General features: G+C 41.8%; 4 protein-coding genes across 5 annotated transcripts; 1 reads left to right on the forward strand and 3 right to left on the reverse strand.

Annotated features, from left to right (window-relative positions):
- Positions 1-5299: 5299 nt before the first annotated feature.
- On the forward strand, positions 5300-24513 carry LOC308293248 (gamma-enolase; the record flags this gene model as incomplete). Its single annotated transcript, XM_080735692.1, has 12 exons — positions 5300-5384; positions 5871-5966; positions 6392-6450; positions 7783-7852; positions 9173-9306; positions 16191-16282; positions 16742-16872; positions 18154-18351; positions 19403-19604; positions 20925-21033; positions 21129-21187; positions 24444-24513. The coding sequence occupies 12 exons, from the start codon at positions 5300-5302 to the stop codon at positions 24511-24513; spliced, it is 1305 nt and encodes a 434-aa protein (XP_080591818.1).
- Positions 24514-27660: 3147 nt separating this feature from the next.
- Positions 27661-36158, reverse strand: tpi1a (triosephosphate isomerase 1a). Of its 2 annotated transcripts, none has more exons than XM_080735695.1 (7): positions 36023-36158; positions 33778-33901; positions 30351-30450; positions 30144-30261; positions 28826-28911; positions 28557-28644; positions 27661-28391 (listed from the first exon to the last, which is right to left on the reverse strand). In XM_080735695.1, the coding sequence occupies exons 1-7, from the start codon at positions 36132-36134 to the stop codon at positions 28273-28275; spliced, it is 747 nt and encodes a 248-aa protein (XP_080591821.1). In that variant the 5' UTR covers positions 36135-36158; the 3' UTR covers positions 27661-28272. The 2 variants fall into 2 exon arrangements, with proteins under 2 accessions (XP_080591821.1, XP_080591822.1); XM_080735696.1 differs by having other exon boundaries at positions 33788-33901; positions 36023-36039.
- Positions 36159-41828: 5670 nt separating this feature from the next.
- gnb3b (guanine nucleotide binding protein (G protein), beta polypeptide 3b) lies at positions 41829-48044 on the reverse strand (the record flags this gene model as incomplete). Its single annotated transcript, XM_080735693.1, has 8 exons — positions 41829-41935; positions 42620-42836; positions 44376-44577; positions 45570-45636; positions 46551-46707; positions 47180-47243; positions 47469-47614; positions 47976-48044. The coding sequence occupies 8 exons, from the start codon at positions 48042-48044 to the stop codon at positions 41829-41831; spliced, it is 1029 nt and encodes a 342-aa protein (XP_080591819.1).
- A 12289-nt stretch (positions 48045-60333) lies between these two features.
- Positions 60334-70561, reverse strand: LOC308293250 (uncharacterized protein; the record flags this gene model as incomplete). Its single annotated transcript, XM_080735694.1, has 6 exons — positions 60334-60663; positions 63721-63836; positions 65267-65460; positions 65619-65795; positions 68497-68622; positions 70441-70561. The coding sequence occupies 6 exons, from the start codon at positions 70559-70561 to the stop codon at positions 60507-60509; spliced, it is 891 nt and encodes a 296-aa protein (XP_080591820.1). The 3' UTR covers positions 60334-60506.
- Between the last annotated feature and the right edge of the window lie 1528 nt (positions 70562-72089).

The raw sequence follows: 72089 nt of genomic DNA on the forward strand, positions 1-72089 counted from the left end.
ATTGACAGTCACTCTTCCCTGTCATTTCCCACAGCCACATCTACAGGCAGAGCAGTGCTGCTTTCATTGGCTTCACAGGCTCACACACGGACAATATTTGAATAAAGTCGGTTGAGATGGACTTCATTCAAATTAGATCCGTCCTTGTCAGTCCGTCTGATGCGAGACATCAGCGTCAACTTTGCCGTATCCCACTAGATGGACTGTCTCGTAAGCCTCCACTGTAAATGAATGGGATGCGTGCGTTCACACACGAATCACAGACTTGGTCGGAATGGCCCTTAATACAGCATTGATCTACCTGCATACGTTAGCTGTGTGCTGACCTCTGTTATGGCTGCCACTGTTCATGGAGCAAGTAATCAAATAAATATGATGGTGGCATGTGCCAAAAATAGCCCAATGTACAAGCTCACAATATGTCATGATGTGGCGCATTGTGAGCTTATAGAGCGGCTATTTTCGGCACGCGACACCATTGCATGCCGAAGCATGCATCAGACTACAGGTGATAAAAGCCTTGTCCATCAATACAGTGCACACCACACGCTCTTATAACAGCTTTTATTGTTCCTCTGATTTGATTTGCAGCCTATGGCCTGTTATTTGTACAGGGTTAAGAGCAATACAGTGGGGAATGTATATTCAACACACAAAGAGGATGTGTGTGTGTGTGTGTGTGTGCGTGCGTGCGTGCGTGCGTGCGTGCGTGCGTGCGTGCGCACACACACGTTTCTGTGTGAGTGCTTGCATGCTAGAGAGAGAGAAAATGAGTGAAAACATGCACTCTAGTCTAAAGCATTTTTTTCTGAACCAGTCCAGGAACAAAAGCAAGTCATTTCTCTATACTGACACCCAGTTCAGTTCTCTCTCTCTTTTCTTTTAAAAGGCAACGAGGAACAAACAAAGTGGCCTAGTGGTTAGAATGACTGTTCCATAACAAAAAGCACCCAATTTGAATCTCCACAACATTGAGTCCGCTTGTAGCACACAGTAAAACCCTGTGTGTTAACTCAAAATTAAAGCAGCAATCCCTAACCTTTATGTCGTACCCGGGATTTGAAACTGGGTCCCCCTACACAAGCGCCAGAACTTCTGCTGTTGTGCTATAATGGACGTTGGATTTCCTTCCAAATAAAAAGGTTAGGTTTTCCCACCGTGGCTACGAGCTGTGCGACCTCTCTTTTAATGTGTGTATTTCCAGTGGTCAGCAGTCAGCACCTCCTCACTATTGGTGTACGCTCCTGTTCCAGTGTTTGCCTGACAATTATATTAACATACTCTACCATACAGATGGGTAAAAAACATAAGGTTTGTGATGCTGATTTAAGAATGAGGAGCTTGTATGGTGTTGTTCACTGCACAGCAACATCCTGAGAGTTAGTTTAACATACAGTAGGGCTCTATTTTGATTGTCTTCAGTACCAGCTCTTATGCCTTAATTTAAGGCCTGTCCATACTTTCTCAGACCACCGAACCTTTCGTCGGAATTGGGGCCGGTTCAACTACAACATGACGTCACTTGCATCTTCTGAAAAGCGTTAGAGTTCGGAAAGCTGCACTTCGGAAAGTCGGAACTCTCCGACGAAGAGTTTGGTGGTCGGAGACACTGTTACTTAAGACAATCGAAATACAGCCCACAGTTTTTCCTGAGTGCTTGTCAGCTGACAGTTGCTGTTCTTTTCATGGCCTCCTCAAGGTCAAAGGTGTGACGCTGAGGAAGTCACATCAAAGGGAGAGAAAGACGACAAGAAAACACATGAATAAAGGATGAGAGTTGGTACCGCAATGCTCTGTATTGACGCACCGTATGACGCAAAATAAGGGTTTCTAAATCAGTGGGTCAATAGTCAATATCAATAATATAATAGTGTATACTGATGTACTGTGACATCACAGGTGATATCACAGGTGACATCACCTATGTAAAAGTCCATATATGGGTATTCCCCAGAATCCCTTTTATGCCCATATATATAGTTCCCTGATGTCATCGATATACATCACTGGCCAGATGGCCAAGACATGGCCCAATTCTGTGTGGCTGGTTCAGATAGGGATCTCCATGTATGGGCATAAAAGGGATTGTATGTAGTGATGTCATGGGAACCACTCTAACAGAATCCCTTTTATGCCCATATATGGTTCAGACAGGGATCTCCATGTATGGGCATAAAACGGATGTACTATATACAGTACAGTACATATATGGGTACCAGCCTACAAGGGGTCTCCATATATGGGTAACCGGTCCGATATACCTATGGGTTCTGAAGTTCATTCAGGTTTATTGCTCATTAGATACATTTGTCCCTCCCATGTGGTAACTGGGTTCCATGGTGAACTGGTCGACTGGAGAAGAAGAGAAAATAATCTACCCTTATGGGTCCATTTGGTTACATTTGCACACTGCACTCATAGTGAAAAATACAGATCCTTCACGAAAATTTGAATATTGTGTAAAAGAACATTTTCTTCAAACTTTCATATATTTCTTGAAACATTCATATATTCTAGATACATTGGACATTCAGTGAATTATTCCAAACCTTTTTTTGTTAAAACTTACATACAGCATACAGCTCATGAATATCAAAAGTCCATATTTCAAAATATTACAATGTTAAACGAGACCACTCAAAACAAGGATTTATAATATAAATGTCAACCTTCCTAAGTCAGAGTTGCTTTAAATCCAGTGAGAGGTTTCCAAAGTCAGTTATGATTTGGGGTGCTATGGCATCTTTTTTACACAATGTTCTATTTTTTTTAGAAGGACCTGTACATACTATAAATCGACACAGAGGGTTTTGCTGGTGTAATAAGTCAAAGTTTTGCTGTAGAAAGACACACCACACCCCTATAGTAGCATGTCGCTTTGTCTTTAGGAATGCACAATACCAGAAAAGGATACATCCATACACCCAAATATGTTGTGTGTACACAAAAGATACAAAAATAGAATAAAAGAGAGAACCTATGCACGGTGTTCATGTGCATGTATGCCCTTTGCTAGATTGACCAATTCAACCACATGCTTAGTTGGCCAGGGTCCCTCAGGGCTCCATACTAGGCCCAGGCCCCCTACCTATTCTTTTGCGCCACGCTAAGGGCACCTTTCCATTGACAGTAATGAGCCGTGCAGCGCCGTGCTGCAGCGATCCAGACCGCGCCGTGTCGCGCTGATCGTAAATATATTCGCCAAAAATAGCCGATCGTCTACAATACATTCTCACAACGTTTTACCATGCATCGTGAGCGGGATCTGCTATTTTCGCAGAATGTATGCCCTAGAAAAAGGTTTATTTATACTAATAGTAGGAATGCACAATTTCTGTACGGTGATGTTTCCTGCGGGCTGATAGTGAACCATATTTAGCTCCCGATAGATCAATAAAGTATTCATGTGGAACGAAGACATGGTGGCATGAAAGCCTGGTGTATGCAGTGCTTGCATACATGTGTGGAATATCAATGAGATATATGACATAGACTATATCTAGAGGAAAGGAGGCGAATTAGGGGAGATGAGCTATTGAGTAATGACAGTGATGTAGATCTGCGTGGTCTGGCTCTAAAACAAGTATTTTATGAATCAGAGTGATCAATCAAGGTGAAGGTAAAGAGTAGGGCTGGCCATCAATATTTTATTGATGTTCTGGGATATCATAATATGGCATAAGTGTTTTCCTGCATATTTGTCCTAAATGCGCCTGCCCAGTAAATAGCATGAATACCACACCATGAAAGCTCTGGTTGTATTTCCATGGCTTACAGTTAACAAACAATACATGACAAGGAAGTTATATTAAAAGCAGATTTGCACCATGCACAAACCCACAAATCTGCCCCGAACAGTTTAGTGACAGTAGCTATGCCTATCTAATATGGAATTACTTGGCGATTATACACATACTGTATGCGGAACAAAATGAGTCTTGGCATCATAAAGCCCAAAAACTCAAATTTCGACATTTGACTAAATTCAGTAAAGCCTCTCACACACACATTTGACTAAATTCAGTAAAGCCTCTCACACACAGCACAAGCACAGCACAAGCACAGCACAGCACAGCACAGCACAGCACAAGCACAGCACAAGCACAGCACAGCACAGCACAGCACAGCACAGCACAGCACAGCACAGAGCACAGCACACAAAATAGGTCATCTGTGACGTCATATTTGAGGAAAAACCAGGCATGGTTGGTTGGAACTGACCAGCTAATATTTTGATTGATGAGACAATAAGACTAGCACTGCAGATAGATTGTACGCACACACAGACGCGCACGCACGCACGCACGCACGCACGCACGCACGCACGCACGCACACGCACACACACACACACACACACACACACACACACACACACACACACACACACACACACACACACACACAGCTGAACACCATGTATAATCATTAGAGGCAGGTTGAGACAGCTTTATGAAGCTTTATGATCTATCCCTCGCAGCGTAATGGGTATTATTCATGAGCAGTGCCAGTCGAATGTACAGCGACCATCTAGGGGTGTGAGAGAGAGAGCATAACCTTTACCAACGACAGCAGTGATGATGGCTAGCCTCAACCAATGACAGAGACACATGGACGACTGTCATTTGATGTGCGGGAGATACCACCAATTCCTTTTGTACTACACAGATACAGTACAGTACAGTAGATACTGTACATACACAGACAGACAGACAAATGACTGACTGACTGACTGACTGGCTGTCTGCCTACAGACGGATAGTTAAACAGTACTGCAGCATGCTTCAGCAAATGTGATGAAAACGCAGTGTAACCGTTTGTTGTGTGACAGCGACTCAGCATCCTGCATTCTGCCATAGTTTTAAACTGCATCTGCATTTCTGCATGCCCTCATTCACGTCTCCCTTCTGACTGTGTTCTGCCAGGATGTCCTGTGTGCGCTCATGTAAAAATAGACCCTTTCTCCTATTAGCACTCTGTCGTCTGTTATCCTTTTTCACTCTTTCTCCATGCATCTCTCTTTCCACCCCTCTCTGACTCTCTGTTTTTCTATCACTCTCCTTTCCCCTATATATCTGTCTGCCTCTCGTTTATCTCTTTAATTTGCCCGGTTTCTCGCCCTCACTCAACATTCTGAACCCCCTCGTTCCATATCTCTCCCTTCTCTCTCTGTCTCTTCCAATTAAGTTCAAATGTGCTTTATTGGCATGACTGTCAAAACAATTAGAAACAACCGATTACGTCTCTTGTTTGCACTTCACCTCTTTCTTTGTCTTCCTCTTTCTCTCTCTCTCCCTCAGGATGTCGATTGTGAGCGTGGTTGCCAGAGAGATCCTGGACTCTCGGGGAAACCCCACGGTGGAGGTGGATCTGCGCACTGAGAAAGGTGACTGCCAACATGCCTGTCAACAAGTATCGCCATCTCACTATGAACACAAGGAGAGAGAGAGAGAGAGAGAGAGAGAGAGAGAGAGAGAGAGTGAGAAAGAAAGAAAGAAAGAAAGAAAGAAAGAAAGAAAGAAAGAAAAATAAACAAACTAAGAAAAGTACAGTTCTACAGGTAAAATCTGTGCAATCCAAATCTACAAGACATATTCTATGAAAGTTTGAGAACGGGTTCACACTCCTATTGGAAAGAATGCTCAGAATCATCATCATGGTGATGACCTTCATTTGACCTCTAAACCAAGCAGTGCTCTGAAAAGGCTTAGTTAGTTAGTCCCCATTAGCATCCCTGTTGCTCTTCTTCTGTCCTCCTTCCATCTCAATATCTCCCTCCATCCTCTCTCTCTCTCTCTCTCTCTCCCCCCCCCCCCCCCCTTCTGTGGCCCCTTCTCACTGCATCACTCCCCCATCCCTCTCCCACCCTCAGGTCTGTTCAGGGCTGCAGTGCCCAGTGGAGCATCAACAGGAATCTATGAGGCACTGGAGCTACGGGATGGAGACAAGAGCCGCTACAAGGGCAAAGGTGTGTGTGTGTGTGTGTGTGTGTGTGTGTGTGTTTCTGCATGAGTGTGTGTGTGTGTGTGTGTGTGTGGAGGGAGAGCTATCCTGTGTGTCATTGCAAGGCCCATAAATAACTCAAACCCAGTCACGAGAACAGAGCTACCTATCCCCATTTTGTGTGTGTGTGTGTGTGTGTGTGTGTATGTACGTGCGTGCGTGTGTGCATGCGTGCATGCATACATGCATGCATGAGGTGGGGGGCATTTCAGTGCCCCAGTTTCCTCGTATAATATTTATATGTAGTTCAAACGGAAGAAGAAAATAATTACTGCAGCTTGTTTTGTTTCTCTTCCATTTCTCTTCTTCGTTGTGTCCCATTTCTGTCTCTGTGCACTCACCTCCTCTGCTCTCCTCTCCTCCGCTCTCCTCTCCTCTCCTCCTGTCCAGGTGTGCTGAAGGCAGTAGGACATATCAATGAGACGTTGGGACCAGCTCTTATAGCCTCAGTGAGTGACCACACCTCTTCTCATCGTCAGCCTCTGTAGTAACCAAAGATAACTGACACATGCACACACATTGCCACCATTTACTTAAAGATGGGGTGCCATGATTTATTTTCCCCCTAAAACATGATGATCAAGTATTATGATTATACTAGGAGGAAGATATTTCCAAAAGAAGTGTACAGAAAATGTTAACATTATGTTTTATGTGGCCACACCGACCAGTTCGGTCTGGTTGTCAGTGTCAGGTGGGTGGTGTCCCAGCTGAAGTTAGCCACACCCACAGTGTTGGGTGTATGGTAAAAGGGGAGGGGATGAGTTCATGATGTCATTAACTCAGTGTTTTTGACTCAGAGGCTTTCAGCTTTCAGGAAGTAACCAAAAATACACAGGGAAGACATATTTGTATTATAACCACATCGTATCGTTATAACCACACCTGGGGGTCTATCAGAGTAATGTTAACTCCATAGACACATACAAAACAGAAAAAGTACAAAACTATGGCACCACCTCTTTAATGGATGCACTAATTAACTTGTCACAGAGGGCATGTTCACTTCACCAGCTAATTTCACATATTAACATACCTGTAGCCAGAGATGGAGGGAGGGGGGCTCATTAATTAAAACACCTGGTGTGGAGTGCAATGGCATTCCATGGCATCTACACGTTGCTCTCCCCTGTAAATCTGAACAAATGGACCTCTTACGGTCGGTGTCAGCGTTCATAGCATTGCTACAGTACAGATTAGCTCGGGCTGAGTGCCTATTGATTTGCAGATAAGCATCACATCCCAGATGGGCCTGCAGGAAGCTGTGAAAATGAGATAAGGTCCATCCAGTTAAGAGAAGATTGATGGACATGTACAACATGGTGTGGGTGGGTGTTTATTTGCAAAGATGCTGTTTTACTGCACATGTTTGTAGGAATGTGAGAGTATGCAACCTGCGTGCACTGTATGTGTATATACACGATACACACATACGTGCGTGACTGTGTGTAGCCTTGCACGTCTATACACATGATCTGGACATGTGCAGCACTGCAGAAAAGAAAAATAATCAGATAATGTATCTCTGGAACAAATGGTCCATTTGCTAAGGATTTTACTGTGTGGTAAAGTCGATTTACTTGCTGTTCTTAAAAAAAGTGAGCACATCATCTCGTCTCTTAGTGCAGGCCATTACAGTCATGCTGTGTATCAGATTCACCAGAATTTATTCAAATGTAAGCATTTTTGGCTGTGTCTGTATTTATTTTACTACAGTTTATGTCTATATTCATGAGAGTGTGTGTGTGTGTGTGTGTGTGTGTGTGTGTGTGTGTCCACAGGGCACTAGTGTGGTGGAGCAAGAACAGTTGGATAACATGATGATAGAAATGGATGGAACGGAGAATAAATGTAAGACAAACTAAAATCTCTTTTGGCTGATCCAGCAATATGTGTATGCCTGCCCTGTATGTCTTAGTAGTCTTAAAAGGATCCCTGGCTAATACGACAAATATGCCTTAATACATTATATTTGTCCTCTATAACTACAATGTAAAATTTAAAACACCATAAATATTTTATTTCTTCTAGAAATAGCTAATCTTTCACTCAATAGGGGAAATGCCTGTCGCAAGTTGATGATGTCATAAATGTCATGTGTGATCTATCCCTATGGAATGTATGGCATGCATGTGAAAATAAATACAAATGTAATAATAAAATATTTAAAGGAGTAGTTCATCCCCAAAATGACTTTTTTTTCCCTATTGATTACTCATGCCATGGAGAGTAGAGTTCAATAATATTTTTTGGTTTTTGTCACATTCCTATAAGGACAATTTGATTCAAGTAAATTTACCCCCATTGATTCCGGATGGGGACCCGTTTCGAAACGGGTCCCCATCCGGAACGAATGGGGGTAAATTTATTGTTATCACATTTTTGTCTTAGGAATGTGTCAAAAACCAAAAAATATTATTGAACTCTACTCTCCATGGCATGAGTAATCAATAGAAAAAAAGTCATTTTGGGGGTGAACTACTCCTTTAAGGTGTTTTTAATTTTACATTGTAGTTATAGAGGACAATTATAATGTATTAAGGCATATTTGTCGTATTAGCCACGGATCCCTTTAACTTAACCAGTCAGCATACTTGTTCTGTCACCTAGTATATCAAATATCCTCATATGATCATGGATAATGTCTCTGGGTGTATATGGCACCTCAGTAGGCTTCTGTCCTGAGGGGTTGCTGTAGATGCTGTTTCTCTGCTTGGATATTCTTCAATAAATTGTCAACACTTCACCCTGAAGGGGATATTCATATTTTCCAGCAGTTGCAATAAACATATCTACATATCTATCTATCTATCTATACATGTATATTGTATATCGTCATTGTCAGGTGGAAGCCTTGTATGTCCAAAACCGTTTGTTTTGTATTTATCATTTTTAAAATGATTTAAACTAGTGAAAACAGACGATCTACAAGCACACAACGCCTCGCACCGCAAGGCGTTTGTGTGCTCAGCTGTTTTCACTACTTTTGTGCGATGGCCATATTATGATGAAGCAGTGCTTTACTTTGTGAAAAAACTACAAATTTGACATACGAGGTTTCTGCCCGACAGTGACAATATTATGTTTGAAACAAACGCCTCAATGGCATAGGTTGATAATTACTGTTTCCATCACTCTCCTAATCCCCCGCATCGCTCTCTTCTGTTATAGCTCAGTTTGGTGCCAATGCTATCCTGGGGGTATCTCTGGCCATCTGCAAAGCCGGGGCCAAAGAGAAAGACGTCCCCCTGTACCGCCACATAGCCGACCTGGCTGGAAACACAGAGCTAGTGCTGCCAGTTCCGGTAGGTTTTAGTTCCACATGACTTCTCACTTTAACCTTTACTTGAGAGGACAAGGTAGACAAGAGTTTTTACTTCTTCCCTCTTGATTCAGCCCACTCATTTTAACCTACTGAAGAATACGAGAGGTTACCAAAACACACCTGCTGATGTACTGATTATGCTAGGTTTTTCACCACACAAATGATAAAGTCCAGGGACCACCAGTGGTCCTTGCAGTGGTACCTTAAAGGAGCTATAGTCAACTTTTTCATTGTAGGGCCGACACTTAAGCTGGCCGCACACTAGCCGATAATCGGGCTATTTAATTACCCCCCCGACAATCGGGCTGCCACCGACTGAAACGGGCCCGACAATCGGGCATGAACGTCGTCTAGCGTGAGGTCTCACAGATCCACTCGGAGCCCAGCCGAGTGGCTCGGAGGACGATCGGGGGTAGCCCGACTCTTTTCAAACATGTTTGATATTTTCCTGGATCAATACTGGTCTGGAAGACTGGAAGGGCAGCAGGGGACTGAGATATAATAGTTACAGCAGCCGCTGATAGACGCAAGTCTCTGAGCATACGTATGACTGAGTGACAGATCCATCTCTTTTTTTTTCTCTCCACCTCTCCCTCTGCCTCTCACTCACTCACACACACACACACACACACACACACACACGCGCGCCCGCACACAGACACACTTTTCATAGCGTCCGTCCGTCCATCAGGTTGTATCATGAATGATTGGGATTTAAATTAAAACTCAACGGCAGCGCATATCAAACAAACAGAATAAAGACCGCGACCAGCACACATCCCTTGCAAGTAGGTGGGACGTTCGCGAACGAATCGAGTATTTTGAACGGCTCTATGAAAAGAACGATTGGATCCGGTTTGCAGTAGGGAGCCGTTCCTTTCTAATGAACAGTGGTGGGAAAATAGCCTACTGCAATCAATGTGGAAATACTCTGCCACAAGTAGAGGTTTTTGGAATGTTAATATACTTGAGTAAAAGTACAAACGTATTGGTATCATTCAACATTTAAGTAATGTAGCCTACAGAGTACCACCAATAGTAGAAAGTAGGCAGAATGTCCTGTTTCACAGATTTTCCAATGAATAAAATGTAGAAAAATCTTTTGAAAATAGCCGATCTACATGCTCACAATGCAACAAATGGCAGGTATGTAGGCCTACCTATATATGGCAGAAATAAATGTATAGGGTTGAAGTTATTTGTAATTATAATCAAAATCTACAAAGTAACTAATGAGCCAGTCTTTTGAACGGCTCTTTGAAAGGAACGGATCCCAGAGATCCGGTTCACTTCAAAGGACCATAAATCCCATCTCTAGGAGTCAAAGAAGTACACGCCCATCCTGATCTACAAGCTTACAACGTGGCACGGGACAGACACAGTTTGGTCTTGGAGATCTTGTTCTAGCGGGGCTGTTAAGGAGAACAATACTTCAGTTCTGGAAAGAAGCACCACCATTTTACAGAGTGTACCTCTTGGGTCATTCTTTAGAAAAATCACATTAGACACTTAATTTTCAAAATGTCCGCCAGTTTTAAAGATGGCCGCCTTTTCGGATATGTTTTACAGTACGCCAGCCAGTTAACTCATTGAGTGCCTATCCCGAATTAGTTCGGGATATATGATCGTATCACAGGGTGCCTATCCCGAACAAGTTCGGGATATAAAAAAAAAAAAAAAAAATTTTTTTTTTTTTTGAAAAAAATTTTTTTGAATTTTTTTTTTTTTTTTTTGGACCCCATCAAATCTGGTGAACATGATTTCAATCGCGATTTTGCATGTTCCACCCCCATACAACCCCATCTAACATACAGGGCAGCCATTTTTGTTTACATTACATGTAAAACATAAGGGCGATTATCTCAAGAATGCCTGAACGGATTTCCAATCGGATTTTTTTGTTTGAAAGCTGTGAACAAACTGCACAAATCCACTCTGGATTGCATTGGATTTTTCAGAGCTCATTCTTCTCTGTTTTTTTCCCATGCATGAGGTGTGCAAGGTTTAATCATGGCTAAGTTGACGAAAATAAGGCTTCTAAAATGCTTGGTAGCCAATAGCTAACTTCAAGCTAACTTCATCCTCTTCCTGTACATGCAGTCATGCACAAAGGAAAGTGTTCAGGCAAGTCATGGCTGCAGGGCTTCTGCATATACCAGCATATCTCTATGGGATTTTCTCTGGCCACTGGGCGCCCTCTAGTGGTGAAAGGGGTGGCACTAAATGAGTTAATATCGAATTTTCATAATATTAGAGTTGTTTTGTAGGTTTTAAAACATCCTGAGTTCATTTATTACACTTTTAAAGCAGCCAGAATAACCTTTCTGACTTTTGGTTGGGGTCTTTCCTCACCTGGGACCCCCCAGACAGACCCCTGAGCCTATTTCAGTAATCGCTCTGCTCCTGCACCAGAACAATGTTAAATTAGATCTGAAATATGCTCTGAAATAAAAAATGACTAGTAGCAAATAACAGAGGTCTTCCACGGGGGGTCCGGGACCCCTGGGGGGGTCCTCAGAGCTATTACAGGGGGCCTGCCAAATCTCGATGAGCTCTTTTTTTTTTTTACATTTGAAACTTTGAATGTTTTTATGTATCCTGGTTTTATGTATTGTACTTTGATGGTTTATTAGTATTCTCAGTATTATTTATAATGTTTTTTGTGTTAAAACAGTTATGGTTGACAGCTGTTACTGCAGGGATTGCAATAATGAAGGTATTGCAACTTTTCACTTTGGGTGCAGAACAACATTTCCATTTATTGCACTGCACTCACACTGACAACACACACACACACACACACACACACACACACACACACACACACACACACACACACACACACACACACACACACACACACACACACACACACACACACACACACACACACATTTTAACCATTTATTTATGTCCACACAAAGGAGATGCATACAAGGACACAAATAGTATAGGTGCAGTAGAGTAACATTTACAAAATCATGGCATTATGTCTTCATGATACAATAGCAAGGCACTTGGTACTCTACGGGTATAAGTAACAGCGTCTCCGCCATATGTGGCGGCTGCCGATTATAGCGGAGACGGAACAATACTTTGCCAGCCTTTTTGCCTCTTTTTTAGGCACTCCAAGTTGTTGAAACCCTCTAACAACCAGCCTGTGGGTATGTCCTAGGCTGCCAAATATGAAAACAAATAGTCTGCACCTGTACCCCAGCTCTGAGATCGTATTTAGGAGAGGTTGGTATTTAATGACCTTGGTCATGAAAGCTTCCTCTAGGCTAGGGTCAAAGGTGCAGGCCATCTCCAATACAGACACTTCCCTGGACTCTTCATCAACCACAACAACATCTGGTGTATTAGCTGTCAAAGATGCAAACATTTCCAAGTTATCACAGAGATGAAACATGGATGGAATGACACGGGAATGTTTGTACACACACACACACACACACACACACACACACACACACACACACACACACACACACACACACACACACACACACACACACACACACACACACACACACACACACACACACACACACACCTCTTTGTTATTGTCACCCCAAAACCCTCACCTTATCCTCTTATAGAGCCCATGGTTAATTACGCCCAAAGAGATTCACTACACTACAGTAATTTCAGACATGCAGGATATATTCGTCTTCATCATCATCATCATCTTCAATGTCCAACCTAATAGTGTTGACACAGTCTCCACCATAGCATAGAGTGAAAGGCAGGTTATTTGAGCAGCTGCACCGTCCCTTACAACCTGCTTTGCAGACACATTTGATGGGCTCAAGTACTGCCTTTGGAGCAGGGAGAGCAAGAAAACTGAAACCTGGAATATACCCTCCACTCTCTGAATTCCATCTATTTTCTTCGATTGGTGGAAGCACAGGGAAATTTGTCAGGTATGATTTATCCTGCATTGTGACGGAGTTGGCACGGAGGTAATGTGGTAGCAGTGCAGCACGAGTTGGAGGTAGCATCTCACCCTCCAAGTTATTTGACAGAAATAGTTCCCATCTGAGTAATCCCAGGGTTGTTGGACCTTTTGAACTGTAAACATGGCATGCAAAATGTTCGGACTGCAATGTTGATGGAAGCTCACAATTTATAAGCTCAGGAGGAATGGCCAATGACCTTGCCAAGGTCCTTGAAGCGGTTAGTGGCTTGGTCATCATCATCATCATCATCATCATCATCAAGTAGGCATTGACCCATGTCTTTTTGGTGATTCCAACAAATGTTCTTCCCCAGTCAACACCTGAAAAACGCAAAGGAACCCTTGACATTTGTAACATCAACTTGAACTCACTCGAATATATCAATTTCCTTTTTTTGTACCGGAGGCAAGGACTTGATAAGGAATCGGGGTATCAGCCTCTTCATGTGTTTGCACTTCCTCAAAATCATGTCCCTTGATGAAGGTATCGTATTATGATGCCTACTTCGTCATACCTGACAAATTGCCCTGAGCTTCCATCAATTGAAAAAATAGATGGAATTCAGAGAGTGGAGGGTATGTTCCAGTCAGGTTTCTTGCCATCCCTGCTGCAAAGGCAAAGCTCATCAAATGTGTTTGCAAAGCAGGTTACAAGGGACGGTGCAGCTGCTCAAACAATAACCTGCCTTGCACTCTCCTCCCTGCAAATGATATAGTGGAAACTGTCAACATTATTAGGGAGGACATGTATAGTAGTGAATTTCTTTGGGTACAATTGACCGTGAGCTCTTTAAGAGGATAGGGTGCGGGTTTTGGGGTGACGATAACAAAGAGGTGTGTGTGTTGTGTTGTCAGTGTTAGTGCAATGCAATAAATGGACATGTTAGACTGTAAGCCCAAAGTGAGAAGTTGCAATACCTTAATTCTTGCAATACCTGTGAACCTGTCTGTCTAACACACACATGTTATAAATAATACTGAGAATACTAATAAAAACAGTTTCAAATGTAAAAATATATATACATATAAAAAAAAGGAACTTCCCCATCAAGATTCGGCAGGCCTCCTGTAGTAACTCTGAGGACCCCCTAGGGGTCCGGGACCCCTGTGGAAGACCCCTGGGTATTTGCTACTACTCATTTTTGCTTTCAGAGCCCAGTTACAACAACTTTAATGCTTCAGTTATGATCTAATTTAACATTGCTCTGGAGCAGGAGCAAAGCGACTACTCAGATAAGCTCAGGGGTCTGTTTGGGGGGTCCCAGGTGAGGAAAGACCCCAACCAAGAGTCAGAAAAGTTATTCTGGCTGCTTTAAAAGAGTAATAAATGAACTCACGATGTTTTAAAACCTACAAAACAACTCTAATATTATGAAAATCGGACATTAACTGGCTGGCGTACTGTTCAGAGGCAGCCATCTTGGAAACATGGCAGCCATTTTGATTTTTCAGTGTCTAACGTGTTTTATCATAGGAACAACCCCTAAGGAGTACTTGTGAAAAGTTTTAGGTTTCTTTCCACTTGTGAAGTATTTTAGTGCAAAAATGCATTTACCTGCCCCGCTATTCTGGGTGCGCTACGACTAATCATAAATCAGGCACCATGAGAAGGACGGAGCTGCACTTTAGCGCAGGAGAGAGGGGATGTCAGAGCTGGATGTACATGAAACGTGTCAAAGTGAACTCATATCGTCAAAATAGGACACAACTTCCATATTGAAGCTTTTTTTTTTTTCGTTGCGTGAGGCGGTGTTGTGTGTTGAGTCAGTGGATAACGTCATGTGTTTGTATGTGCGTGTGCGTGCGTGTTACAAAGCACAGCTCTCAGAACAGCCCCCGTGGCATCGTGTATTCATTATATTATGTATTATTGCTGTGTGCGAGCCCGACTCAATCTGAATAGAATCCTGTAGCGTGCGGAGCGCCCGACTGTTCAAAACGGCTAGTCTGAGCCCGTTTAGATTATCTGGTCAAATAATCTGAAAAAATGATCCTGTAGTGTTTAATTCTACCCGATTCAGTCGGGCCCGATTATCTGTTAGTGTATGGCCAGCTTAGTTTACATCCTAGTCTATAGACTAGAATGTAAACAATGGCCAAAATGATTATTTTATCATTATTTTACGCTTTTGTGGTCATTTTTGAATAGAAACACATATATGAAGCTTATTTTTTATAAAATATTTTTGAAACATTAGTTTTATTTTAGCATCCGTTTTTCAAGAAAAAGTTGACTATAGCTCCTTTAAAGAGTAGACTGCAAATGGTATTTTAAGAAAAATCACACCTAGTGTGAAGTGAGCGGTGCTATTTATGGGTTAATTTCATTAAGCATCACGCAAAGCTTGGCCAGTGTGACCCTGGGCGTACAATAAACTTTGAGCACTTTGTGCCAAGATGTAGGCCACGCTGAGACCCCTACATGTTTTGGGAAATGGAACTCTACCCGCATCTCCCTGCCTCTCTCCTTATGCCTGATTTCTACAGTCTATGTTCCTGATTCATACTTAACTAGCCCTTACCCGTTCAAAGATATGAGCTCCGAAATGATGTGCAGTGTGTGGGTTATGGGATGTGCACTGTGCACACAGTATATGAGGGATGGAAAGTAACTTTAACTGGTGCTTGCATGATAATATGTAGGAGCATCAATGTAAGAAATACCCGTTTCTTTTAATGGCTTCTGCATGATTTTTGGACATCATCTAACAGGGCCAGACAGGATTGCATGCCGATGTCACACACCGAAACTAGGCGCTGTACGAAGCAACTCTCTTCTCACACCTTCTCTTGTTTACTACTGCTCTACTCTTCTTTCCTTCCCTGACCTCTTTCCTCCTCCGTTCCTTTTCCCTCCACTCTACCCCCCTCTTCCCCTCTCCTGTATCCTGTCCTCACCTGTCCAGGCGTTCAACGTGATAAACGGAGGTTCCCATGCAGGCAACAAGCTTGCCATGCAGGAGTTCATGGTACTTCCTGTCGGGGCAGAGTCCTTCAAGTAAGAGCTTTGAAACATTACCCTGCATTAAAACTCCAATCTGTCAGTTTGAAGTCTGTTGTCTCCCTCTCCCAAAGGAGAGAGGTAAATTGCAACAATGTCAGAATTACGAGCCATCGCCGACGGTGCGCCTGCCTTGACAGCATAGCAGTGAAAACAATGTCGGTGTGGGTTGCCAAATGTGCTGGCGAGAATAACATAGCGTACATGCATCCAGTGCACCGTCTGCTTCAAATAACTTATTAACACTATCAACCAGTCGGTGTCCTAACCAACACCAGAGTCGACATTTCTCAATGTAAGGGAAGGCAGACCATCCCCAAACCCCTGCAGATATACTAGTTATATTGTAGTAACATACTCTACAATACAGATTGGCTAAAATACGTTTTTTTATTAATTAAAGGTTGGTGATTAGTAAGTGAAATGAATTTTCTTTCTTCTTTCACCACCTTGTAGGGAGGCTTTGAGGATAGGCTCAGAGCTGTACCACACATTGAAGGGGGTGATACAGGAGAAGTACGGCCAGGATGCCACTAACGTGGGAGACGAGGGAGGCTTTGCCCCCAACATACTGGAGAACAGTGAGGGTAAGGGTGGATGGAGGTTCAACTCTATCCCAATACCTTTTCATATTTGTCTCCTCCCCTAAAATCTCTCCCTCCCACCCTCCTTTATCCTTTATTTATTTTCCCCCAATTCTCCGTCCTTCTCACTCTCGTCCATCTCCCTATCCGTCAATGCTAATCACATTACCCGTCTCTCTCCCTGATCTCTGGTTACCCTCACCCAACATCGCTCATTTCCCCCTGGTGTCTCAACCCCTCTCTGCATCTACCTTTCTTTCTCCTTCTCCTCATTTGGGGCATCAGGGAATGGCAATGGCCACCCCTTGGTGTTCACAAACTGAAATGCAGTTATTTTATGCATAGGATATTGGGGACCAACTCTGAATTGCTTTTGCAGATTAATCTGATTTCATCGCAATCGATGCCCGTCCATCTACTGTACATGTGACACGTGTTCTAATTTAGATAAGCCTTTTATTGTATCTAACCATTCATTTATTGTGACTGTGGGTCGCAGTTTACTATCAGAACCGTCATAGCTTATCCGTGTCTGTCCGGACGGACGGGTAACGCCTGACACATCACTGTGACATCACAGGTGACATCACAGTGATGTCAGATACTCAGAGCAGGGATCTCCATATATGGGCATAAAAGGGATTGTATCCCAGATGATGCCCTGTTAGGAGAACCACACTAACAGAATCCATATATGGCCAAGACGGATTGCCAAGACAGATGGCGCGACCTCGCCCTGCTTTTCGCCCTTAGGCGTCTTGCTGGTATGTTATGTGAAACGGCACATCATGTCTCCGTTTGAACGAGTACGTTCGCTGCTCTGACATCACGTTGACATCGGTGCCATGGCATTGGTCCGAAGGTTCATTAGTCCGAATCTGTTAAGAATACTATGCCTAACCCTAACCTTAACCTCAGTAACCTCAGTAACCCTAACTAAATTCGGACTAATGAAACTTCTGACTAATGAACCTTCGGACTAATGGGCAGTCCCCGTTGACATCACCGTGATGTCAGGGGAACCACAATCATAGAATCCCTTTTATGCCCATATATGGAAATCCCTGATGTATGGAGATCCCTGTTTGTAGAACCAGCCACAAAGATACGGTGATCTACAATGATCTACATTCTACAAGCTCTAAACGTGCCGCTCAGTGACGCGTTGAGAGCTTGTAGATCCACAATTTTTGCCATTTTAGAAAAGGGGCCATGGTTACTTTTTTGTTGTTGTTGCTACTACTTATTTCTTTCTGAATTCACGCCTCTGCCGCCCTCCTCCAGCTCTGGACCTGTTGCAGACGGCCATAGAGAAGGCAGGTTTCACAGAGAAGGTGGTGGTGGGGATGGACGTTGCCGCCTCAGAGTTCTACCGCGACGGAAAATATGACCTGGACTTTAAGTCCCCGCCAGATCCGGAGCGCCACATCACGGGAGAGGAGCTGGCCGACATCTATCAGGGCTTTGTCAACAACTACCCAGGTTATTACATTTACAGTGGTGTAACTATAAGTAGCCTACATTTACTCAAGTACTGTACTCAAGTACTCATTCCCTGCTAGGCCCGATAGTCCCGAGAATATGCTAATGTCCTTCCCCGCCAGGCCCGATAGTCCTGAGAATTTCCCGTTTTTGAAAAAAAAAAGAAAAAACTTTTTTCAAAAAGATTTTTTTTCAAAAAGATTTTTTTACCCCAAAAAATTTAGTAGGCATGATAGCAATCGCGAAATTGCATGTTTAACCCCCAAAGCAACCCCATCTTTCAAACATGGCAGCCATCTTTGTTTACATTTTAGGAAAACATAATGGCTGCTAGTTCATGAATGCCTGAACGGATTTCCATTCGGATTTTTTTGTTTGAAAGCTGTGAGCAATCTGCACACACGTGGTGCATGATATAGGCATGGACATGACATTATCAGTGCACTATGAATTACATGGAAGTCTATGGAGACAGATGGCATATGAAAGTACAAAGCTATTTTCAAATGGCGGGGTATGTGTTAAGTACAATTTTGAGGTATTTTTTTTTTTACTTTACTGGAGTATTTGCAATTTTCAGTACTTTTACTTCTACTCCACTCAGGGGAAAATATTGTACTTTTACTCCACTACAATTAAATGAAAACATTAGTTACTAGTTACTTTGTAGATTTGGATTATTATTACAAAAAAGCACTAACCACCTCAGCCCTATATATAGTTTGGTCATTTGAACATATTGTTAGCTTGTATTTTCAAAAGATTTTGAACTTGTGAAATGGGATATAACAGCATAATGAGTACATATATTTTGATACTAATACTTACAGTACTTTTACACAAGTAAATTTGGATTAAGGGTATTTTACTTATAACAGAGCATTTCTACATTGCAGTATTGATACTTTTACAAAACACGTGAACACTTTTTCCACCGCTGTATATTTACAATATAGAGTCTGCGCAAACTGCTCTACCAAAAAATCTGCTCAGCTGTCGCTAAAACGTCCCTTTCTTCCTTTGCTCTTTCCCTCCTTCCCTTCCATTCCAGTGGTGTCCATCGAGGACCCGTTTGACCAGGACGACTGGGCGGCGTGGTCTCGCCTGACGGCCCAGGTGGGGATCCAGGTGGTCGGGGACGACCTGACGGTGACCAATCCCAAGAGGATAGAGAAGGCTGCAGAGGAGCGCGCCTGCAACTGTCTGCTCCTCAAAGTCAACCAGATAGGCTCTGTCACCGAGGCCATACAGGCGTAAGGGCTCCTGTCAATCACTTTGCGCCATTGTTTCTCAGAGGTCCCTGCCCTGCAGCAAAAGCTAACATAGCATCACAATTTTGACCACTTTATCCATTTATATGTTGGCTATTCAACATATAAATCAATATTTCTGCGGCCCCCAATCTGAGAACGGGCCAGGGACCCCCAGAAGAGAAGTCGAGCTCACAGCGCGTCACTTCATACCGCACAGGGATCTGCCGTTTTTGAATATATTTGAAAAATGTCGAAAATGTTTGGTAATGTTTGAATAATGTGGAATGTGTTAACACAAATTTTCTCTTCTGGGGGTCTCTGGCACAACCCCTTCTCAGATGGGGGGCCGTTGCCTACATATCAATTTGGGGGTCCTTTCCTTGATGCAAGAAAGTTTGAGAACTAGCCTACTGCTTTAGTTGAATTTCAACCTTTTAGTACATGTTATTACACACCTTTAGAAACACTTTGGTGAACAAATTTCTTGTTAACAATTTAGTTGGCAGATTGGTCAGATATCTGATAAAATGCCCTTACTATACAGACTGTAGTGACAATCTCTTGGACAACAAAATAGGGCTGAGATGGATTATAGGACAGCTGCCCCTTTGAGGAATTATGCCTCCAAGCAAACCAAGGACACCTAGCATGTATATACAACCTATAGAGAATAGCTAGCTGACCTGCTATCAATCACACAGTATAAGGGACACGTGTGGACGCACGTACCTTGCCTCCCAAGGACAGATACACAAACACACACAGCCATCCACCCAACTGTCACTCATCTTTCTACCACCATGTTGGCCTCCAGGTACAGGGAGCCTGCACACACACGCACACACGCACACACACGCATGCACGCACACACACACACACTCAAGCACGCACGCACACACACACAGCCCAGTTTGAAAAGAGAAATATATAAAAAGGTTGCAACAAGGTTGCGCGCGAGTCTTTCAGAGTGTCACTCAGCTATCAAGTCATTTTATTTAATAATCATGGTCCAGTCAGAGGAGGAGGTGGTGTATGTTACACGTTGCATTGCAACACGTTGTGAGCTTACTGTATATTGCCTATTTTTTAACAAGTTCGAATGAATGGATTTGTTTTGCTCTGTCGATGTGTAATGTACAGGAGTGTTCCCCGAAGCACAGAAGAATGTGATATGTCATCAGCATGCATGTTGTACTCTCGCTATGTCTCTTATACCTACTCTCCCTGTCTTTATCCATCTACTATACAGTATGTCTCTATCAAGGTACAACTAAGTAAGTCAGCCAACAGCTCCTAAACAGTCTCTCTCTCCATCTACAGCTGTAAGCTAGCCCAGGCTAATGGTTGGGGAGTGATGGTCAGTCATCGTTCAGGAGAGACAGAGGATACCTTCATAGCTGACCTTGTAGTCGGCCTTTGCACTGGACAGGTACACACACACCCACACCCCCCCCCCCCCCCCACACACACACACACACAAACCATGTCAATGATGCCCTTTACTTCTCTCCATCTCTTTCTCAGATTAAGACTGGCGCCCCCTGTAGGTCCGAGAGACTGGCAAAATACAACCAACTTGTGAGGTTAGTGCTGGAAAAGAATCTCTCTCTTATACACACACGCACGTCGCACGCACACACGCACACACACACACACACACACACACACACACACACACACACACACACACACACACACACACACACACACACACACACACACACACACACACACACACACACACACACACACACTCAATCATTTACTAGCTCAATCAATCAATCAACCAACCAGTGAAAAGATTCTTCATGATAGGAACTCCTGTCAGTGACATGGCACTGCCATTAGAACTTGAGCTGGCAGTCTGCTTACTGCTCAGTGATTGCTCCTCCTAATAGTGATGATGGTTCAATAAAGATTCAAATGGGATCAATACATTTTGGGGGCTTTTCTGCCTTCATTGATAGTACAGTAGGTAGACAGGAAACAGGGAGAGACATGCAGCAAAGGTCGTCAGGAACGGGACACGAACCCGCAACACTTTCAGGCATCAACGGGCAACCCGGGATCAATTTTAAAGGGATATTTCACTTTAAAAGAAAAAAAACGTTTTGTCATGTTATTGTCTAATCAGGCTTTTGGGAACACCCAGGACCGTTTTTTGAATTTCTTCATTCAGTATTTAGATATTTGATATTCATTTCCTCCATTTTGCCCCCTTCCAGGACCTTCCTATACAAACCTACTATAACTTCAAACTCCATTTTAAACATGATAGATTCAATAAAAACAACTGTCCTTTTTTTCTGGTGACTCCGAATATGTGAGCTGTCCGTGTTTTTTCGCGTACTTTTTTTCATTTATTTTTTATAATCTTTTATTGTATTTAATCATTTTCATTTCTCCCCCCAAAAAATAGAAATCAATGAAAAATGTTATCGAAAAAACACGGCCTGCTCATGTATTCGGAGGGTGTCAGGAAAAGAAAATGTGATAAAATGACAAGAAAATGTTTTTGAAAGTGAAATATCCCTACACTATATCTACAGCATCTGCCATTGCTATCTCTCACAGGCCATCTCTCAATATGATTGTCACATCAATCATAACAATTAACAATGTGCTGGTCATAATGAATGTCGTGTAATCCATCGTCTTCATAGTTTATCTTCTAGAACATATTGTGGAACAGGAATACAGTCTGTCAGCAACCTGTCAACAGTCCCAGAGCTACGCTGCTTAGAGCGTTAGACACACCTCCCTCTACTGATGTCATAACCAGTGTCACCCATGTGAGCCATGCAGTCAGCAGACTTGTGTGTCCGTGCATGCTGGGTAAGGGGGGCACCTTGGATTTGCTGCTCAAGTAGATAAACTAATCCCATTGGAGTTCACGGGAGAGGGAAAGAAAGAAGGAAATGGAGGAGAGAAAGAAATATCCCTGGATATGGGACAGGATTAGGACACACACACACACACACACACACATATATATATATATACAGTATATAACATACATTTTATGACACACACACACACACACACACACACACACACACACACACACACACACAGAGAGAGGGACCTTGGACAATTTTCCAGCAGAGCAGTGGGGAGTGGAGCACCTAGGTGTGTGTCTGTGTGTGTGTGTGTGTGTGTGTGTGTGTGTGTGTGTGTATGTATATATATATATATATATATATATATATATATATATATATATATATATATATATATATATATATATATAAACCCAGGTGCTACACTCTGGGTTTATGTGTGTGTGTGTGTGTGTGTGTGTGTGTGTGTGTGTGTGTATGTATATATATATATATATATATATATATATATATATATATATATATATATATATATATATATATAAACCCAGGTGCTACACTCTGGGTTTATGTGTGTGTGTGTGTGTGTGTGTGTGTGTGTGTGTGTGTGTGTGTGTGTGTGTGTGTGTGTGTGTGTGTGTGTGTATGTATATATATATATATATATATATATATATATATATATATATATATATATATATAAACCCAGGTGCTACACTCTGGGTTTATGTGTGTGTGTGTGTGTGTGTGTGTGTGTGTGTGTGTGTGTGTGTGTGTGTGTGTGTGTGTGTGTGTGTGTGTGTGTGTATGTATATATATATATATATATATATATATATATATATATATATATATAAACCCAGGTGCTACACTCTGGGTTTATGTGTGTGTGTGTGTGTGTGTGTATGTATATAAAAACCCAGGTGCTACACTCCCCACTGCTCTGCTGGAAAACTGTCCATCTGTCACCAAGGCCGCAGAAACCATGTTGCTGTGGCAATATGGAAAACACAGTTCAAGAGAGGTAATGAGATGATCTACACAGAAACAACAACACACACATACTGTACTGTAAACTGACGAGGAGCTGGAGTATGTCTTTCCTGAAATAATGATCTCTTCAGGAGGACAGGTAATGAGTAAGTCATGATGCACTTTACTCTTAAGGTTGTGTGTTTAAATCTGCCGACTTGTGGGTGGTGATAAACAAAAGTTTCTACCCAGTTAGTTATAACTGGGTATTTTATTGCATAGTGTTTTTAGTCCAGCACCCAGCTCATATGGCCGTGGATGTGCGACTTGTGCGTGCTGCTTTAGGCAGTTTTTCAGATTCTATCTCAACCCAATTAGTTGTCACTGTTTTGCTCTTCGCAACACTCGACACGGCGACTCACTCGCTTTAGCTGGCTCGGCAGTGTCTCACGTGGCTCAAGTCCGCCTCCGTCGTCTCCTCCGAAAACAAGCACTCTCTTACGTGGCATTTCCTATGAAAAGAATAATAGCATCAGGGACACTTCCACACATAGACCAAGGCAGGGATGTAGTGAGGGGGGGGACACGGGGGGACGGCGTTCCCACACTTCTCTCACCCCTCCAAAAAGAATTGGGGGTAAAAATGCTTTTTGTTTTACTTTAACACTTTCACTGTCTGTTATATAATGCATTAATGATTGAATATTGACTACATTGTTTACATTTCTTCTGTCCAAATGAAAAGCACAAAGTAACATCATGTGAGACTCTTTAATTAAGCTTGATGAGCTATGTTGTGTTTTCTACAAAACAATTAAATATTGAATACAATTGCACCCTTGTCATTTACTTTTTGCCTAATTAAAACGCCGCGTGCGCATTGAAACGCGTGCAAGTGCGTGCGTGGGGCGTCCCCCCCACTTCCAAATTTAATACTACAACACTGGACCAGGCCGTGGGGAAAACTTGTTTTTACCTTTTTAATTCACCTTCTCCTTTCCTCTCTCCATCTCTTGTTTCTCTCTAGGATCGAGGAAGAGTTGGGTGTCCATGCTCGCTTTGCAGGCCATAACTTCAGGAACCCCAGTGCTCTGTGAGACTACCACCAAACCAGACAGACTGACCCACAGTCACTGACTGAATGATTGATTGATGCATTGATTGATTGATTGACTGAATGAATGAAACCAGTGACTACCTACTAAACGACTGACTGGATGAATCACCAACTGACTGACTGACGGACAGACAGACAGACAAGAAAAGAGAACAACAATAATGGCTAAATATGTACTTATATTTTGTGTCCTTGAATAATATAATAAATAATAATAAATTAGACATAAGACGTGACTCTGTACAAAGACAAGACTGCACATGCAGATTCAGCACCACATAGGACAAAGAAAACTGAAGCAAAAAGACTTAAAGAAATTATGCACTGGACCCATAGCTAGGGAGATGCTGTATGCACGCACGCACGCGCACTCACATACAGTACACACAACACATACACAACTGCAGTGGAGCTACAACATTCAAACAAAAAACAGGAGACTATAACAAAAGCCAGAGATGCACTGTCAAGACGAGAGAGCTACAATGGTAGTCATAAAAAAGTCCTCTATTAATCATCCACTAGAACTGCAACAGCCAATGCAGTCTATTTGGTTCATAAATGTGCGCTATTGTACAAAAATGTACAATGGCTAAACACAGCTCTTTCAAACTATCACATGCCAAGCCTGGCTCTTGCACCATCTGATGACTGAAAATGGAACAAATCTTGAATTTTCCAAACCAATTCCTCTCAGAGGTGGTGAGCTAGCCGGCACTAAAATAAATAAATAAAATAATAAAGTTGGGAGTGGCTACTGTATCTCTAGGACATGAAATCAAACAGGTATGCACTGACATGATGTAGAATAGCCTAGATGAGATGGCAGCATTTTGAACTGTTAAATGAACAGAGTTTACAGAAGAAACAGGTTGACTGGCCAAATAAAACAAGCCATTTTCAGGGAATGACTGAAATATCATTGATGGAAATCACGCACGCGCGCACACACACACACACACACACACACACACACACACACACAGTGTGACACTGACACACATATACACAAACTCATACATAACATAAAACACATGTTGCACACTCTTGCGCTCACTCACCCTGAACACAAAAACTGCACTTGTCCTTCCCGATCCTGCTCTTTTCCACTTCTGTCCATTTGTCTCCTTCGCCTGTCCTCTTCTTTACTTTTCTTCTCAGTGTGGTTTCTTTGTTAGATGCCCTCCTCTCCCCTGATATGACCTGGTCCCTCATGCTTGAAGATACCCCCAACCCCAATCCCTACTTTCCTTGGTTCCCCCCACTGAATGTCAATAAATGTGTCTAAAAAGAAAGGAAATATATATTAAAAAAATGATAATATAAATATGAAAGCCTGTCATCTAAAATAATGTGAAAATATGTTAAATAAAAGAGATGGTACTTTACAATTTCACACTGGATTGGTCTTGTGCTTTGTGTATTCGTTTAGAACATCCACCCCCTGTAAGAAGGGTAGCCTAATGCAGTGGTAGGGAACCCACCTGGTTGGAAGGTATGTAGGTAGGGAGTAAGGAAGGTTATTAAACCTGAGGGAAATTTCAGTTACAGCAGCAATAAGAATAGAACAAGAATTTAAGATCAAAACATATATAAACTAAGTTCTAAAAGCATAAATGTGGAAACATACATGTGGAAAAAAAACACAAAAAGTTAGGAAACCTCACTTTAATAATACCAATTGTTGCGTTTTATATCATTGATTCACCATTACGAGATACAGCTTGTAAGCATTGGGCATTCGTGGAATGAGCAGCACAGCTAAATGTAGCACCCCCCATAAATGTGCCAAAATGGCCTGCAATACTGTTCTGCTGGCATTCACTCTCGTTTTGGGATTCCCTGACATCCAAGTTTAAAATTAACAAAGTGTAAAAATGGCTTTTGTTTTTGTGTTGTTTTTTCTTTTCCTTAGTACGGTACTGTGGGAGAGTGCAATCATTCAATGTACCAAGCAACGAATGTGAATACCAACGGAACAGTAATGCAGGCCATTTTGTCAATGGCGGGGGGGGGGGGGGGGGGGGGGGGGGGGGGGGCGCTACCCACACGTTTGGCTGTGTTGCTTATTCCACGAATGCAGATGCTTACAAGCTGTACCTCATTGGAAAGTCAAGACTAATCAACGATAAGAATGATATCAAATACAATAGCAATTGGTATTACTAAAGGGGAGATATAATGCACCACAGTTTAAAAGGTTTCCTAACTTTTTGTGGGTAGTTTATTTACATGTTAAAATAGACTTTTAACAAATGTGGGGAAATATACAAATGTACACAGTATTGTTAAGTGTATTGTATGGGTCTGCAAAAGAGCAAATGTCCAGGTACATAGTCTGTCTGTGCTTGTACATGTGTTTGTGGTTGATAGAAAATGCAGGCGTTTCATTTGCAATGACTTGTGAAGATGCACCTTTGCATGTTGGACTACAAATCCAAGTTCATAATCCTGTGCACGCCCTATTGTCCGAGTCCAGAGCAATATGTTGATTCAATGCTGACGATATTACCCCTATTGTAACTATTTCCTACAAATATGTTTTCCTTTAGGGCAGCAGGTTACGCATCCAATCCATACATATTCCTGATTCAGTACAGTAGGCGGTGTGACCTGTAACAGGAAGATGACAGCTTACCACAACAGCTTTCCTCAAATTCGACAACCACCAACATTTGCTCCCTATTTGAATGTCTTTAAGAGACCAATTACTGGAAATGTTACAAAATTATAGTTGACTCCATACTTACAGTATACTCTACTAACTCTAAGCTCACTCAGAACAAATACACCAGTCGAGATTCCTTCATTGTCTCCTTTATTCAAGTGATTCACAGTCTTCCTTCCTGGACAACCATTCGCTGGGAAACCTGAATGACAGTTTAATCAACCAGAGGGGATATGAAGGAAAGGAATAATCCTAAAGTGCCTAAATGGATTCAACAAAGTGCCAAAATGGATTAAACAAAGGTCATACGATGTACATAAGAAAATGAATTCAAGTTATGAAGTTATGTTTCTTCATGTTTTAGATAGGTAGATTTCCAACAGGTTTCCCAGCAACATGTAAAACTCCTCAAACTCGCAATAAACTGGTCCCTTTTACAGTAGTGAGCACATATCGGTGTCAAACAAAACCTAGCGCTTATTAACACAGTAGTCATGTATTTTAAGTAAAGAGATTGTAGTAGTTATTCTACATTGTTAGTATAGTGGTACATTGTTGCACCTGTATTTATTGGGCAATTATACTATTGTACCTCAAAACTGACCAAATACCTGTAAATTGACCCAAGTTTACTCTGTGTAAGGCTTTTATCATGCAAGTAACTAATAGGGTTACGGTTACTAGTGCAGTTGACAGTGAGAAAGGCTGTAGCTTATTGAGAAACGACATAATGTACAGTAACAACACATCAAACCACTATCAGACACATACATGCTGGTCTTAACAAGCTAGAACACGGTTGCTTTTTATTCTGTCTCTCTACTCTCTCTACCAGCAGTAATCTGGGTCCACATGAATCAAAGCAAGACAACAGAAACCAGGGTTGAGTGACCCCCTAACAGTAGATGATATAAAAAGCATTAACATTACCATCAACTGTTTTCACAGTATTTCTTAAATGCAGCCGTATCATGTGGATCACTCGACCCACCAACACCTTGAAGAAAATCTCTAAAGAACAGCATTGTGATTGGTTAGTTTCACCGGGTCTGGTCAGTTGTGGCGATCGATCTATGCACGGGCATTGATGATGTCAACAAACTCGGGTTTGAGAGAAGCCCCGCCCACCAGGAAGCCATCCACGTCACCCTGAGAGGCCAGCTCCTTGCAGTTAGCCCCAGTCACTGAACCTGAGAGACAGACATCAAGATATAAACATGGAAGGCCTGGAGAGAAGGGCTTTCTGCCGTTCACCATGAAACTTCAAGTTTAATTAATTATAAAAGGTGGATCATGACCAAGTCAGGAGTTTCCTGATTTAAATGATACTGAGAGTAATTCTGCTTATCACGTACCTCCGTAGATTATGCGCAAGGTGTCAGCTACGTCCTCAGAGACGTTAGCTCTCAGCCAGGCTCTCAACTTCTCATGGACCTCCTGAGCCTGGATAGACACACACACCCACCCAATTATTTTTGACACACATGGCTCTGTCTGGAATCAAAGTGGAGGCATTGCAACCATATGGATATGGTCACTGCACTAAATATCCCCCAGCGGTGCAGTTCTTGCCTTCATTTCTTTTTAAATACATTTCCTATTAGGTGATGGAATGCTGAAATACCTGTTCAGGTGTAGCAGTCACTCCAGTACCGATGGCCCAGACTGGCTCATATGCCAGCACCACCTTCCCCCAGTCCTTCACATTTTCTGCAACATACCAAAGCAGCACAGAAATAACAGCAAACCCAGCATCAAGGTGGCAGAGCAGCCCTGCTAGAAGCCCATAAGCCTAATATCTTCCCCTTTTTTGACTGAGAGGGAGATGTTTGAGTTCCCATGAAGGAGACCCAGCTTCCAATCTAGGTGGCTGCATCAGTATTGGTGAATATGATTCTATTTGTGTTTACTGTGTTTTGTTTCCCAATATCACCTGTATGTTCTGTTGTGTTTTGTGTTGGTGCAATGTTCAACTATGATCAACTATGTTATGTTGCTTTGTACAACGTAAAACAAAATAATCACCAGCACTCACTTCAAGTCCTTTTAGGATATTATATGGCCGGGTTCAGGCAGAATTTGAGAACTCTGCAGCAAATGGGCGTGGGCCTTCCTCAGCGTATCAAAGGCTCACACAAAAATGCATCCATTCTGATGCCCGTGCATGACAATGGAGTATCCTAAAATAACTTGAAATGAGTGCTGATTGATTGACTATTTTATTAGACAAAAATGGAGAACAGCACAAGTATAGTCAAAACAAAACAAAAATGCAGTACAGCACAAGTACAGTCAAAACACCCTGCCTAAAAGGAACACCAACTAAAAAAAGTCCTTGCGGACTTGTTTCTGTTGGAGGTCCTTGGTATAAATCAACATATATAGTAGCATAAAAAAACAATCATCACAAGTATAAAATATATGTACAGAGTAGGGGGAAAAGGTGGGGGTGGGGGTTACTTCTCGCCTGTCTATGGGAGAAGTGATAACTATCTCCACATTTGGCCGGGCAGTTTTGGGCACCAGAAAGGGCAGTTTTGGCCTCCAGAAATGGCAGTTTTGGCCTCCAGACAGGGCAGTTTTGGCCTCCAGACAGGGCAGTTTTGAAGGACGCCAGTGAACTACATGTTTTAAGGGAAGGGGTCAAGGAATTACACACTTGGGTGGCCGTGCTGCTTGTGCCGTTTGTGCTTCCTCTAGTATTGTGGCTGTGGGTGTCGCAAATTATTTGGAGGTCTTTAGTCAGATATAGAAGCAGGTATTGAGGGGATTGAGGGCAGAGTCGCATTGACTATTTTGATAGCTGTTGATCTATTTTGATAACTGTTTTTTCTTTTAGTGGAATTCTTTCTGAAGCATGCACATCTGAAGCAAAAGCCTGTTGTTTGATAGGCGTGCCGCCATTCCCTTTGAAGTTGCTTTAGTATCATGCACCGACGTACCAGCGATAACCTGTGTCTGAGCAAACACTACTTCGTCTGTGGTGCCGGCCTCTCTTTCCTCCAGTTTCTCTCCGATGCAGGCGATCACACCCAGGTCACTCTCCAGGGCATGGGCCACCTTTATTTAAAAACACATAACAGGCAACTGTTCTTGACTTGTTGTGAAAACAAGAAAAACTACGTAATAAAAAGAAGAAAAAGGCTTACCTTCTGTCCAATCAACTCGTCGCTCTCCCCGAAGACATGACGACGCTCGGAATGTCCCAGGATCACCCAGTCTGCCCCACAGTCCTTTATCATGGCCGGGCTGGGAGAGAGATGGGGTGGAGTGTGTGTGAGAGAACGAAAGTCCAGCGAAGTCCCCCTTATTATTTTGTTTCTCTAAATAAACCATTTTCTGCAAGTAACATAACATGTAATGTTGTCTTAAGTGTGCAGTGCAGATTCAACTGCATGCTGGACTGAGCTACAAACAACGTCTAAGTACAGTATGTGGATATTGCAGTGATATCATTATTTCCACAATCCCAAAATACTAACACTAACATACTATTTTTATGATTTTTTACCAAATGCGGTAATCGGTATCGAATCGTTTTGCAATGCAAATAATTGATTGTATGGAAACTAAATATTTGTGCCTTGTATTTGGCAATTTTAACTCATACTGTGCCGGGGCCACAAGAGGGCGCCAGAGTGCCAGACATTTCTGTATAGGCCTTCGCTCTAGCTTCCGTCGACACAGGCAGTAAGTAGTGGCTTGTGATTTCACAGCAACCACCGTTATGGATGACGAGAGGAGGAAGTTAGCTAACAGTTAGCTATTAGCTTCTTTATTTTTTAGAAGCCCGATCTGAAGCTATTTTAGTCGCAAAAAAAACTTTGTCGCTGCACTGGGAACACAGTTGAGAGAAAAAGGTCTCTAAAGATGTGAGTTTGTATTGGAGTGGGCGGTGCGGTGGCATTGCCCGATTACGGGCCGATGTAAACAGAATCGCGGCCCCGGCCATGGATGGAAAATTAGACCGGGGCTTCGTTGAGGCCTCCGATTAATTAATTCATTTTATTAAATATCCCGGACTAGTACGGGATAGGCACCCCGGAATACGCTGCGCCGCCGACAGTATAGATTTCAGTTTTTTTGGGGGGCTCTAAACTTTATTTTAAACCATTTTCAATGGAATAAATCGTCGGACCATCTAGCATCACTCGTTGGAAAGCATAGGACGAGCCAGGACCACCCACATCTCTACAAGCAGCTCAGGGTAAGTAAAATGGCAAAAAAAACATTGTATTGGATTGAAATAAAGTCGAACTTGTCTGGGATAGGCACAAAAAGGGTTAAGAGGGAAAATGAAAAAGATGTGTCTAATTACTTTTCCATTTCATATATAGCTACTCTTGATCTATCGATAAATGTGTGTAATCTCTGTGTTCATGTCAAGGTGGGTTTGTCCTTATGTGATGAAATATAATGACTGGGTATTTGCTAGATCAGTGGTTCTCAAACCTTTTTGGTTGCAGTACCCCCTTATATTGATTCCTGAAGCTGAGTACCCCCTTCCCCTGACTACAGCATTTTGCTTATAAAAAATGAAATCAAAAGTCCAGTTCCCATGCCAATATGTTCAAAATAAAACAACATAATGGCAAATAAACATTGCTTTCTATTCAATAAGTTGTACAAATTAAAGTATTAATGTAATTTGGCTTAACAATTTACAAATGAGCAGGTTCACACAAAGTATGTCAATGTTTTATCATTGACCATACACTAAAATACCTATTTTCTATTGTATTATTTTTCCCATCTACCCCCTGCAGTACACCTGCGTACCCCCATTTTAGAAACACTGTGCTAGATAATCACAGCATTTACTTCCATAATAATAGACTAGAAAAAAGCCCCCTGCGGGGGCCTGGCCCCTTTCCTATGTGAAAGTCCCCTGTACACAGAGATGGATACAGTCCAGTGGGCAGCTAAGCAATACAAATTTAGGATAGCTCAACATTAAATATGCAGTTTTTTCCAAAATGCAAAATAGTGTAAATGGCAATCCATCCATCCATCCACATCCATCCATCCATCCATCCATGCATCCATCCATCCACATCCATCCATCCATCCATCCATCCATCCATCCATCCATGCATCCATCCATCCATCCATCCATCCACATCCATCCATCCATCCATCCATCCATCCACATCCATCCATCCATCCATGCATCCATGCATCCATCCATCCATCCATCCATCCACATCCATCCATCCATCCATCCATCCATCCATGCATCCATCCATCCATCCATCCACATCCATCCATCCATCCATCCATCCATCCACATCCATCCATCCATCCATCCATGCATCCATCCATCCATGCATCCATCCATATCCATCCATCCATCCATCCATCCATCCATCCATCCACATCCATCCATCCACATCCATCCATCCATCCACATCCATCCATCCATCCATCCACATCCATCCATCCACATCCATCCATGCATCCATCCATCCATCCACATCCATCCATGCATCAATCCATCCATCCATCCACATCCATCCATCCATCCATCCATCCATCCATCCATCCATCCACATCCATCCATCCATCCATCCATCCACATCCATCCATCCATCCATCCATCCATGCATCCATCCACATCCATCCATCCATCCATCCATCCATCCACATCCATCCATCCATCCACATCCATCCATCCACATCCATCCATCCACCCACATCCATCCATCCTCTACTGTACCTTACCGTACCTTACTGTACTCTACTGTAATCTACTGTACTTTACCTTACTGTACTGTACTTTGCTGTACTCTACTGTACCTTGCTGTACTCTACTGTACCTTGCTGTACTGTACTGTACATATTCTGTGTTCTATATCTATGAATTCTATGTGTTTTAGAACTATGAATTCTGTGTTCTAGATCTATGTTTTTGATTCTTGTTCTAGATCCCCCCCCCCTCTCTCTCTCTCTCTCTGTGTGTGTGTGTGCATCTGACCCCCCCCCCCCCCCCCCCCCCCCCTTCCCTCTTGTAACCTGAGACCTGGTGATGATAATGACACTTCGCTCCCAACTATGGATTGCGCAATATGCCGCCTACAGGCCAAAATGTGGGGAAAAATTGTAAACATTTTGGGATTATGAGAAGTAGAGACACATCTGAAGGTGATAAAGTTGATGTTGGGCAAGGTACATGCGTTATTGATTTTTGTATTATGTTTTTTAGACAATTGAACAACTGCTGAACGTGGAGTTACAGATGGAAACACACACACGCATTTTTTTTGGGCGATTCTGATTATGTAGTGGGATTATTACACGTTTTACACAGATTTCATTTCTTTGCTAAATAGTTACTATATCGATTTTAAATCATTGAATCAAATCGGATCGTATCGCCATGAATTAACCAATATCTTCCATGTATCATGATGCGTATCGTATCGCTGTTAAAATGTATCGTTACACCCCTATAAATTAACTTAATATTTTTTGTAAATCTGCAAAAGGTTCAGATGAGAAATCTAAACACAAACTAAAGGTGCCAGAACAAAAGACTGCATGACAACCAATCATTAGCAGATACAGCATTGTCCGTACCATATCTCACCAGTGAACGCTCCTTTGGATACTTTGTAGCAGTTCTGGGCTGCCACACCAATTCTAGCATCCAGGTTTGAACGGGCAAAGTCCAGATATATGGATGGAGCACCACACACTACCTCTGAGATATGTACACAGAGTGAGGGAGAGAAATGGAGAGAGAGAGAGAGAGAGAGAGAGAGAGAGAGAGAGAGAGAGAGAGAGAGAGAGAGAGAGAGAGAGAGAGAGAACGTTTGACTTTATTTGACGATTTAAAAATGCATAAAGCCACCCCTGCAGCAGTGACACACCTACATTTAACTAAAGCAACCAAGAATAAAAATGCAGTGGAGTTCATGTGCGGTCCTCTGGGAGAGTGGGCGGGATACTGCTGCAGCATACATATGCGGGCAAAAATAGCACCAATAGAAAAAAGTAAACATCACAATTTCTGTACTAGAGTCTATTTCAATCAAACTACAGGACATCTCAAATCTATCTTAATCCACACTGCACTTTTGGTTATAGAATTCCTATCCTTCCTAGGCTGTTAGATAGGGGAAGCCTCTTTTTATGGCAACTAGTTCCATAAAAATCCAGCCGCATACAAAATAGATTTGCCCCATATAACTCAGTCTGGCTGCCCATAGTGGAGTAAACGTGAGTCTCTTTCACTCTGCTTAACCACTTAAACCCTATACACTTTTTACTAACCTCCAAACAAAATACATTTTTCATAATGTTCATCACAGAATAGAGATGCTAGGGTTCATGTTGTTAACACTGTATGAAGGCCATGTGCCCTTCATTATTCTAAAGGTCAGCCACATCTTAATCTGGACCACTATCCAATTTAGGTGCTTTGAGTTAAAGGAGTAGTTCACCCCCAAAATGTTTCCTATTGATTACTCACGCCATGGAGACTTGAGTTCAATAATATTTAATTGTATTTGTCGCATTCCTATAAATAAATTAAATAATAGTAAATGTACCCCCATGATTCCGGATGGGGACCCGAATACATCCCGGAATCAATGGGGTAAATTTACTATATCTAATTTTTGTCTTTTGTGGCGAAAAATCTAAAAAAATATTATTGAACTCAAGTCTCCATGTTGTGAGTAATCAATAGAAATAACATAATTTGTGGGGTGAACTTCTCCTTTAAGATGTGTATGATGAGTTTAAGCAGTGTCCAGTTAAAGGAGTGGTGACACCGGCAGAAATTTAACATTATGGTACAGTAGGTCACGTGGTCTTTGTTGAAACGGTTTGGAAAGGGGGTGGAGCTCAAAGTATGCAGTACAATCAACAGCCTATTCTCTCTGTGTTGCTGCCGACACGCCCATACAGCTACTGTAGCTGTATGGGCGTGTCGGCAGCATCATTTGATTGGATAATTTAACATGGGGGTACATGACATCATTAAAAAAAAATGCTAATTTGATAGCCATAATTAGCTGTTTTGGCCGTGTCACGCCTATTTTCAGATGTTTTTGTGACGTCTGAGAATGTTTTCATTGCATCTGAATTGAGAAATATTATCTTTTTGTCTAGTTTGGAACCTTTAATATTATTCTTAGCAGATGGAGAGAGAGAGAGACACACACACACACACGCACGCACGCACGCACACGCACACACACACACACACACACACACACACACACACACACACACACATAACTGTTTTTGCCATGTCATGCCAAAGGGGCATATTTAATTAGACAGAGAAATAACTGTTTGTCTTGTCTTGTTAGTTGAATTATACTTTTTTTTTTGCACCGTCATGCCAATAAAGCATATTTGAGAGAGGGGGCAGAGAGTTCAAATCCTGAAAGCTTAGCTACGCCGGAAAAACCCTGCGTATACAACACTGCAAACCTAATTTACTGATTCAAAAGTGTTAAAAGCAGCTGCAGACTATCTTAATCAAACACATATCCGACCTTTACGTTTCAACTTTAATTAGCTGTTTTGGCCGTGTCACGCCCACTTTAAGTGAATGTCCTTTGTGAACTGTGAAGTGCTTGCGTTGCTCAACAACCCTGATGGAGCGTCCAATGTCACAGCAGCATCCCCTACTTCTCCGTCCCCCGAGTCCCAACATAGGCTATTCCTATTCTGTAATTTCTGTGTGTTGATATAAACGCATTCAAATGTCGAGCGTCCATGGCCATGTCAGAAACTGTCTAGGCTCGACGGGCTTTAACGGTGCGACACTTTCTTTTGGAGTCATAATGAGAATGAGAAAAACGTTTACCGGTTTCGTCGTTCAAGCTGGCGGTGTTGAGAGTCGTCATGAGTTCTCCAAGGCTCTCTTTATTGCCGTTCATCTTCCAGTTGCCTCCGACGAAGAACTTTCTTGCTGACATGTTTGGTTATAGTGGTAAATATCGACAAAGGCCCTGCAGGTGTTATTATGGCTTGCTTCTCTGACACCACACAAACACGCAGCGGTCGGATGGGATGATGCGCAGAATCCTCCGTCGTACGACGGTGTGTCTGGTGACAAAAAATAATAGATATACAAGTTCACAACGAGTCACAAGGCGATGCGTCGTGTGCATGTAGATCGGCTATTTTCGGCCCGCCCCCTAGCTGTTCATTGGCGGGCTGGGATGACCCGCCCCCCCTCCTCCCGAGGATACCCAATAGCGAGGAAGCGCTTAGCCAATGATCCCCAGTGAGTTCTTCCTGCTCCGTTTGGGATCAATTCACTTTGCAGCTTACTGGTCCGGTCTGGGTCTCTAGTGGATACGGAAACGGTGGATGCATCTTTATTGTGGGTGTAAATCACCGGATACAGTAGGCGGGCTCTAGAAGAACCACACTGGTTAATTCGTAATCGTGTAAATAAGCCGAAAAGCTTACAAGGAACTCCTTTTAGTTATACTGTCATGAAACTGTACTTTTCCCATGCAACCAATACATTCTTCAATAGAATTCAGCCTTTCCACAGTTGGTGATGGTGACGCAAGCAAAGCAAGGTTATGATGATTATGATAGACAGATGACTACGACGACGCACACGCATACACATATCTCTCTCAAACACACACACACACACACACACACACACACACACACACACACACACACACACACACACACACACACACACACATTTTCATTTTCTTTTATTTACATATCTACTGCATAGTACTGTGTTCTATTCGTCTGTCATTCAATGTTATATGAGACACTTTAATGGTTTCCTGTTGAAATAAGCTTAGTCTTTTCAGGATCTCCTTTTAGTAGACCTTGTACCAGTGAACTGTACCGTCATGAAACTGTACCTTTTCCTATGCAAACTTCTAATAAAGCCTTCAATCAATCAATCAAAACAAACACACACACACACACACACACACACACACACACACACACATACACACACACACACACACACACACACACACACACACACACACACACACATTCACAACATTCATTTTGTAATTTTTACTCACTTCAATAATGTGAAAGACACACCAGAGGGAGCATTGATCTTGTTCAGCCCAGATTCAGCACGAACATGGGTTGAATTCGTTCTATTCTAAGCTCTAAAGTTCTGTTATGCCACCAAAATGGATAGATAATATGTATCCATATACATATACAATATATTTGCCCATACATGGAGATCCCTATCTGAACCAGCCACACAAATATGGGCCATACCTTTGCCATCTGGCCAGTGATATCAATGACATCACGGATCTTCATATATGGATATAAAAGGGATACCCATATATAGCCTGATTTCAGACTCAGCTCACGCTTTAGTCTGAAACCAGGGTTGTCAACATTGGACGGTCAGAATCCAGGAGATTTATTTTTTGGGGGGTGCGCGGAACTTTCCTACCGGGGTCTGGGGGTCCTCTCCCCAAAACCTCTTAACAGATATATACTTTCCTGTGTTCTGTTGAATTTTGTGCATGTTTGATACTTTTATCAGGCTTGCTTTACTAGCACTGGTACAATTTCAGCCTTAAATGCCAAATGTAGGTGAATAATAATGACTTCTCATCTTTAAGTCATTACATTTATATGATCTTTCTTGCATGCATTGCCCCCAACCCTAAAGCGGGGGGTCTGGGGGTCCACCCCCAGAAAAAATATAACATAGTAGATGTAATTTCCTGTGTTCTGGTGAATTTTGTGCATGTTTTATACGTTTATCAGGCTTGCTTTACTAGCATGGGTACAATTTCAGCCTTAAAATGCCAAATGTAGGTGTACAGATTTGATGACTGAACCAAAGGATTTAATGATGACTTCAAATTTTTAAGTCATTACTTAAGTGAATATGTGTCTGATCTTTCTTGCATTCATTGTCCCACCTCTAAAGCGGGGGGTCTGGGGGTCCTCCCCCAGAAAAAAAATAACATAGTAGATGTAATTTCCTGTGTTCTGGTGAATTTTGGGAGTTTGATACCAAATCCAGGAGAAATCCAGGAGATTTGCCAATCCAGGAGCATGCCAGGAGATGGGGTCAAAATCCAGGAGACTCCTGGGAGATCCAGGAGAGTTGACAAGCCTGGCTGAAACTGTGCTCCATTCTGAGCGATTTACGGGGGACTTTTTTGCGAGCGTGCACGCGCGTGTCCGCGCGCGAGTGATCGCAACGCACGGTGAACGAGACGCACGGTGGACGCGACGCACCGTCGGGGAGTGTGTGTGTGATTGTGTGTGTGTCTCTGTCTGTGCCAGTGACTGCTTCCACACAGAACTCACCCTGTAGACAATATGCCTTCCGGTGTGTTCCAAGATTTCTAGCGGAAGTCTTGGAACACGGAATTTCTAGCGTTTAACGGACGTTACGTCATGCGGTGCGGGTCTGTTTACATTCCCCTGCGAAAAAATTAAAATAGATTGTAGCTCTTAACTCACTCTTAATAGGTGTAACATTGCTTGAATCAATGTTTTTGTTTGTATATTGTTTATTGCGAGCGCAACCGACGGAGCAGGAGACGTAGACCAGCTAATTTCGTGCAGGGAATACATTTGCAGGAACACCGCACAGTGAAAAAAATACAGCTTCCGGTGAAATTCCTTCGGCGGAAGTTGAACGCTTTCTGCCTTCTATTGTCACCAGGCTTTTCTCTTCGGAGATGAGTAAGCCTGGCTACGCGAGGCTACACAGAACTGCGACCAGAAACTTGTAATCAACATTAAACAGCTTGGTGAAATCAGTGCGCTCGTGCGTGTGTGCGTGTGTGTGCCTTCCTCAGCCTGCCTGTGTGTGTGTGTGTGTGTGTGTGTGTGTGTGTGTGAACTTCGTTTGAATCGTTTCAACTGCTGCGCGGATTGGATATTCGTTAGACCCACCCCACGCGCTCATTGGACAGCCGAAAATAAAAACCGATTCATGTACTAAGCTCCAGACCAGAGAAAGAGTCCACTCTGAGAGTGGGCGGGGTCTCTGGTCTGGAAGCAGGCTAACCCATATATGGACTGTCACTGTGATATCACCTGTGATGTCACAGTGACAGTATGAATATCCAGGGTTTGATCTTTGATGAGGTGATGTCACGTGACATCACTTCCTGTACGGAAGGAAGAAAGGAAGGAAGGAAGGACGGACGGACGGACGGACGGACAGACAGACAAGCTAAGACATTTCTCATGGTATACTGTGACCTTTGGTCGCAATAAGCAATTGATGATGTCGTATTGCGACCAAAGGTCGCTGTTTTGTATGAGAAACGGCACATGATCGTATCCATCTGTCCATGTACACTTTTTTACTATCTGGTTTGCCGCTCTGACATCACACTCTGACATCACTGTGATGTCAGGGGAAACAGAATCCCTTTTATGCCCATACATGGAGATCCCTGTTGTCATCAATACTAAGCCCATATCTAACAGGACTTCATAAGGGAATGCCCATATAACTGAGTAAGCATGTTTGGGGTCTCACAGCATATCTGCATACAGTACATGGATCTCATCATCTCTATATATGGCTACCAGGGGTCTCCATATATCCTATGGGTAACTGGTCCGATATACATCACTAGCCAGATGGCCAAGACATGGCGCAAACTCGTTCAGGCATCTTACTGGTTATATAGGCCTATGTCTTTAAATGTCTTGATGAATTGAATACACAGGACCGCAATGGAAACAATTAAGCCCTAATAGGACTTTTTGTGTTTTTAGCATCATTGTCGTACCCACTGTACTTGGGTCTACTCTACGCCGTATGCTGTGATGAAAACATTTCGAAAAAGCGTATGCCCTCGTGAACCTTTCAAAGTAGTGTATCTGATAGGCATTATGCACTGGCGTATGCCATGGCCACAGGAATAGCCACGGATCGTAGATTATAGTATGCCCATAATAGCCCACTGACTATTTACAAAGTATTCAATCAATACTTCTCTCCCTCTCTTTCTAGACTCGTATGGCACCACCTGTAGGCCTGACCGGCAAAATACAATTGCGAGAGGTTAGTGCTGTTATCTTTACTTGACCAGGTAGACTAAATACATTCTCTGAATTCTCACCTTGATTTTGATCATATAAGTTCACACGCACACACGCACGCACGCACGCACACACACACACACACACACACACACACACACACACACACACACACACACACAGTATGTGGGTGTGTGTGTGTGTGTGTGTGTGCATGTGTGTCTTTGTCTATATATGACCATGTCTCATCATCACATAATACACTATCTGTCACATAATGTGTGTGTGTGTGTGTGTGTGTGTGTTTGCGCGTGCGCGCGCGTGTGTGTGTTTGTGTATATATATATATATATATATATATATATATATATATATATATACATACATACATACACACACACACACACACACACACACACACACACACACACACACACACACACACACACACACACACACACACACACATACATACATACATACATACATACATATATATATAATATATATATATATATATATATATATATATATATATATATATCATATACAGAGACTCCAACTTGTTGTTGTTAATGCAGAATTCTATGTTTATTAGAAAGATTTTCAACAAACATTTCATTTTTACAGAGGTACTGCAAAAGTGTAAAAGTACTACAAAATGCAGTTGGGGTAGGAAAATATACAGTTACATTTGTAGGTCCAAGGAGCCCAAAACTCAGTCAACCACCTTGTTTATTAAGACTCAGCATGGCTCCGTTGCTCGCTCACCTGGTGGCAGAGTGACACTGAGCCTAGTGCTTTTGATGTACATCACCGGACATGCATGGTGAAAGGAATGGCAGCCATCTTGGATTGAAATCATAAGGAGCTCTGGCTCCATGCTGGTTAACAAGCGGCCAAAATGGCTGCTGCTACCTGCTACTCTTGCATTCCTGTGACACACATATTCACTCTAGATATGTGCAGCCCAGGAACACCACTGTACATAAAATCTGCATTACTAATGTGTGTCAAGTTACCTATAAAATACAAATACATTTACATATCAAGCCTTTTGACTATAAATAAAGTGTGGGGTATATTATACAGGTCAAATAAAAATAGATTGGTAACTCTAACTGGTCTGTATTTGGAATTCATACATTTTCTTTTTCTCCATTATTGTCCAAAGATCTATATGTGTTTAATGGCCATTCTCACCTTAGATATTACAATAAGAGCATTTTCTCCTCGACAATAATTTATCATTTCAATTAATGTGCTATGTTTCCTCTTTTCTGGCCTCTGTCGTTTAGCCATCGTCTCAACAATAATAAAACTGTTCTGTACATACAGTGGGGTGCATCATGCATGTCTTTCAGTGATGCCATTTATATAACAGGTTCTATGGAGTCCCATTCACAACCATTCAGATTTGCATACATACTGTAGATCAGGAAGAGGGAGAGTGAGAGAGGAAGATCAACTATGACCAAACCATTAAAGAATCCATCCTCTTGATATCTCCATAATCCTAACATGTGGTTGCTAATTTCCACCATTTCTTTTATCCTCCATCTCTCCTCTCCTGCCGCCCACGCCTCCCAGTCTCCTCTCCCTCTCCCAGCGAGCTCCTGTGGAGGACCAGCTCAGTTCCAGAGTTTCAGCATGCTATCCCAGGATCCTGTGCACACACCCATACCATCACCAGGCACCCCAGTGCAGCTCACTCTGTTGTCATGGCCAGACAGCACACCTAGGAGAGAGAAATTAAGGGAGTAAGAAAAAAAGAGATGCATCAATTTATTTATTCAGTCATCTACATTTTCTGTTGGAGGTCCTTTATTATCATTATTATTGTTATTTTACCTTTGTCTGCCTTGTCTCGTCTCACACTCTCACCCTCTTCGATACCTTAAATACCTCATTTTTGTGCAATTGTCTCCCTCAGCCTGTCTGAACGTCTGTGTCAAGGCTCATTCATACTCCAAGCTACTCACTTTTACTCACCTTTTGTCAGTCAGTAAAAACAGAGAGATGTGTCAGGGTGAGTGGTGAGTTGCTACTCACCAACTCACCGCGGTGAGTGGCGAAATGTTGTAGTTTCTGACTTTAGAAAACTACACAGTGGTGAGTTGCCGCTACTCACCTAAATCTGGAGTATGAATGAGCCTTCACTCTCACTAAATCCATCATTCACCATCAGGTACGTGCAGAGAATGTTAGAGAGGCAGGGGCAGAGATTTCTAAAGGAGCTTTTGGTGAAAATATTGAAAATAGCAGACCTCCAAGCTCACGACGCGTTGCAGCGCAGCGCGTTGTGAGCCTGTCAGGCGCGCTCTCTCTGTCAGACACGCTCTCTCTTGCCTGTCAGACGCGCTCTCTCTTCTCTGTGTCTCTCTACTTCCAGTACTCTTTAACATTGCCAGGCTTAACTCACCAACTTTCTCTCCCTTCAGCGAGTCCCAGATGTTGCATTTGAAGTCATCATAGCCAGCGAATATGAGACGGCCCGAATTGGAGATAGCCAATGATGTGTTGCCAGCTTTAACGCTGGCGTCAGTGTAGCCTATCACCTCCTGGTCTGAGCGGAGGTCATACATCTTAAGGGTAGAGTCATCGGATCCTGTGATGACAGCATTGCCATTGGGGAAGAACTAAGAAGGAGGAGCAGATTGGAACAGAGAGAGAAAGAGAGTTATTGTGGGCTTGCTGAAAGCGATGAAACACTATGTGTATTTCCCCACACATAGTGATGGGGAAACTTTATTTCTAGATAAACCTTTTTTCAGCACCACACACTCGCCATATTTGAAATCGACCGGGAATGGAATGGTGTGCTTATATTTTGCTAAGAGAAAAGTTCTATCGTTTAATTGATATTAATTTATTAGTGAATTAATTTTCCCCATTGACTTATAATGGGAATCGCAAAAACTCACTTTCAAGTATTTTTCTCTCGCTAACCATAGGGACTACAGTTTCAAAACTTGGAGAGATGATTCATAATAATTTCAAGAATTAAGTGAAAAATAATTACATCGGTCAGCCTCATGGTGGCGCTATAACAGCCCACTTTACGTTTTGGCCTATAACTATTGAACCGTTGGTCACAAGCGAGCCCACACTGTTTCGTAGGAACAGTATTTCTAGTTTTGTATTCAGATTTGTTGAATAACTAAAAAATAAGATAGATACAGAAATATGATTTCTTTTAAACATTGACAAGTAAGACGCCTCAGGGCGACAAGCGACCTCACCCTAAAGGGCGAGGTCACATGTGGATGTGGACATCAGGGATCTCCATATATGGGCATAAAAGGGATTTGTTCCCCTGGCATCACAGGGATCTCCATATATGGGCATAAAAGGCATTTGTTCCCCCTGGCATCACAGGGATCTCTCTAACAGGGCATCATTAATATTGGTGACATCAGGGAACTCCATATATGGGCATAAAAGGGATTCTGTGTGACATCACAGTGAAGCCAAGAGCGTGATGTCAGAGCGGCAACCCATTCTGGTACAGTGGTTCCCCTGACATCACAGTGACATCAGAGCATGATGACTTCATGATGACACATTTTTACGGTCTATGGCAGGGTTCCCTAATAGGCGGCCTCTGCGGTGGGGTTCTGTCTGGCCCCCACCAACTCCAGTCAAACATAATGTCATAGTGAAAGTTACATTTATGGCGAGTGTGATATAAAACGTAAGATTACCATAATCACAGTAATCCTTAATCATTTTCAATCATATTCAAGGGCTTTTGGAGAGGAATGAGACAGACAACAGAGCACTGCAGAGGGAAGGTGTGTGTGTGTGTGTGTGTGTGTGTGTGTGTGTGTGTGTGTGTGTGTGTGTCTGACGTGTCCAGCTGATGCCAATAAGTAGTTGACGGCCCCTTGTTAATCGATCAAAGGAAGGCAATTATGTCTCTGCACTGTCAACTAGCTGCTGTTATACAGATGCATACTTTTCAAGCAGACTAGTTAATTGGTTCTTAACTTATTTTGTTTCAACTTTAAGGATTGCATTTGTCATAATAATTATAATAATGGTGGTAAAAGAGCAGCAACAACACTAGTAAATATCTGAATTGTCGCTGGAGTAGCCGGATCGCTGCCGTCGCAGAGATTTGAATGACTAAACTGACTACATTATGTCGTGTATTTGCATGTGAGCACAGCACTTACACCAATGGCGTTGATATCACTGGTGTGTCCAGAGAAGGTCTGCTTGCACTGGCCTTCTCTGATGTCCCAGAGCTTGGCCAGGGAGTCACAGGCCCCAGAGATGAACATGTTCTCGTCTGGAGAGAGGGCCAAGGACATGCAGTCTCCAATGTGGTTCTTGAAGATGGTCTTGGCCTTGCCGGTCTCTAAGTCCCACAGAGCGCTGGAGAGGAAGAAAGAGAAAGAGGGGTTAAAGAGAACTTTGGTCGGCTAGAGAGCAAGCATAATGAAAAAGAGTGCAAGCAGGAGATCTAGGGAGAGATGGAGGGATGGTAGAAGTAGAATGGACAGTGGGGACAAAGGAAAAGCAGGAGGAAATGAATATATTCTTTCCAAAGGCACCTTCTCAGTAACTGAATGGTGCGAGTGTTTGTCATTCCGTTTCACTGTTCTAAGACTAAAATAATTTGCGTACAAACCGATTTCATCATTATTTCATCGGATCGTATGAGCATTTAAACTACACGATCGATCCTCTTGCTTGAAGATTATTGGGGTCGTATCGTGTGTCACACTGTGCAAGAAGTACCGTTCACACTACAATACTTCTTCACAGACAGCGCTGTGGTGAAATCTGACGAGAGGAGAGAGAGAGGGAGGGAGGGGAGGGGCTGCTGCATTCTCTGTATGTCTCTGTGATGATGATTCAGCCAGGGACGGGTCGGTGGATAGAACCTTCTGTTAGTAAAATCCATCAAAAGTACTGTACAACACAGCGGAAAACTATCGCGACGTGACTGCAAGTTAACTCGTGTGGTCATAACGACACGTCGAGGCACACTTGTTTACAATGCGATGCAAATGCCAGAGGGGGTTTTTGGATGTCAATGCACAGGTTTTCAGCTGTTGTTTTGTGTCATGACTCCATGGTTTTCTGTTGTTCATTATAGATGGTGCTTCTGTAAGGTTGTTCTTTCTTTGTATTGCTGTACCCAACAGCACTTTTCTAACTCTGTATCTGTAACTCTAACTGCTGTGCTGCCTGATTTTCCACCACGGCATACATACAGTATAGGTCAATCTAACCCAGGGTTTGCATCATGACAAGACACAAATAATAGTATGTCATAAATGTATCCATCATATAACAATCGGATGCATTTGAATAATATATTGCATTAATTGGGAATAAAAAACAACCCATCAGCAACTTACCAGGTGGTGTCACCAGATGCAGTGAGGATCTCACTGTCATTAAGGAAACGAGCGCATGCCAGGTATCCTGGGAAACAGAGAGAATTCATATAATTAATTTTTTTGTTAAGATATGTTTTGGGGCTTTTCTGCCTTTATTGATAGTAGGCCTACAGTGAAAGAGATGGGGAGCGACACGCAGCAAATGTCGCCTTGATCGGGACTCGAACGCACAACACGCTGTCAGGCATTAGAGCCTATGTGGTATGCACCAGGACCGTTAGGCCAGCGGGCACCCCATTCATATTATTATCTATCCTGATTTATTTAAAAAATGTCCTGGTATGTTTACACTCATACTGTACAAAGAACTTGTCTCAGTGAAGTTGGTGCATTCAACTGAATAACGAAACAATTAAGAAACAAACAAAAAAAGGGGTTTAAAAAAGACGAAAAATATAGAAACTGCACAACATGCAAAATGCAATATAGCGGCTTATATTGGCAATATGGGTGGATACATAAATATCAATTATTGCAGTATTTCATATTTATTATTGCAGTATTTCATATTTATTTAGGAGAGGCATTGAAAATGGATGCCAGACTGCAAGGATTTTCCATGGCAGAAGAGAATTCTGACAACAAATGTTATCTGTCAAAGGAACATGAATTACTCAACTTGCCCCGTTTGGAATGTCACTCTTCATGGAATATTGGAAAGTGAGGTTCCAAACGGGGCTAACATTCAACTAGACTGCAATTCTCTAAAGAATATTCCTTATAACCTTTCATAAATAGACTTGATTTTAATTCGCCATTTTAATAGGCTAAAAGACAAACCCATCATGCAATACCCTCCTCTCAATTGATGTCACACCTCGTCTAAGGTCCACATGTTTGCACGAGTCACTTAGTTCCTACTATATCCCTCATCATAAATAATCACTTGAAATGGAAATACAATGAAAATGGGTACAACAAAGAATAGCCTCGTTCTACCTTCATGTCCATCAATCTCCCTGCGGGTCCTGGGGGCGGCACCGGAGATGTCGTAGATCGTACACAAATTGTCCAGACCTCCACTGGCCAAAAAGTTTCCTGAGGGGGACATTCCAACGCTCATCACCCATGCCGACTTCAGAGGGACAGCATGTGTCTGGAAAACACCCAAGTTAAACCAGCGTGAACGTTCCATTCACACAGCTTTTATTTCGTTGATGTAGTTAAATAATGCAGAGTGGGAGAGCCATACAGGGGTTGGATTCATTTAAATGGCAGCTAAATATACCGGTACATGTGGTTATGGTTTACGTTCTTTTAGAACAGAAGTTACTAACATTTCCTGTATGCCGGTATCTATGCAAAATCTATTCAAAGGAAATGTACTTTTGACATTTCTGGATGTATTCTGCAAATTCTTTGTGTTGATGTGAGGCAATTGAACTATATTTTTCCTTTCACTTTGTTTAAAGTGGTCTCTTTAATGTCTACTTTACATTGACTGAGTTGTCAGGTGTGGCTTATATAGGCAAAGGCACTGCCTGATTTTAATTCAATTCTCTGAATTGCATCACTCTTTCACTGGATGAGTCTCAGAACAGTACTTATAGATCTCTCTGTTCTGTTACCTTGTTTCCTGAGTGTGTATCCCAGACAAGAAGCTTGCCATCCTGTGATGCGCTGACCATGTGCCTGAAAGATGGAGGCAGGAGAAGCAAGCAGTCAGTAATCAGGAAAAACATTCAGCCCTAAAATCCCGAATCAGTGTTCTTGGAAACCTGGGTCCCACAGTGGTTCTCAAATGTTGTGATTTGGAGGACAGTGGTTCCCAAACGTTTAGAAATTAGACGTTTGCCCGGGACCCAAACTAGGGATTAGGGAAAATAGCAGATCTACAGGTCTACTGTGTTCTCTCACTTGGAGTCCTGACCCCAGTGCAACGCATAGATTTTGGCCAGGTGACCCTTCAGGTCCTTCCTCTTCTTCAGCTGGACGGTGCCCACAGAGGCCACACCTCCGGCTTGTCCTGCCATGGTGGTATCATTCACAGCCTGGCGGGCCGCCTAGTGGTGATGGTGGAACAGCATCACACACCGATGGATAGAGCAGGGAAGATGAGGAGGGAGAGTGAGAGAGAATTTGCAGGAGAGAAATTAAATTTCTGTTATTTCTTTGATCTTTGGGTATGGTAACTCTGATTAAAGGCATTTAATCTGTTTTTGAGCGGTGCTCCCAGAAGGAGCTAAGCTCCGGTCCCCAAAAGATCTCCGGTCCCCAAAGAATCTCCAGGCTCTGAAGCGTGGCCTACATAATGGCCTACATCTTGGCACAAATGGCTCAACATTTGTTAAATTCTGAATGTATTAAATTCTGAATATGACCTAAACATATATCAAAGTCTTTTTTGACCCAGCAAGTGCTCACCTCAATCTTTGTTCGGAGGCCATCACACTCCTTTTTCAGTTTTTCCATTTCAGCTTTCTCAGCTGCCATGGTGACGGTTGCTGGAGGTTGTTACTGACGGATAACAAAACTGGCACTGAAAAACACAAAGAAGAAAGAAAGAAAGAAAGAAAGAACGTTGGTTAATGATTGAAAACAAGTGTTAATGCACTACATGTACACACACGCGCACGCACGCACGGACGCACACACACACGCACGCACAGACTCACACACTCTCTCACACACACACACACACACACACACACACACACACACACACACACACACACACACACACACACACACACACACACACACACACACACACTCTATCACCTATCACCAACAATGTATTTCTGTATTTCTTGTCCATTTCTAACTTGTATTTATCTAGATCAAGGTTTCACATCCCACCCATTCATACCTGGAAGACAACCTACTGTAGAACAACCACCATTCCGACTGTCTATCACGTAGCAGCGCTAGCAGAGATTCTTTCTTTTTTATACACATACAGGTTTGTACATTACATTTGTCTGATCTATTTGTTCTTAAGTGTCTTACTCTTTACCCAAGGTAACTTTGTTCATAAGTGTTCGAGTTGGGACACTGGGGCATTTCTTTACTTGGTCCTAGTGACCATGATGCCTTCAAGTAGGTCACTCTTGGTGTTGTATCACCATGTCTAGAGAAGAGATGTTGACAGCACTCCCTGACCTGCGTACACGGTAAGCATAATCCTGTAATACAGTTAGCTGCTACATTGGTCTAATTAGACCCATTTCCTGTACAGAAAGAAAGAGCTGTGAGATGGGAAAGCAGGAAGGAACTGAGAGAGGTGAGGAAAGGAAAGAAAAGAGGGGAGAAAAAAAGCATGCATGTGTGATGGAAGGGAGGAGGAGTGGACAGATGAAAGGAAGGAAGAGACGAAAGCGCAAGGAAGAAAGGGAGAGTGGGAGGAAGCACGGGAAGAAGGAAGGAAGAAAGAAAGAAGACTGAAGAGCCAGTTAGAAAGGAAGTGAAGTGTGCTATAGTCTGCAATAACAACTTCATGTCCACCAGTCCTGTACCTTAACTCTGTCCTGTACACATAAAAAACACCAGAAGATTGGGGAAGACAAAGTTTTGCATACATTTAGATCTACTTACTTGTGACAGTAAATCTTACTAAACATAGATAGCTAGATAACATAGATAGAGCTTTCCAAAGTTTCCATTGAGCTTTCCCCAAATTACAAAGAAATAAAACCATCCTTTATTCAGAAAATGCTAGATCCGTAAAAAGTTATGAGATCTGTTCTTCCATGTGATATTTTAGGTGGTTTAGTTTATGCCAGCCATTTTGATTTGAATATATAAAGCCTATATTCTATTGAAGTGAAAACCAGTAGCAAAGTAGGCCTACTTTATTTCTTAGTTAACATTTTGAGGCATTTGGCTAATGCAAATTTCCACTAGATTACAAAAGAACAAATACAAAAATGCAGACAGCTCACAACAAGCAGTGCCAAAGTGTCAAAGCCAAAGCATCCAGACATAGATGCAACAATTATTCCTCTGTCCCTAGATGCAATACTTGTGTCTCCTAAAGTAAAATAACCTCATTGTTTTCCTGCAAGCCAATTGCTGACTTTTGTAATTGTCATTTCCCCAAAAGCCTTACATGCAGTAGAGCCTATGTGCCTCCACAAACATCTACCTGAACCACAGAGCTCCCAGAGATGCAGATAATGAAAGATAGACTATAAATTCTACTTTCTACGACTGTATAAGTAGAATAGGCCTATGTGTACGATATACTAATGCGACTATAGACACTCATACAGTGCTAACCAAACACCTGCTACCTCAAAAACCTGATGATGGGGGAAGGGCGTTCTTACTTTTTTTTCTTTTTTACTGTTTACTATTTACTGTTTTATGAAATGATGACGCTTTTCAATGATTCTCCTCCGAAAGATGTATACACATTATTTTGGAAACCAATCAGTGTTGTGTTTTAAGGTGAAAACAGGGATGAGTACAACCTGAACACAGACACACAACAAAAAGCAACTATCTGTTTAATGTTCTTGCAATGTCCATCTCAGAAAACACAGTAAATCACTGTTTAGACAGGGCCTGTGTGCAAGTCAAGACCATTAGTGCACTTTGACCTATGACAGGAGGAGGAGTAGGTAGGAAGTGAAGAAAGGCCGACAGGCACAACCAGGTTTTAAATCCCAGCAGGAGATCTTAGGGGAAGCTTTAGCGGGTCAAATCTCCTGTCATCCGATTACCGGCTGCTCTTCACCTCTGGACCAGCGACGGAGAGAGAGAGAGAGAGAGGTGCTGAGGGGATTGTGGAGAAGAGCAAGGGGAAAACTTTTTCAATTTCCAACCTTATGTTATAGTGAATGTCTCACACCATGGATAGACTAACCCATTCCTTTTCATGCTAGTGGATGCATGTGGGGTGTGGTAACCCCGCCACATGCAGGCCTACAGCCATCATTCCACCAAGTTCTAGTTGTAGTAAAACAACATGGAAACAATTGAATTTGAAAAAACAAAAACAACGACAACATAAATATCAGGTCACCGCAGAACACTTTAACCTCTTCTCCTTAATTCCTACATACTGTATATCAAACCCTCTTGAAAACGGTTTGCTCTTGGTGTCTCAGATCAGAAGCCAGCTTAGACGTGAGGCACTGAAACCCCAATCCTCTTTCCCAGCTTCCATACAATCCAAAAAAATCACCTACAAAGTGTTATTATGTTTGTATTACAATCAAGGACTGCACATAAAAACCAACTACATGAAGGCAGTAATTAATATGCAGCAGCCACAAAGAATATATTAAGGATACTAATACTGCAGATAAGAAGCTTACATCTTCTGCCCAAAGAAAAACCTAGTAGTAGTAGTAGTAGTTGTAGTACTACTCCAGGTGTAGATGAGTGCAACTTTACCAGCTCCAGCTACATTTCATGGATTCTTTTTTCTTCTCTTAGCCTGAGAACATTCCAGTTTTCAGGGCTTTACAGAACATCAAACAAACAACAAAAAGTTATTTTGTAGCTGTCTGCCACACAATGTTCATATATGAAGCCAAACATACTAACAATGTTGGTCTCCAAACAGCAAGAGCAAAATAAACTGGTTAGGCTACTTCTTAAACTTCCATCTCGGACTCATCTTGACCCTGATCATTTTGAAAGGGTTGGATGGCTCAGAGTAGCTGACAGAGTACAGCATCGTGCAATGGGCCTGGTGTACAAGATAAACTACACCACTAAGATACCCATATACCTGTCAAAATACTTCCAAAACGCCAAGGATGTCCACATCCACAATAACAAAACCAGAGGCAGCTCCACAAATCACGTCCAACCCAGATTAGTTCTCCTGCTATGCCGCAAAAAACGTGGAATGACCTACCAACGGCCTTGAAGGAGTGTAAATCCCTACCTTGATAACCACTCACTTAAAGGTTGCTGCAACTCAAAACTAGTAAAAAGACAAAGCCAAAGCCTACCCATACCCCCCCCCCCCCCCCCCCAACCTGTTTACTGTAAATCGTTTTTATTTCTGATTTCTGACTGTTATATGATGTTCTTTGCAAAATACTGTGTATATTTGTCTGTCATTTAATGTCTCTATGAATTGTATACAAAAGGACCCCAAAGGTAAATGGTGCTTTATTGGGTTTAAATTCTATTAGTAGACTTTTCCTTAGTGCTTTTCCAACGCAAACCTCTAATTAAAGTATTCAATCAATCAATCAATCAATCAATCAATCAAGCATATTGGCGGGGTTGCAAGCATACTGGCACAGAATGATAAAATACTCACCTTTTCCCACAGCAAGGTGAACCGGTATCACCTTTTTCTTCTGCACTGGTGCAGATCCTCTTCAGTATTCCCTTTCAGGCTGTGTTGCTTTTTTAGATCCCCACAATCCTTGGGAGTAACCTGCTGTCTCTCCCTGTCTCTCGTTACTCTTCTGACTGATAGCAGCTTACCTGTGAGAAACTCTCTCTTTCTCTCTCCCTCCCTTCCTCCACCGTGAAGAACAGATGAGGATTGGAGGGGATGAAGGAGATAAGGGATGAAGGGATAAAGCTCAAAGATCGAAATAGAGAGAGGGAGGGAGACAGGGAGAGGGGAGAGAGAGAGAGAGAGAGAGAGAGAGAGAGAGAGAGAGAGAGAGAGAGAGAGAGAGGAGGGAGGGAGGAGGGAAGGAGGGAGACAGAGAGCAAGGGAGCAACGGTGAGAGAAGGTAGGTAAACCGATTGGGAGGAAGAAAATCAGGTTATGGGGTCAAAAGACAAGACAAGACAAGAAATTAAAGAACAAGGAGAGGAGAAGAGGAGGAGGGTGAAGGGGGAGGTGAAATGTGAGTAAACGAGAAAGTGAAAAGATCAGTGTGAAGTTTGTGAACAGATCCTGAGGAACCCATTGCACAAAAACTACTATAAGGCCAACTATCAAGGTTCATCCTCATGTCAACTTTCACAAAATGAAGAGATATTCTTTACAGCATGAGTTGCCATTTGCCACTGTCGTCATTCAGAATTGTCGTCTTTTGACTGGGACCAAGGAAAAGAACGAAAGAAGCTGACCACAGTAACATTTTAGGGCTCTGCTCATTTCTATAACCTTTCATCACACTAAAGGGAAGGCACAACTGTTCAAATGGCATCCATGAAGCTTGAAGCACCCCTCACTTCCAGGGAGCTGAGTTGTTACTGGTGGGGTTATTAGAAGCATTGGGCCCCAGCAGGAGTGGGAACAAGGTTGTGGTAGTGCATATGTTTGTGGTTTTTTGGGATGGAGGCCATGGTAGTGTGGTTGTGCTAGTGGAGAGGGTTGAGAGGGGTTGAGTTGGTTTGCCAGAGCTAATGAGTTGAGCCTGGTTTATTTGACTCTAATGGGATATCCGTGGCCCCTGTAATCTCATTATAGGGAATTAAGGACGGGCCGCGGACGAACGTGCGTCACGCTTGACACACACGTACCAATAAAACATAGGATTAAATTATATTTCAACAATTTGGGAGAAAATTATTTCCCCAAAATTATTATTAATTATTATTTAAAAGCTACTCTAGACATTTTCATCTGTTTTAACTATATTACGCTTTCTGATTCAAATTAGGGCACACATTAGGGCCCTTGTACTCTCTATGAGAAGGTGTGTCTGGGAAAGAATCAGAATAGTCATAGATGCCATCAGAGAGGCCATGATGTAAGTACCAGAGATATGAGAGAGAGAGAGAGCAGAGAATATGAGAGAGAGAGAGGGAGTTGGTCATTGGAGCAAATGGAGATGATCGTCTTTGCTTTGGCCCACTTGAAATTAGCTGACCTGTGACTCTGAGGTATATCCCTGATCAGGGAGGGGTTAAAGATTGAAGCCAATGGATTGGGAGTGCTGGGGCCTGTAGCTACTGTACTGGTCTGCATTTAGGTAAATACCATTAATAATGTTTACATTTAGCGGAGATCTTCTATTTGCAGTCTGAAATAAATAGATAAAATTAATAAATAAAATTAATAAATTCAACATTGGTGGAACAAAGTTGTAGTCCAATAAACTAGATATACCGGTATGCCTATTAATATTGCTTTGTTTTTATTGAGACAAAGCTGAGAGTCACTCTCTCTTATATTTAGTCTGGTTGCCCTATAGGGCCTAACAGGGCAACCAGACTATAGTTCCTCTCCGACTTTCTTCTTCCATCCATCTTTCCAGATAAACTTAATTTTGCCACGCTACTACTCCAACAGTTTTGGTGGCACACACTTGGGCCATATGTAAAATCGACCGGCTCCATCGGGAATCACATGCTTGCATTTCGCTAAGAGATACGTTATATAGTTTACATTATATTAATGTATTAGTTATTACATTTTCTCTATTGACTTGAATGGGACAATGCATGTAACTTTCCAAAATACTGACATCATACTGTAGATGTCTGACATCATAGACCACATGAGAACTGACACAGATCTCCATATATGGCCATTAATGTATTAGTGAATACATTTTCCCTATTGACTTGAAAGGGGAAAATTCAAATGGTAAGACAGAATTAATTTGCAAGTATGACTCGCGTCACGGCACCCATGCACACTTCTTTCTATTTTGATACAGTCCATATGGGGTACATGAGACACCAGATTCAGTCATACAGTGGATTTTAAAGCCCCAATCAGTGATCATAAACCAACGGTTAGCTCCACTTCCGAAAATAAAAATAGTAGTAGAGACAAGATTTTATTCTCTAGTCTAGGTGACTGAGTCAGCTTTCGGCATAAGGCCTTAAACTAGAGACAGATACATTCATTCATACGTTCATCTGTGTTTGCTGTATTTATGTCAGCAACAGACTTATATCTTGATTTGTGCTGGGGTATAGGAAAGTAACAAATAGTAGGCTATAATCTTCATCAACAATATTCAAACTTGTAAAGAACGTATGAATATAACCCTATGTTTATAACAATCTGGGATTAGGCCATGGTCGCAGCATTATAAAGGGAAAATAACAGACGAGATGAATCGTTTGCAAGCAGAAAGGGGTGCCAGTTGAAGACCTTTGAAGCGGTTGGTGGTCGTTACAGGCCAGGGATTTGAGTTAGGCCTGCATCCTGCTTTTGAGTGAATGATGCAAGTGGATTTGCTCCCTAGACGTGCAGTGACGTCAAAGACACTATGCATCTTAGTGTCTGTTACATGTCTGTCCCCATCAGACATGGTTCAGTAGGATATGACCTGCATTCAGGTCAGACACTCACTTAGAATTCAAATGTCAATTCATTATTTTCCTATGAAAGTAATCATGAGCCAGACAGGGTAACTGCTGCTTTTCCAACTTATAGTTACAGACTGCAGAAGACAATCAAAGGAAGTTCTAGTGTTTAGAATTAATTATTTGTAACAAGACAATTTAGCGATGATTTTGATAGTTATATCAGCCAATGTGGCTATGTATTGTATTACAACCTCACGATGCGTATCGTGATACAGAGGCCACGATATGATATGTGTCGCAAATCTCAAGATACACGTTGATTTGAAATAATAACCATGTCCTACTTTATTATTCTGTATAAGAGCAAAAGGCAAAGCGATAATTATAGCACAAATTTAAACATTTCATTCATAAAAATAATAGAATACTAAAGTAAAAAATGTATATGTTTCTAATCCCAGAATTCCTATTAATTCCTATTATTCTTTTAATGCCCAAAACAGTGACATTATAGCTTAAAAGTGGCTAAAAAGGTCAACATTATTTAATAAATTGTGTATGGGAGGAACAACACAAACTACAGTTCATTGTTATTGTTGTTGAGTGTACTGTTTATTAGATTATTTGACAGGCAAAAATACATAAATAATGAAATTCATGGGGGTCCGCTAGCCTAGCGGTTAAGGCGCCCACCACATAATAGGCTCTAATGCCTGACGGTGAATCGCAGGTTAGATTCCTGAGCCTGACAACCTTTGCTGCGTGTCACTAGCAGTCTCTCTCTCCCCGTTTCATGTCAGCATCTCTACTGTGTACTATCAATTAAATAAAAACATATTTTTAAATAATTAAATTCATTATCTTGGAGGAGGCGGCCCCAAACCAATCACTAAGCATTCTTTACTTTGTTCAGTGCAGCGATTTCCAAAGTGTTGGAGGCCCACCCATCTGACCACTTAACATGGCAGCCAGTGGGCTGAACCGTGTGTCTATTCAGAGCATGTTTTCTTTAATGACCAATCAATCCACTGTGTTCCGGCGTGGATCAATGGAACCAAGTAAATGTATCAACTATGAAAATGTTTTTTTAATAAAATAAAAATAAGAAATAGTTAAAATACCATGTCATTTATTATTATAACTAGAAGCTTGGCTGCCCGAGGTAAAAAATTTCAGTTCCGTGACCACGAGAGCAAAGGTCCGTTTCTCAATGGATTTGTCATCTAGGAGGGTTATTAAAGGAGTAGTTCACCCCCAAAATGACTTTTTTTCTATTGATTACTCATGCCATGGAGACTAGAGTTCAATAATATTTTTTGGTTTTTGTCACATTCCTAAGACAAAAATTTGATTCGAGTAAATTTTCCCCCATTGATTCCGGATGGTGACCCGTTTCGAAACGGGTCACCATCCGGAATCAATGGGGGAAAATTTATTGTTATCACATTTTTGTCTTAGGAATGTGACAAAAACCAAAAAATATTATTGAACTCTACTCTCCATGGCATGAGTAATCAATAGAAAAAAAGTCATGTTGGGGGTGAACTACTCCTTTAAACAAATTTGGCTGGGGTGTCTTTTTTAAAATGGCTGGGAAAATGTTTGACAGCTAGGGTAATTTTCAGTCTCATTCACTTACTATACGCTATACTATAAAGGAAAAAATTACTCCCAAAGAATCTGCTTTAAGTGGGATGTGAGGGGTCAAACTAGGGGTTTTTAATTATTCTGAATCCATTGCAAGAATTTGTTTTGCATGAAAAACATTCCTTGGGATAAAAAACGGCCAACAAAACTATGGTTTAGTGATGAGTAATCAATTTTCACAGCCTTTTGGGGTCCGTTTTTAGCCCAAGAAATGTTTTTGACAAATCCATTGAGAAACGGACCTTTGCTCTCGTGGTCACGGAACTGACACTTTTGACTCTACCAGTTAGCCCCAGCCCACAGGTATGGAATCAGTGGTCAGACCCTGCTCCTGATGCAATCACATATGTACACATGCATGCTGCCCACTCAGAGCCACTCTACTCTTCCATCATCTCTGCTGGAACATCTAGGGCTTGAAATGTGATGGTCAAGTGTACCGTCCGTAACCCACAGCTCTTCATTCCTTGCAGAATTCAATCCTTCAGCTCAAAGGCCCCACGAGGTTACCACTGGCATCCATTCAATTATATATGATGATGGAAAAGGGCTATAAACGTGCATCTAATGAACCCCTTCCCCACGACGCTCCATCTTCTCATTCATTAAGTGTTCAGCATTAAGGTCAGGCCAATTACCTGGCAGCAGGGTTACCTCACCTCATTAATCTACACATTCTCATCACTATCACTGTCATCAATCTCTTTAGATTTCCTTCCCTTCTCTCTCCTTTATTCACGTTATTCCTGGCCCCGCCCCCGGCTTCCTGAAAGTGTCAGTAGTTGACGTTCTAGGCTCTGGGCTCTGAATGTACCTGTGTTGCCATGTCTGCTTATAATAAGCAAAATAGTATAGTTGCTTATTGGGCTTACTTTCTGATATTTTTTAAACCAGTGGTTACCAAATCTTTTCATATAAAGGACCCCAGATTAACATATTTGTCCATAGTCGCAGACCCCCATCTGAAAATATGTTGTGCCAGGGACCTCCACACAGATTTATGTTCTGTGGGGGCCCATAGGGAGCCCTGAGTCAACACGCCTGGGGTACTCTGGTGTCATGGTGTAGGAGGATACGTACTGTATGTCAAACCTATGCATCAGAAGGCTTATTCCCCCAAAAGAGGTTCCACAGATGAGGAATGAGGATTGAGTATATATCCACTACTGAATATATTGTCGCTTTCGGGCAGAAACCTTGCATTTCCATATCTCAACATATATATAGATGAATGCCCTACTTCATCACGCTTCAGTCACACAAAATTTGCAAAAATACGTGTAGCTGATCTACAAGCTCGCAAACCCATTGAACCACGACATGTTGTGAGCTTGTAGATCTTAATGTTTTAAGTGGGTTTTATAAATACTGAACCAATGAAAAGTATAAACAAGAACAAGAACAATGACTAAATAGTAACTACATTGGATTGGATCCATTAGAACACATGTCGTCTTTTTCCATTTCATGGAAAGCAATGGCTTTGTGGACACAAAAGGTTTACAGTCAGTCACAGACAGCAATGATGTGCAAGAGATGGGCCATTTTTGTTTCAACATTTGGGCTGGATGATTGAGTCTGAGTGTGTGTGTGTGTGTGTGTGTGTGTGTGTGTGTGTGTGTGTGTGTGTGTGTGTGTGTGTGTGTGTGTGTGTGTGTGTGTGTTTCTACTGCCACATAGTGGCTGATACTTTAACAAGGGCATGGCCAGCAGGATTTAAGTAGGTGACTCTTTAATCCAATTTGACCCATTAGATGACAGCTTCTGGACAAAAGATTTTAAATGGTCATCAATGGTCATCAAAATAGCGGAAAATAAAAATACTCGAGTTGTAGCAGTATACTGTACATATGCAATAAATGAACATGCTACTCATACATTTAGTATTACTGTAACTTGTTCTGTTGAGACTGAATTCTGAGGGAAAAGGCTTATGGTTTTGACATTTAAATCATGTTTTTATTTACAATATCCACAAGACTGATTTTCAGTACGTTGAAAAATAACTAATCCAAACAAAGCAGTTTCAATACTTTGATATAAAAGTGATATAAAATTAGGCTGTATAGTGATTGCTTTTAACAAGTGGTTGCTTAAAATAGGCCAACATGCATTAAAAATATATATTTTATGTACACCAAACCTGCTAAACTATAAAAACTACTTTGGCATGATTTAAGTATTCACAAATAGACATTCACAAACAAAAAAATTGTGAGCTTGTAAAACAGGCAATAGATTGGTGTAGAGTAAAAAGGTAGACAGCCTAGTATAGACCTTGGATGATATGTTACTAATTCCTTCTACGACTTTTCTTCATAGAAATGGAAGTGGAAATATAAGCTAAACTATACTGATGGCCTGTTCCCAAGACTCCCAAAAAAGTATTTACATTTAAAGTTACAATCTAGAATCAAGTTTCATATTGTGGATCAAATAGCCAAGAACCTGGCTGAAATCTGAGGCTGTCAGACCTGAGACCTCTAATTGGATGTATACTATACTGGTGTTTCACAACCAGGAAGTTCAGACCAATAAGTGTTTTGACTTGGTCCCAGAAAAACGTAATATGTTTAAACTTAGGATTTCAGGTCCCAGTGTTAAACCAGCTTAGAACTAACCAACTACATGTATACTAACTAGACTACTAGATTCACAGATAGGCTGCTATATACAGTATATGAAATGAGTGGAATCTAAAATAACAGTAATTACGTAGGCAGAGCACAGATACTCTCAAAACTAGCAGGCTTAAAGCACCAAGGCATTCCGTTGTGCATGCTAAGTGTTTGTAAAAAAATATACTGTATTTGTTTTTGATCTCACCTATAAGTGAGATCTAATAACCTGTAAATATATGTAAACCTAGGGATAATACACATACACACTGTAACCCGACTTCCAAAAAGGCCTCTTTTAAGATAAAGATACACATTTACACCAGCTGATTTGACTAGTAAATCCCCCCTGTTGAAGGTGTGCTAATTAATTGACAGTGCTGTCAACAGGGGGAGCCACACTGCAAGGAGAGCATTGGAGTGAATCAGAGATTAAGGTTGGAGAAATGCTTTCAAACAACCTGGGTCTAGAATCTGAATGGTACAAATATAGACATTGCGCATGCCCAGAGAATTGGTCAGTAGCAGGAGGGGGTGAGGGGGTAGAGAGGAAAATAGTTGTACAAAGTTTGTGCATAAGGGCCCTATTTTCTGCCCCACGCTATCCCTTGGCACTACCCGCCAATTACACACAAGGCAGCTGGCGCTGTCCCCAAACGGTATTTTACGGCCAAACTACCCGCTATAAATTATGACGACTCCGTAATCTGTGCCTGGAGGTGTGTCCATGGGCATGTTGTTGCTCTAGAATTGCGATCTCGCCCTCACACATATGGGAAAGCGCAAAGTGGATTCTAAAACGACCCGCTATGCCAAATCTGTTCGGTAGAACGCACCTGCAAAAGACATCGGGCGGTCGGGCCAGGCACACAAGATTCAGAGGTCTCTCTCTCTCTCTTTAAATCTCTGTGATTCAAATTTTCCTATTATTGGCAGAAGTGAGGACTGTCGTCCTTGTGTAAATTGTGTTTGTATAAGATGATGAAATCATACCATTACTTAAAGATGGTAAGACAGGTTTTAGTATATACAACCTATTAGTATATACAAATGTAATCACTTTTGCTAATGCACACAGCATGCTTATAGACCAGGACATTCAACTAGCACTGAACTAGTGCCCCTGACATTAGTATAGTTATAGTATAGTTGGGGCTGTGCTCTTGGATTTTGCTGCAGCTTTTAATGTAACTGACCATAGCATTCTCATTGCAAAGTTTAAATGTTTATAAATGAACAGACTTAACTTGACTCCGAATGTGCTTAACTGAGAGTGAAGAAAGTATCAGCATCTTGTGCAGAAAGACCTACGGTATGTACAATGTGCATTCAGAAAGTACTTGTCTGAATAAACACTGGTTGAAGAAAAGGTTTGAAACCTTTTTTCAATTCGTTTCCTTTGTTTGTGATGAGCATATTGTTTGCCTGTGTACCCGTGTCCATCAAGCATGAGTAAACATTTGTTTTACAAATACTACACAATGCTGCAGTTTATCATTCAGCCAACCAACTTCTTCTCACAGATGAAAGGCCAATTCAAAGAGCAGGGGGAGTCGTACCAGCTCTTCACTGCTACACGCTCCAGTTTGCGGGTCTTCACCATGTAGCCGCAGTCCTCATCAATGTGGTTGTTGGGCTCACCGTCCTCCCAGAAACTACAGGAGAAAGGAGATAGGGAGAAATGTATCAAAGGGTCCCCCATTAAAATAATCTTACGTTTTCCATGACATGATAGATTTAAGGTCTTCATTCTTCAATGACTTTTGCATTGCAATTGATGCTAATGGACATCACTTTCACGATGTTAATCAATGTTACTTGTCATAGTTGCAATACATTATAATAATTTCATAATGCTTTTTAATTAGGGCCAGCTTAAGACTTTGTATTTCCCAAGGCTAGAACCAGGATTAGTGACCTGAAGGCCAAATACGCATTTTCAGTAAGCAGACAAGTTCAGTCAGTGATAAAATGTCAGCACTTGCGCATGATATAATCACACTAAAATGCATTATAATAGTGTAGAGTACAAGAAAGAAATGATTAAAACGTATGTATCTGACTTTGCAATATTACAAGTCATTATTAAATGTTGTGTTATGATTATTGGTATGATGCACTAAAAGTATTTATTAGTGCATATAATTGTACTAATAGTGTTATACTGTGTTTTTATTGTGATACTGTATGGATCTCCATTGGGTCTGAAATAAAGATTGAATTGATAGTTATAAGCAGATGTTAATGTTTATAACGCATTCTAGATATTGCATAGCTAGTGTTACAAAAGTGTTCAATATAAATTGTACATTTTTTGCAATCAAATTACAATGGGACAAAATCTTGCTGTGTGAGATTAGAAAATCTGTCTTGCGCCGACCTCTACATGATCTACCAGGAAGACAAGAGAGGGAAAAAAGAGGAAGAGAAGGGATGAGAGAGGAAGGGATGGACAGTAATAAAAGGGGAACTCTGCCAAGTAAAACAAGCAGAACATTACTTAGTCATCTACATAAATATTTTAACAAGAGGAAAAATCATGGGACTATTAGAAAGAACTGCTGATGGAGCATACAAAGGGAAAGAGAGGCTTTGAGGAAGGACATTTTAAAAAGTCCTTCTTGCTTATACTGCATATTCAAGAAGGAATGGGTTCTATGGCCTTGCTATAATATATCAGCACCCCAATTATTCACATAACGATTTTTGGCTGTGTACAGTATGTATGTATGTATGTCACTCTGTCATATGTTAATTATATTGGGTTATCTGTACATACCCAAGGCTATCAAATGGTTAAAATGAAAGCTGTTCTGTTGGCTTGAGATTTACTTCTTTTGTTACTGTAACATAAGTCATAACCTCTGTTTTTTTTTTCTGTTAGAACTAGAACAAATAAAGGACAGCATCCGGCATGCGTTTCTCTGTATATAGTTAACAGCCTCTTCCCACCTGTCACCAATTAGCTCTGCACTCATCGTTCATTAAAGTTGTTGGTGCACGTTTTATTTTTGTTAAATAAACAATGTATACCTGACCAAAAGTTACTTTCATGAAGATAATATATGTATTTATATTTAAAAAAAAAAGTTTTTATGTTTTTAGCAAACATTTCTTGGCCAGCCAGGCATGTGCAGTTATGAAATATGGTTTTCATAACGATATCTGGTCGCCTTGTGATGACGTAGGGCAGGGCAGCAGAGGGCGCAGTGTGCTGCGCTGCATCGTTTTTAATCCATTAAAGGACAACTTTGTTTTTTTTACAAGGGTTCCTATTTTAGATTGTAATTAGAGTAAAGAAAAGATGAGCGTTAACATTGCGTATAAGTGGCTAAACATGTCTTTTTAGACACAATAAGCCAGCTAAAACGATAGAAAGCAGTAAACGAAAATATTTAACACTCATCTTCTCTTTTCTCTAATTACAATCTAAAATATGAAACCTTGTTGTAAAAAAACAAAGACCATTGTTGTAAAAAGACAAAAAACAGGAAAGCACGTGTGAGAAAAAAAAGCAGATGTACAAGCTCACAGCGTGTCACTTTGTGCTGTAAGTTTATACATCTGCTATTCTTGAACATTTTTGAAAAAAAAAAAAAAAGAAAGTGTTTGAAAAAGTGTTTGGTCCGCGGTAGAGGTCTTCACGGGTCCAATTTTAACTACCCGAACCCAAATGGACCCGGGGAAAATGGAACCGGACCCATTTGGACCCGTCTATAATTTGGGATTTCAGAACCGTTACCCGTCTCGCCCCGAAACGTGACGGACCCGGTCCGACGGCCCCGTACTATTAATATGCAAATTGGATCCGATACCCGCGCAGAATGAGAGGTCCGAGACCCGAACCTGTGGCCCCGAATGCCAACGTTATTATATTAAGAGTTGTATGAGACTACTTTCTTACCTAAACGTCGCCATGGTAATGGTTGCAGTAGGCCTACTGCTGCTGCGTTCAGCCATGCTGCGCGCCTCTCCTCACAACAAGATGTTTTCCCAGACCAGTAAGTCAATCATTGCGGACAGTTTGTAAATACAAATAAATCCATGTTTTCTTTATTCCTTCTTCTCTGGCTAGCCAATGCTAATGCTATCATTTTCTGTCGCATGTGTTGTTGTTGTTTATAGTCTGCTTTGAAGTTTCCATTATAGCCTATGCTTTGCAGAGCATGACAAAACGCGATGACAACTCCATTGTGAACCACAAACCAACACATTACGTTAATATCACATCTTTGATAATAATTAACTGCCCCAGACACGCAGACAGTGTCTCCTCTAAACAACTTCATTTCACTATCTAGGCTTAAGATTACATGCTGTATCATTTAGGGCCATCTGGTGGCGAAATCGTTGTAGTGCATAGGGTTTTGTAGTGCACATATTATTTTCAATTTCGGCTCGGTTCCCCTCGGGGATCAGGAACCGGCGATTTCACTATCAGATACCCAGGACCCGGGACATACGGCGGCGGCTCCGACCCGGCCCCGACCTCACTGCGCATAAACGGCCCCGTTACCCGGTTCGGGGCGGTTCGGACCCCGGGTAATTTCGGACCTCGGGTGGATCCGAAGACCTCTAGTCCGCGGCCAATCATTTTGGGGTTCCTTGGCAGTTGGCACGAAAACATTTGAGAACAACTGATTTAGAAGGCATTTGTAGAAGTAGAAGGCCACAGTTCTTAATGGGTTAAAATTAAAACAATTTGAACTTACCCTCCAACCAGAGGAGTACCGTCCACCCATTTCCAGGCATCCTCCGTGTGAGCATCACTGATACCGATCCAGTATGCATTCCAATGGCCTCGGGGAAGAAGTTCCCACAGGAAGGACTGAGACAACACAACACAAGACAAGGCACTGAACATATTTTGCAGCATCAGCTTTATTTTCAAATTCATGTGATTTAGGCGGCATTCACACAGGCACGTTTTATTACGATTAAAACGAATCCTATAACGTATTGTTGGAAAATACACAACGGTTGGGCATGTGTGAAGACGCATCCGATTTCTTTTTCGAATAAAAGAAACGAATGCAAATCCACAAAAAAACGGTGGTTTCGATGCGCTACCGCAAACGCTTCCCTGTTGGTGTGAATCCATCCGTCTCAAATACAGGCAATATATAGAGCCATGTGCGGGTTAAATCCATATAGTTATTTATAAAAGGTTAAATCCCCCTCCAGACCGTCTGCTCTCATTAGATTTCTGGCCGCCTCCTCCCCTCATTGATATCATTTCTGATCACCGCTCCCTCGATCGCACATAGTGTATTATTTGTGAGGAGTTGCTCACAGTTAGATGAAAGGAAAGTGCCACTGGAGTCACTTGTATATCATATAATATAATATAGGCCGATGTGTGGGTCTCTCGCCCTCGCTCTTGCTCTCTGTGTGTCCAAATGGAGACGCTTTACGCACGCCGCGGAGCGCAGAGAAGGAGCCAGCGGAGGGCAAGACGAGGGGCAGAGAGAGAGAGAGAGAGAGAGAGAGAGAGAGAGAGAGAGAGAGAGAGAGAGAGAGAGAGACGTTGACGTTGTCCTCTTCGTAGATATTCATATCTTGCTAAAAGAAAGTAGGCCTATTTGCTGTCTGGTTTATTGCTGGTAGATTTTGCGAGTCCCTCCCGCCGCCGCATGGTTTTATTTTTTGATCGCCCGTTTACGACCGTCGACCGCAGATAAATATTTGCGGGGGTCCTGCGGTTACATTGTGAGTTGAACTTGAAGAATTATTAAACACAGGGAGATGGAGGAGGCATTATGCAGCTTGGATACATGTCCCGTGGACAGACCTGGACTCAGCGATTCCTTGTTTCGGATGACAATGTGTGTGAGCGCAAACGTATCAATTAAATATGCAAGAATGTGGCAACTTCACCCCTCCCATTCGCAAGACTAAACCGAATTATATTATGAGAATGTGGCCTTCAATTGTCCTAAAGTCAGAGAACCAGTGTACCTTTAGCCACATGAATGCTAGTGTCCTTATTCTGGCCATGTCATAATAGGCGAACATTTGGCGGAAATATGAAAACGTTTGGTGAAAACAGAAGATCTACATTGTAGATTTTCTGAAGATTCTATAAGCTAACAACAACTCTTGTGAACTTGTAGATCGGCTATCACGTTTTTGTTCTTTTCTTTACATTTTAAAATGGGGGGGAGGGGTCGTAGACAGAGGCTATATGTCTATTTGGGGGTCCCTGGCATGGAAAGGTTTGGGATCGTTCCATCAATCAAGCCATCTATCTTTTCCTACCTGTTCCTCTGCGGTGAGGATGATGGCGAGGTGACCTCCGTTTTTCTGGCAGTAGTTCTGGCTATCCTCCCAGTTTCGCGAAGTGCCGGAGATGAAGTAGCAGCTGCCATTAAAGAGCTGCCAGCGGTCCGGACACGCCACCGTGGTGGGGGTCGCCGTTGAGGTGACGGGCACCGATGTGACGACCTCTGGGGCTGGTGAAGAGAAAGTGGGAGGAATTGTAGAGGGAGAGAAAATGATGAGACAGACGAATACTTTAACATAAGTAGTGGGTTAGAAGGCGTTCCAATGTTCTCCAAGTACCACATAAAATATGTGGTACTTCTCGTTGATCTTCCAGGTGTTTTTATACCTTTAGTGGCACACTTGACGCTCAGCTCTGCCAGTAGCTTGGTCTTCTCCTGTTGCAGCTGGCTGACAAGCGCGGTCAGGGCAGTCAGGTTGGCCTCCTGCTTCTGCCGCTGAATCTGGGCCTCTGTGCCAGCCGGGTCATCCTTATCGCTTCCAGGGGCAGAGGACACGTTCCTATCTGGTGGCACGGAAGCAGAGGAGAGGAGAGTGAAGGCTGATTTTGAATTTTAGATTTGGACGTACGATGGCATCACACTCTGAAACTAACATATCTAACAGGCTCGGAACTCATTGCTACGCGTTGTGAGCTTGTAGACCTGCTTATTTCGGTGGAGAGAGAACAGGAACTGGACATTACAGATAGGGAGATAGGGAGAGACGATGTGAGGTTTTGAAGTTAACAACATTTTGATAGTTGCCGTGATTTAACCGTAACCGCTGCAGTTAGGTGTTGGTTGAGTATAGCAGATTTATTCAGGATGGCTGGGAGTCTATACTGTTAAAATGGTTTATTACAAATAATGAAAATAGATTTGAGTTGAGTAATGATTAGAACCCATTATTAATCGGTATCTCCAGTGGTTGTTTTTGTCCGTTTGAACAGTAACTGGTGTAGTCTAGCAGTGCTAGCATTAACAGCTAAATGACATCGATTAGTAGAACGTCTCCTCGACAACCTACCAAGTAGCCAACCAATATCACTTCGAAGTTACAGTATATAATGATATATATAAAAACAATAGTTACAGTTTTTATTTCCAAGGCCATTTTGGACTCTCCATACTTGATAGCACCAGTTGCATATGAACTTCAACGTTATATTGCTTTACAATTGAAGAGCTTTTCTAATGGCAAATGGCCAGTCTTCACTCTTTGATATTTCATAACGCGTCCCGCTGTGGCCCAACTCCTCCCTAAAATACATTGATTTGACCTACGGTCAACAGTGTGAGGAAAAGCAGAACTGAAGGTTTGCAACTCACGGGACCTCCTTACGGAATGCTATTTCAACAGAGAGGATACACGCAAACAACAAACTTGCACTCTCACGTGCACATGCAGTCATGCCTGCATGCACGTACGTACAGTACAGTATGTACCCAATCAGGCATGTACACAGACACAGTAGAAAATATAAACACATGCATAGTGCATACTGTAGTGTACACGCTTAAGTATTGTATGCGTGCAGCTGTGCACAGGGGTGTCACACCAAATTCTGGGCCCTGGGTACAAGGATTCACTCACATTTTGTGATTTAACTATTGAAAAATAGCAGATATACAAGCATGTCTTTTTTTTCTATTTTTGAAAAATCATGAACATTTGTCTTTGAATATTTCAAATCCTTCTAAGGTTTTTTTTTTTTTTAAACAATGTTTCTATCCTTCAGTTGCTATGCTTCAAATATGAGTTACAAATGTTTGCTTAAGATATACATATATTCAAAGATTTGTACACATTTTCACGACTTTTCAAAAGTAACAGATCTACAAGCTCGCAGCGCGGCACCGAGTGCCGCGCTGTGAGCTTGTATATCTGCAATTTTTCAATAGCTAAAGTATAAGGCCCCTCCACCTTGGGCACTAGTAACTCAGTCCCACTTTCCCCCCCCTTGTGACGCCCCTGTGCGTGCACACGGGCGCACAAACACATAAGCAGTCACGCACGCAGTCACGCACGCACGCACCAAATATACACACTGAGCCCCAACATCTGTTTCTGGTTGATTCATCCTCGGAATGTTGACACATTCAAAAGCTGCTGGATCCTCTTGTCGTCCCATGTTAAAATGTTCATTAAGCAATGACTGACTCACTGTTTCCACACTGCACCCATTCTGTATATAGAGTCAGACATGAATAAAAGCTAAATCTAAGCTACCTGTGCTGATTTATTTTTGTTTGCCAGGCAACACAATTTGCTTCCCTCATCGCATATCACATAGAGAACAAACTGATGATTCGGGCTGCATGTCTATGAATGAGTCACAAGCCCTTTTTAATACTTTTCATTGTGGTTAAATATTTATAAAACCCACAGACTTAAACACTTTCAATTTCAATATGTTGCCAAAATAGCAGATCTACAAGCTCACAACAATCACAATGCAATGGGTTGTGAGCTTGTAGATCGGCTATTTTTGGTACTTCTGCGCGACACACTTGTACCATAAAGTTATGAATGCCCTAACTAGCACGATATAACTTGAATGATGCACAAAAAAGAATTTAACCCACTTCTTTACTTCTGTAAACCTGTGATGTGACCAGGGCATGGATTTCAGGGCAGTCGTTGCCCCTCAGCCTGGCCTTGTGCCCCTCCAAAGAATGGCATGCCCTGAGGCCACAGTGGCCTTAATGCCCCAGCTGACTGTACCACTCTCTCCTCTGTCTCTTTCTTGTCAATATGTAGACACCAGTGTCTTTCTTGTCATGTAGAAACCAGTTTATTTTGTTGAGTCCCCATTTTTAAACCAATCCAGTATCTTTGATTTGTGCAGGGCTGAGCATGGATCAGATTGTAAATACCAATTTATTTATTTCACAGCAGATAGTCTACATATTAAATTTAAAATCCTTAACCCTTACATTCAATTAATTATTGATGGCCTTCCTGCCCTGGCATTTGTGCCCTCAAAAAATGGACAACACCAAAGGCCAAGTGGCCTTGCCCCTAAAATGACGAAATTCCAGGCCTGGATATGACAATAAAGCCGATTCTGACATGAAACATAAAAAGCTGAAATATGGAAATACAAGGTTTCTGTCTGACAGCAACGATATTATATGAAATGGAAGAAGTAATGTAATGTTATAGGAGTGTAATGGTGGTCCAGTACAACAGAAGTAGTCATGTATTTATGTACCGGTACTTACAGCGAAGGGTCACTGCGATGAGGGAGATGAAAAGGACAGCACACAGCATAGCCAAGCAAAATGTAGCAAGTCTGTAGGGCCCTGAACGCCTGGGCTGAGGGGTCACTGTGACAGAAGAGACTGGTCCTGGATAGGAGAGAAGGAGAGAGGGGGAGAGAAATTGAGGTGGAGGGAGAGGGAGGGAGAGAGAGAGAGAGAGGGGAAAAACACTTTAAAACCTTGAGAATTTCGTTTTTTTAATAACAAATAATAACAACATTGATCCAAGCTGGAAAACAATAGATTGTTTGAGCACATGAGCTGAAAATGCACACGGCCATTAACAGTGTCTGCCGTGTAAAACAGATGGGTGGGTCGCGAACGCTTTCAAGACTTTCAAGTGGGCCCTGATCTAAAAAACTGCTGATACACTCAAAATGGAAAAGATCCATAAAAAATACTTTTTGAAAAACATTAAAGAGAAGCTATTTTAGGACCTTTTGTGTGTGAAATGCCAACCATTTTGATATTGGAAATCGGTATGTTTTAAAACACAATGAACTGAAATTGGAAATGTATTGTAACAGTTATATACCTGTATATATCCATGAGACTATTTTAGATGGAGGATTTCAAATATTATATCAGTAAACCAACTCATTCCTCCCATTTCTGGAAGTGTGCAGGATTTGCCAGGCATGACGCCTAAGTCATTATGTTGATAATTATTATCAACATGATTTCTTTGGCTTCATGCCTGACAAAGGCAACATGTGGCCAGAAATGTGAGGAATGGGGCTGCTTCACTCATCTTTATCTTAAAGCAATATACAGTAACTAGCACATGTGCAGCAGTTGTGGAGGTGAAATGTAAACCCTGGTTTCGGATCAACTGGATGAAAACCTGAACATCAGTACTGCCTGAAGGTCATACATGTATTATATCCCATGGCTGAGCACTAGAACTCTGGGTTCTCATGCTATAGACACGGGTTCAAATTCTGGGAGGACAACATAATTACGTCAGGGCAAACAAGTTGGAGCAGTACTTATGACTTACTCTATCCCAAAACATATTTTAGGGTGTATTTATCAAGGAATTACAAGTTATGTTGATCTAAATCCACACAGACGTGTCCTGACAGGACCTCTGGACTAGGTGGGGTTCAGTGGGGAAAGGCATTTCACAGAAAAAAAAAAAGAAAAAGAAAAAAGTAAAAAAAGAAAAAGAAAAAAGTAAAAACAGTAATTTGAGAAATGTAAACAGAGGCATATTCTGCTATTTAAGATGTTTACTTGTCACGCACTCATATAAGTAATACCGTATGCTATTGTTGTGACATTCTCTGTAGTAGACTGACAATATGAAAAACATAACTGAACTGTTGAACAAGGTCAAATACAACAAAAAGCATGGAATAGCAAGTCAGGTTTGTACAGCGTAAAATGTTTAAAAAGAAAATCACTTTATGTTGCAGCCAGAGAAATATATAGACAAATAATATGCAGAACACACTTGCAGAAGTGTGCACTGGCTCAAAGTATTGGATTTGCCTTAATACAGAAAAATGGACTTCCAACTCATATAGTCATTATTACATTGAAATGAACACTAGAAAAAGTTACAGAGGTTTTGGGAGGGGTATTAGGACCAGTCACCATGTGAAACACAGAACCGTGTGTATGTAGACCTATATGTAGGCCTATATAGCCTACAAGCTCACAATGCTTAAAAAAAAGATAAAAGATATAGATAAAAAGATACATTTTTGAACTTGTGAAATGGGACGTTCTGCACAATGAATACTTTTACTTTTGGTATTTTAAGTACATTTTCATACCAATACTTATGTACTTTTACTTTTGTACATTTTGAATACTGGACTTGTTAACATAGAATTTCTACATTGTGGTATTAATATCTTTACTTAAATAAATACATTTTCCACGAGTAACAATCCTTACCGCTGTAGCCCACATCTGTGTTGCTGTTTAACTCGTCAAAATATGCAGCTTCGTCATCGATCAGCTTTGAATACATGCCCTCGCAGACCGTTGAGCCCGTGGTGGTGGTGGTGGTCTCCATTACGATGTTTACTCTGTGGAAAAGACTAAACTTGTTGCATCTGCTGCTGCAGCAAAGTAGTCGTCCTGCTCACTGATGGCCAAAAACTTTGGCTTTATTTACTATACCGCCCCGCCCCCCTAAAAAGAAAGTGACGTCGAAATTTACGGTAACCCCACAACATTACGGTAAAAAACATGCGCTGCGATTTACTGGTGAGAGCGTGGGAGAGAGAGGGAGAGGGAGAGGGGGACTCACTTTTATCATATAGAGCTAGAAAAGTGATCCTGATTTGATCCTCTCATATAGGCCTATGTGAGAGGAGCAGGTGGACAAAGTACTCACAATATGTTTTACTTTAGTAAAAGTAATACTGCAATGTAGAAGACTTCAAAGAATTGAAAATTATTACACAAGTATTTGCATCAAAAAAGTACCAAAAGTAAAAGTAGGCTACTCATTATGCAGAATGTCAACAAAAGTGGAAAGTCTGGTGATGCGAGTTTAAGTAAACAAACAATCAAACCTCCAATAGTTGACAAGATCAGTGGTTCTCAGACTTTATGTCAAGGACCCCTACACATTGATACTTATTAGCCTGCAGACCCTCATTTGAAAAGATATGCCAGTGACCTCCATAAACTAGAGAAGATTAGATAGCATGTGATTCTCAACCATTTTAATTTCAAGGACCCCCAGTTTGATATGCTTTAGGGCCCCCATTTAGTGGTATATATTACCCCAATTTATATTGCAAAATCAATGTTAATGCAACTCTAAGTGTACAAATGGAACCAAATGGCATTTGGTTAACTATCATTTAGCTGTGGACCCCCTGGAACTCCCTCAAGAAACCCTGGGGGTCCCCGGACCCCACTTTGAGAACCAACAATGGACAAGATTTCCTATGCAAACCGAAATACTTCAATCAATCAATGATGTGCACCCTCTGTGGCTTGGTGATTTGCGCCATCTCCTGGCTAAATAAAGCAACTGCAGTGTCATACAATACAATTCAATTCAAAGGTTTATTAGCATGCCATACAACGATTTCATGTAAATTACAGTTATACTCATGACAGACAAATTGACAATAAATAAGAATTGCTGGTCCACTGGGAAGGATAACATATACAACAAAATGTAAACAGCTAAGCTAGCTTGCAAGTTCTGTTTTAGTGTTTACTAAAGAGCTGGAGAGACAGGGATACCCCTATTACTGAACAAACACTATAGCAATGATTAGTATAAGAATATAGAGCAATTTATACCTGATTTAACCTTTAATATACAACAATAGCCTATTGTAAAGAATGTCTGGATTCTGGAGTGTTGATAGTTAAGTGCAGCTTAATTCAGCTTCACAGCCTGTTTCACAGAAAACATAATGAGACAATGACACCAGGACAATACATGAAGTCCACAGGATACACTAACCAATATAAGCGAGGCAGTTTGTTTAGTAAAGCAACGGCTGAATGGACAAAAACTCCACTCCAACTTGGCCTCCCTATTTTGAGCAGTTCATTGTAGGCAAACCTTTTGAAAA

Source organism: Nannobrachium achirus (assembly GCF_963921795.1).
Source record: "Nannobrachium achirus genome assembly, chromosome: 10".
Classification (NCBI taxonomy): Eukaryota; Metazoa; Chordata; class Actinopteri; order Myctophiformes; family Myctophidae; genus Nannobrachium; species Nannobrachium achirus.

Bases quoted from the DNA above. Each gene is read 5' to 3' on its own strand.
- tpi1a (XM_080735695.1), bottom strand. From the start codon at position 36,134: ATGTCAGCAAGAAAGTTCTTCGTCGGAGGCAACTGGAAGATGAACGGC. The intron at 33,902-36,022 runs GTAAACGTTTTT...TACATATCTCAG, and splicing joins CAGCTTGAACGACGAAACCG to AGGTAGTGTGTGGTGCTCCA. The intron at 28,392-28,556 runs GTACGTGATAAG...TCTGTCTCTCAG, and splicing joins CTTGCGCATAATCTACGGAG to GTTCAGTGACTGGGGCTAAC.